This window comes from Xiphias gladius, chromosome 21 (genome assembly GCF_016859285.1).
Source record: "Xiphias gladius isolate SHS-SW01 ecotype Sanya breed wild chromosome 21, ASM1685928v1, whole genome shotgun sequence".
Lineage (NCBI taxonomy): Eukaryota > Metazoa > Chordata > Actinopteri > Istiophoriformes > Xiphiidae > Xiphias > Xiphias gladius.
In genome coordinates, this window is record NC_053420.1 from 8910785 (window position 1) to 8982873 (window position 72089).

At 38.1% G+C, this 72089-nt stretch overlaps 3 protein-coding genes and 1 long non-coding RNA gene across 4 annotated transcripts in view; 3 read left to right on the forward strand and 1 right to left on the reverse strand.

Moving 5' to 3' along the window:
- Nucleotides 1–18963: 18963 nt before the first annotated feature.
- On the reverse strand, nucleotides 18964–20619 carry LOC120783364. Its single transcript, XR_005706331.1, has 3 exons — nucleotides 20510–20619; nucleotides 19579–19757; nucleotides 18964–19180 (listed from the first exon to the last, which is right to left on the reverse strand). It is a non-coding gene; the product is annotated as an uncharacterized LOC120783364 (long non-coding RNA).
- Nucleotides 20620–23547: 2928 nt separating this feature from the next.
- LOC120807225 (immunoglobulin-like and fibronectin type III domain-containing protein 1) lies at nucleotides 23548–44217 on the forward strand. Its single transcript, XM_040158990.1, has 23 exons — nucleotides 23548–23596; nucleotides 28954–29073; nucleotides 30012–30154; nucleotides 30270–30369; nucleotides 30697–30746; nucleotides 32200–32228; nucleotides 32337–32517; nucleotides 32712–32825; nucleotides 32921–33089; nucleotides 33360–33632; nucleotides 33802–35523; nucleotides 38985–39109; nucleotides 39299–39440; nucleotides 39643–39936; nucleotides 40098–40394; nucleotides 41158–41337; nucleotides 41487–41615; nucleotides 41718–42026; nucleotides 42505–42590; nucleotides 42681–42873; nucleotides 42979–43275; nucleotides 43769–44095; nucleotides 44198–44217. Exons 1-23 carry the CDS (start codon nucleotides 23548–23550, stop codon nucleotides 44200–44202), a joined length of 5334 nt encoding a protein of 1777 aa, XP_040014924.1. The 3' UTR covers nucleotides 44203–44217.
- A 4366-nt stretch (nucleotides 44218–48583) lies between these two features.
- LOC120807417 (immunoglobulin-like and fibronectin type III domain-containing protein 1) lies at nucleotides 48584–56706 on the forward strand. Its single transcript, XM_040159427.1, has 20 exons — nucleotides 48584–48713; nucleotides 48822–48958; nucleotides 49126–49225; nucleotides 49447–49492; nucleotides 49603–49786; nucleotides 49944–50057; nucleotides 50190–50352; nucleotides 50490–50762; nucleotides 50953–51361; nucleotides 51574–51700; nucleotides 51791–51932; nucleotides 52059–52352; nucleotides 52871–53050; nucleotides 53193–53321; nucleotides 53412–53720; nucleotides 53822–53907; nucleotides 54058–54250; nucleotides 55006–55302; nucleotides 55799–56125; nucleotides 56220–56706. Exons 1-20 carry the CDS (start codon nucleotides 48584–48586, stop codon nucleotides 56222–56224), a joined length of 3645 nt encoding a protein of 1214 aa, XP_040015361.1. The 3' UTR covers nucleotides 56225–56706.
- Nucleotides 56707–67232: 10526 nt separating this feature from the next.
- The window catches only part of igfn1.4 (immunoglobulin like and fibronectin type III domain containing 1, tandem duplicate 4), a 15511-nt gene continuing 10654 nt past the window's right edge, over nucleotides 67233–72089 (forward strand). The window contains exons 1-8 of the mRNA XM_040158991.1: nucleotides 67233–67278; nucleotides 69037–69159; nucleotides 69573–69712; nucleotides 70719–70818; nucleotides 71086–71167; nucleotides 71250–71442; nucleotides 71647–71760; nucleotides 71916–72084. Coding sequence (XP_040014925.1) covers nucleotides 67233–67278; nucleotides 69037–69159; nucleotides 69573–69712; nucleotides 70719–70818; nucleotides 71086–71167; nucleotides 71250–71442; nucleotides 71647–71760; nucleotides 71916–72084 — 967 coding nt within the window. The remainder of the gene's footprint in view (nucleotides 67279–69036; nucleotides 69160–69572; nucleotides 69713–70718; nucleotides 70819–71085; nucleotides 71168–71249; nucleotides 71443–71646; nucleotides 71761–71915; nucleotides 72085–72089) is intronic.

The following is a 72089-nucleotide window of genomic DNA, read 5'->3' on the forward strand; positions in this document are numbered from 1 at the left end:
CACCCTCTCGCAAGCAGATCTGCAAATGTTTGATTTGACGCTCTACTTCTTTGTAATGAACCTTTATATGCAATCAAGACGGTGTCAGCGGAGTCTCCTTCATCCTCTTCACATCATCATCACCACCTAATAAACTACAGTGTCCGACTATTTTAACCTGTCATCCTATTTCTTTTGTAGCTGAATATAGTGAAGATGAACATGTGCGTTATCTTACCACAATAATAAGCAGAATTGTTGCCTCTACGAAAAGCAAAACCGAAAAATTGTCAGGAGAGATCATTTTTTCAATTTTCTTAGGTAAAATGTAAACTATTCACACTCCTTTCTGTCTTTTGAAAAAGAGATAAAATTGAAATTGAAATTTAAGTATGAATCCAACGGTGAGTTAGCATTGAGCGAGCCTGACCAACTGAAGTGCAGCAGGCGTGTAGTGGAACGTGCACAAACCCAAAACTGGGCCTGGCTGGCAACAGCACCAGGCCCCAGATCTCTAGAGGGTTATTGTGTTTCAGTTGGTTTGTGAATATGAGCCAGTTAATCATAATCATCGAATAGTGCTGAAATGATTAATTGATTAATTAACTAGTCAACTGACAGTTAACATGGTCAAAGATCATGATATGGCAAATTAACTATGGATAGGCAAGAAAAACACTGTTTAAAGTGAAAATCTCGAAGATTTTCATTTAAATAAATGTCTGTTAACTCACTTTCTATCGCAGAATGAGGTAACACAATGGTGACTGCTGTCATTTTCAACATAGTGGATCAGTTCGATATATTGCAGGAAGTAATGGAACAGTCAGGAGCAGTCACAGTGAGCTGTTAGATGAAGAGCTGCAGGCGACAGGCTGCACACCTCCAAATTCTCAGTCAGGTAACCAGCTCCTTTCACTGTGCCCTGCTGTTCGCAGACTCATGCTGTGTGCAGCATAAAGTCAGATCACGCTTGCTCACAGAATGATGGAAAAAGGCCAATTATTGCCTGACGTCTTTATTAAAATGAGAATTGTTTGTGTTGCTGCCCCCAGATGTCTGTAACCTGTAGAATTAAACCACATTTGCTTTTACCACCAGTAACTACAGCTGTTGCCAAATCAACCATCATCATTCACCATTCATTGATTCAAATCTTCGAGATTGCCACTTTAAGGTACAATTAATAAAAGGGGAAATGTGAATTGCAGGTCTTTGACTGGACACAACCTCCAGTCTCCTGCATGAAAGCCTTTACACGCTACACCGCCATCCACTCCACCTGTACTGTCTGTGTTGCTATATAAAGGGCGCACTACTTCCTGCATTGGCACTAAAATTTGGCACTGGACGTAAATCACGAGGTGCAGAATCATCTAATATGGACAGAATTTCTAAGGTTACTGAGTTGTTAGTACCTTATCTTGTGGCCCCGTTGATACTGTGCTTACACCAGCACACATCCTAAATAACTTCTGTTTAACCGAATCATCTGATACAAGCCAAGGGCTCTAAACAAAAGATAATCCAGCTACCGTGTGTAGTCTGCTCTGTGCACTACACATGATGGGCACTTGAAGGTGACTGGGTTACATACACAGTGCTCACTGCTCATTTTTGCCCCCTGGGCGAAGTAGTGAGTCAGGCCAGCCGTGCACAAACCAAAACTCATGCCTGATTATGAGCTCAACGGGGTTGTGTGTGATGACTCAGACTGAAGTACTCCTGGTGTAAATGTGAGTGTTTTGGACATACTGAGAATTTGGTTGGAAGGTGGAGATGTGGATCATGCTGCCAGAGTGTTTTGAGAAGTTTTTCGACGGTGAAAACGTTTCAGCTGCCTTTGTTTGCCGTGAAAAAGCAAACTGAAAAACTTTTAGCGCCACCTCTCATGTCTCTTTCATACTCAAAAGATACTGTGGATTATGGGTGGAGTGTATAACTTTAACAGCCTGCAGGTGCTTGGGTAATTCACTGCACTGCCTGTCAGCTCTTTGGAGCACCTCCCCACTGCCTTTGTTTTATTCCAATCATGAGACCCTGAAGCTGACAAACTGACTTTCATCCTGATCTAATGACTGAAGACAATGACAACGAAACAAATAGCACAAGACGAAGGCACACCTCCGTTCTTCCATGTACAGTGAAATGAATGAGCCTCATCAGATGGACTCATGATTCATAATCTGCAGACAAAGGTGGGTAAAGCAAATGAGTAATAGTGTCCCTTTCCTTGGAAATTATTGTCAAATTGCCCTTGATGAAAGCACCGAAGTTCTTATTCAGCAGGGACGACACAGCACACGGTGGTAGCTGGCTAGTTAAGATCCCTGGGGCAATTTTGTTTGCTTTGTATTGTAAAATTAAAAAAAAAACACCTTGTTAAAAAATGAACCATGCCTGTCTGATTAGTATCACCACGGTGGTGATTAGTGGTTACGGAGCATAGAGAGTTTATTCTGTTAAAAAACAGGGGCGCTAAAAATCACAGATGACAAGATTTGGGATATACAAATAATCATGTTAAAATTACGTAAGGAATAACTACATTCCCACTAGTCCTAACTACTCATAACCCTTGTATTTTGTGGAAGTTTTTTAACCGTCTTGTTGTTTGGGATCCCACAGACCTTATGTATGTTTGTATTAAATATTAAGAACAAAAATATCAACAAAATATCAATATTTTCTTTTAAATATTTTTTAATTCAACCCTAATTTGTAGAAAAGTACTGAAGTGGTAACCAGGGATGGGTACGGTACGAATAATAGATTCATTGATTGCTAATCGCACACGTACCTGAGCACTCTTCTTCCCCCTGTTCGTTCTTTTTTCTTTAGTACCTGTGGATTGTGAGCATGCGAATGGGAAAAAATGTGGTGCCAATATGGCATTCTAAAAATACAGGAACGACCCGGAGTTAAACTCAACATTTTTTTTTTTTCTGGAAATTACATTTGAAACAGCAGTAAGTGTATCAAATTCGAGAACTAGACAATTACATCTTATGCACAACATAATCTATTCTTTTTGAAAGGAAACAGTCTAGCTAGTGTGTTTCTTCAAGTCTGTTTATTGTGTGGCTTTTAAAGTTAGTCTCCCCTTAAAGTGTTTCATTTTCCCAGTTTCATCTTACGGGAGTTTCTGACGACTCATGCAATGTGTTGTACTGCCACAGAGAAAATAAACTCTTGCCCTGTGAACACTCGTAAGTGTCGTAAGCATCTCCAGGCGTCAGTTAGAGAAAACGGCGGGGACCGAATCATCTGCCAAGCAGCCAAAACTGACCAGTCTCACAGATGACGAGGAGCTCAAAAACACAGCCTGAAAAATGCCTACTGTCAGAGAAATGAATTTTGACTGCTTATAAAGGGCCTGACAGGAGATTGTGTAACAAGTGTGACAAGGTACATAAATGTTGGACTTACGTTCTGCTTTAATGGAAGCATATCATGTTTCCCTATTACATTTTATAATCTATCTAATATGTCTAATAGTTCTGCCAATACAGTAGATTGGAAACAAGTATACTGCATAATAACTGAGCTCTGACATTTGACGTAGGTGGCAAAATATGAAAATGAGCATCAGGGAATGTTATTACACCAAATAAATGAATATTTCATGTTTTCTATGTTACAAGGGATATGCACGAACGAATACATATTAAAGGATAGGTTCACATTTTTTTCAAGCCTGTCTGAAAAGAATTCTCAAAATGTCCATATGTACATTGAAGCAGTTTGTGCTTGCTGTTATCATTACTCCTCTTCATACTGGCCGTTAAGAGATCCCTTCCTAACATGACTTCGGTGGAAGAGACGGGGGACAAAACTCACTGTAATTGTTCTGTGCATAAAATGTATTCCAAAGTTTATCTGAAGTTAATGTGAGGCTTCAACAGTCTGGGTTACTCAAATGAAGCGAATCTCCTCTGAAGTTATTTTAGGACAAAATCTCTTCTTTGTGTTTTCCCTAAACAGTGTCTCCTTGCTGAGCTGTGGTGTGTAGTAACACAAAAAGGAAATTTCCTACTTGTCTGTAACTTTGGAGGATTTTTCTCACTCAAACAGCTTCAGCCTCATATCAACTTTGGTGAAACGCTGGAATATATTTTTGGTCAGTAAGAGGACTGCTGATTTTGTCCCCCGTCTATTCCCCTGAAAACCACATCAGGTAGGGATATTTTAATGGCCAGTATGATTTGGACGAATGATTTTATTTTTAATTTTTATTGTAAGTATGGGAATCATATATGTGTCTGTGCTAAATATCAAGGCTGAGAGAACATTAAAAAAAGAAAATATCAAACACTTAGGGAAGCATGCAACATGCACTGCAGACTGGTAACATCATTCCCACACACTGGTAACAAGGTAATATAAAGGAGTGATAGTGAAAGGGTCAACATTGAAGTGTAATTAGTCTCTTGCTTCTTATATACACTGACTATCAGTCTTAGCAGTACAACCAATATCATAGTCATGTGGTGAGTCAAAGTCACCTTCTTGAGAGGGAATCATCCATTGGAAACCTAGATTTAGGGGAGTTTCTTTCTTAATGTTACACTTCTTCTACTTTTCTTTTTCTTTTTAGCTCGAGGAGCTTAAAATAAGTGAAGCCCCACTGCTTGAACAGCGTGACAAGTTGGGAGCCCGGGGAGATTACTTTTTCATTGCTGTCTACAATAATGTAATATCGTAGCTTCTTACCCTTCAACCTTGGGGCTACACATGTCACTTTCACCTACTCAGGCTGAATAGATGTGGATGTAAAATATTACATCTAAAATGTATGTTCAAACTACTTGAATGAGTAAAAGTTTTGGTGATCATACTCTGCACACATATTTTCCATTCTCAGACATATTTCTATTTCTTATTTCTGTGTTACTTGTGACTTTTTTTGTTATATACACTGAGGGAAGTTTTGAGGTTGTATTGGTCAGACTAGAGGATGAATGGTTGTTATGATGGAAGGTGATAGACTGCAGGGAAATAGTTGGTGTTCCCCCCTTATTGACTGTTTTCAAGGTCAGAAACAGCCCAGACAGCAGAAAGCATTAAATGAGCAATTCTACTCCACATATAAAACTCAGATTGGGCATGATTTTTTCTTCCTTTCTAATTTCTTCCACAAACAGTCTTTATTCGCTTATAGTGGTAATCCATCACATTTCAGAGAAAATGAGCCTGCCTTCCTTTGCAGAAATCCACTATGGCTGAGATTTACTTCTAAACAGGTACAGTGCTTAACTTTTTTCTGTTATTTGCTTTCTCTTCAAGAGTAAATTTACCCTCAAAGCTGCTGTACCGTATGGTTATTGCATCATTACAGCAAGCTACCTACTAGTACGTGCTACCAAAAGCTGACTCACGTGCCTGAATTGCTCGATGGGCGTCACAGGTCAAATAACAAAAGGCCATTTGATTTCTCATTCAGATTCCAATTGCCCTTTTCTTCACCTGATCTGTAGCAAGAGGCAGAGATGGGGAAGTATCTCACAGTGTCATTACCATGAGGCTTATCATCCAGCTCATCACCTACAGGCAGATGAATGGCATTCAGTGTTAAAAAAAAGTCTGAGATGGGGACTTTAAGACATTAGCCTAAATGATGAAAACTATTTCACCCTGCCGAGGATAAGATTGTTTGATAGGGCTGGTGCAAAAATAATGGCCATAAAAGCAAAAAACCTACAACTAGTAGAGGCTCTGTTTCAATTGTTCGTATTTCCCTCATAAAATGATAGAAGGATATTTCTTGAACTGTTTGTAGAGAAAAGGCAAGTGAAGTTACTGCAGACAGGAGAGTTTTAAAATATCAAAACTAAGACTCTACAGCCATGCTAACAGCTCAGTGAGGCTGTAGGTACTGTGGGCATAGCTGTGCTTTGAGCTAAATCCTAATGTCAGCATGCTAACATGCTCACAATGACAATTCTAACATGCTGATATTTAGCAGTTATAATGTGTACCATGTTTACTATCTTAGTTTAGCAATTAAGCATGCTAATATTTGCCAATTAGCACTAATAACAAAAGTATAGCTAGTGGGGACATCCTTAGTTTGGCAGGTATTTGGTCCAGAAACCACAGTATTGGACTAATTAAATTGTTGACCTAATGATGGTATTAAAAGTAAAGTCAAAGACCACCAAAGTTGCTGCTATACTTCCTAAGGGGACCATTAATATTTGTACCAAATTTCATGTTTCATGAGACATTTCACTTGAAACTGTAAATGTCGACCTCATGTCGGTGCAAAAGGAAAAGTCAGTGGTTCACCAAAGTCAGTCAGATTCATCGTCTGGGAACCATGAAAGTCCAGTTAGTAGATGTTGAGATAATTCTCAGGATAAGTTACCTGCTTGAGGCACTAGATTAAAAGTCAACAGATCACCAAAGACAGTAGGAATCATTCTCTGGGAACCATATATATTTGTACAAAATTTCATGGCAAACCTTCTAGCAACTGGGGAGATATTTCAGCCGAGACCAAAATGATGTACCGACCGACAGACCAACATTGCCATCCTTAAAACCACCCTGCTGGAATGGCTAAACAAAATTGCTCAGATTCATGAAGTTGACCTCTGGCACTGCAAGGCCCAGATGTGCCTACCCCTGGTGAATGAGATACATAAACAGTTTTCTCCAGCACTAATGGACAACAAATTATTCTGCACAGTGACAACCCTGGCCAGCTCAGACATGCAGAGGAGGTGTGCAGGGATTTCAGTCTCCTGAGTTTTCTGCCACATGACACTTCCAACAGAAAGAATCTTTATTAAAGAAGTGCGTTTTATTAAGAATATATTCCTACAAGGGGGGCTCGTCGATCATCATGGCTGCACACAGGTCCATTATTACACCAGAGTTATCGCTCCTGTCCCCAGTAACACTGCAGTGCTCAAACGGCTACTATAAGGAAGAGTTATGGTGACCAAGACAGAGAGATATATAACAGCCAAGCATCACATGATGAATTACTGCTTTGCCTGGGCTTATTTGTTGGCACTTAGGGTCGGCTGTGATATATACCAAAAAGCTGTGGCATGATTCAGAAGTAGTTTGAGGTAGTCTGTCAGGGTAGTTGGACAGTAAGGCCAACAAGCTGAGAGAAAGGGGAATGTGGAGGTGAGAAAAATGGAACGTAATGTTGAGATTATATTTGGCTCCAGTATATACAAGGTGTGCTCTCATTTATTATCCTGTCATCTATCATCACACCATGTAGACAATGTACAACCTTTTAGTTGAGATTCATGAATGTAGCCATTCTATTAAGGTGCTCACCCAAAATAGATTTTCCATACATGTAGATTTCCTTGCAGCCATGGACAGAATAGGCAGAATATGAGTGGAAAATAGACAGCTGCAAAGATTTATATCTGATATACTGACTTACAGTACATTTAATAATGTATTTGCAATGTGATACAGAATATACAAATTACTGGTCAGGTTTCCAAATATAAGACAAATTTGAACCGAATTTCCAGCAAATCTGAAAAAGAACATGGAAATTAATGCACATTTCCATCGATCATGGAATGACTGAAATAAACAAAAAGGGACTGTTGGTAGGAGACAGGATACAAACAGCAGTCTCCAATGTCGGTCTTCCCATCTGTCCATCTTGACTTGAGCACTTGAGCAACTGACCAGTGTTGCTGCTTTTCTGGTGAGGACTGTCATGAGATGGCACTTGGTATCTTCTCTGCCAGGCCTGGACTGCAGCCAGCTTCACTTCTTGCTTGTTTTGGGGGCTTTATGCCTTCGGTCTGGTCTTCAGCAAGTGAAATACAAGATCAGTTGGACTGAGATTATGTGAATGACTTGGCTAGTCATGAAAATCAAGAACATACCAGTGTTTGGCCCAAAACAGTTAACGAATGAATGGTGCAGCCATTGCCTTGGCATAATTTTATGTAATGTTGAATATACTAGCATGGATGTAAAATATTAACAGCGTCTGCATATATAAAACCTGTTTTTAATGTAATTACATTTTTTCAATATATGTTTTTTGTGTAAGGGATATTTTTGCCAGTGGCTACACAGCGTTGTACTTGTGGCATTGTTACAACGCACAGTGTAGTGCAGTGGTGTAGAAGGTCAGGTATGTTTAACAGGGTTCAATGGACTGCAGAGAAGTTTAGAGAAGTCCTTTCTTGGGTTTTATGATACAAAACCAATCATTACACTGCTGTCTTTGGTGAGGAGAAAAACATCCTGAGTATTTCTACGCAACACTCGCCGTTAAAAAGAAGCAGATTTGAAATTTGTTGCTTAAAATTATGTTCTTAGAGAAGAATAATCCTCTTAAAATGTGTGCTGTTGGGTAATTCATGATGCGATCATGAATCATTCTATTGTTTGATCACACAGTAAGGTGACTGCATGACTACACTTGAATACATTTAAAAAGCATCTTTATTTTACCTTTTCATGCTTCAAAATGTTGCCTCAAGAATCGTGAAAAAATTATAAAATAAAAAAAAATTGAAAATCTTTCATCCAGCAGCTGTCTAAGCCCTTACTGTACTTGGAAAGGGTGTTTCTAATGGACACATCGTCAATAGATCTGTACACAAAATTTTAAAACACAAATAATAGACTTATATATCTGCAATTTAAGGTTTTATCCTGTCTAGTCAAATATAGCTTAGAAACCCCGTGGCTAGTAATTTATTTTCATCATGAAGAAAAAAATAGCTCTGTGTGACAGCAGGTAATCACCATATTTTCATTTTACACAAACAAAATTCATAAATTGTCATTGCCAATGCCACCTCCAGTATGTTATTCGCATGAGAAATGGTTAGGGTAACATAAAAAAGAAAAGCTATTGTGTTGGTTTCCTTCGATGAAGGCTTGGAACAGTAAGAAAAAAATACTTTCCCTTTGGTACTGCAATCCGATTTCTACCTCTGCCTTCAATACACTACTGTTTGCCTGCTAAGAAATGGATGGCCATTAAGAAATGGAGCTCTTTTGTTTATTAAATATACATATTCAAAGACAGCACTTATCATCTCAGTGAATTTCATAATGCGATCAATACTTCATGGTCACACCAAATGCATCAACACAATGGGAGCCCAGTCTGAAAACCCAACCGCAATTCAGGGTCTATAAATTCTGACCAGTGTCTGACCAGCTCCATGTGACTCCACATCTTTATATTTTTTATTATGTTAAGCTCGTCCCCTGCTATGAAGGAGGCCTGTCCTCAGAGGGGGCGGTGTAACACAATAAAGTGTAACAATGACATCTAGTGGCAACCCCAGACACAATATAATATTATGCAGTACACGTCAAGGAATCGAGTCAATACTATCACTCTGTATGGAGTAAGATCTTCATTGGATGGAACTGAAATTTATCAGCTTAAACGATTCAGCTTCAACAGGGAGTCCACGGTGTTGTTTCATAAGGACCTTTATGTCTTGTGCTCATTCTAACACTGAGTAGAAATCTGATCTATGTGGTTTTCACTGCTGCTCAGCACAGACGATCAGTTTCCCAGGAACTATTTTAAACCCTGCTGGTCACACACAGGCCACAGACACCAAAACATGCCTCTGGCCCTCATCTGGTGCTGATAGATTGTAACTCCGCAGATTCAAGTGACTGAGTTTGCTCATGATAAAAGCAATAATCCACTTTCTTAACATCAGGATTGAAATCTTTTGCTTTCATGAATTAACCACGAATGAGTACAGTATGAAATGCCACTTCATTCAACCACTTCAACAGCTATGATCGCTGTGATTGTAAGTATGTGATGGATGAATGTTTCCCCGATCGTAGGAGTTAATCCTGACAAGTCACGAAAGGTCATCTTCAATTCCTCCTGACCCACCAGGATGTGCTGACCAACATCCACAGCCAGATCACTGTTAGTGAGAGACTCAAGTTCAAAAACACTTTTGAAGGTAATCAGTGCTGATATCAATAGCAGTACCGCTGCCTTAATTAAGATATGGCATTAAACTTCCAGCCGATCGTACAAAATTAAGAGGAGGATTGAGTCCTTAGAAAATACAGCATTTGTTTTCTCTATCTTTTCTTCAGGTTTTTTTTATCTGCTTTATCTTTATCTATCTGTCAACTTATCTATATATTTGTCTGTCTTTCTTCCAAATTAAGTCCGTGAGAAAAGAAAAGGGAACAAGTCTGGGATTCTGTAGGTGGCACTCTTTTCTTTGTCTGTTCAGCTGTTCTGGCTACTAATGCCTTGCAGAAACTTACATCTAAACTTCCTGTGTGAAAGAGGATCTTCCATGACACTCAACAGTACAGGCTGTTGAGCAGTACATGTGAAAGCTTTCATGAGCTGGACTGGATGCCATCTTGCACCTGAAAATAGTTGACAGTCCATTTCTTTAAAGGAAAACGTTGAGAATAATCACTTTAACTCAGTGGCAGACTGGAAACACTGTTGCAGCATCTTAAAGAAATACTGGAGCTTCAGAAAAATGGAGGGTGCACATGTGAGAGTGTGCTGGCAGCTCAAATGTCGAAAGGTGCCTCTGTTTACTGTTGCAGAGGAATCAGGTGGAAACGGGTCAGACGCTTTGGACCAGTGAATCATCCATCATCTCATGGGCAGTGTAGGACAGGGGGAAACTGGTGACACTCGGGCTATTCCAGCTGATGAGGAAAAATCATCATGATGCCGAATGATTAGTCACTCGATAACTGATTGTTTAAAAATCACAGGTCAGTGGGGTAAAAACAATTTTTTTTAAAAAGCAAACAATAATTATAGCATGTGGGCTAATTAGTTCCAATAGCTGCAAAAAAAGGTTAATATTAGGATTAAAATTTGTGGATCTTGTCTAACAGGTCTAACAGTACCATGATGAAGTGTCCAGATTTGAATTGATGTCTGTGTACATTTTACACATAATTTAACTATTGGCTTCTCAATATTCATTCATTTTTTAAAACAATGCCGGGCTTTAAAGTAAATTTTTGACCTTAGAAAAGAAAAAAAAAAAAATCGTAATTCAAGATCCATATTTTCTGGAGCTTTCAACTGCTTCTCGTGGTCTTCATGAGAGGATCAATTTTCCTCAGCAAACTCCATCCACCGATGACGATTGTGAGAAGCAGTTGAAAGCTCATGAAGACAGTGTGATACCCCTGAAAACCTGGAAAAGATAGTTAATAAGATTTCTTTTTAATTCTTGTCCAAAGTTTACAATGTTTTATAACAAACATGCCCCCTGACATCATGCACTCTATTACAGATGATAATCCTTTTCACAGCATCAAGACCGTTTGTCATCACCCACAGGAAGCCTTTAACAGTGTTCATTTTCCGGTAACATGGCCAGGGTGTAACAGGATTCTCATGGACTTCTTATGGTAGTGGTCACAAGCTACAGGATCTCTAGCATATTACATTACAGCTGTGTGATTAATTGTCAAAGACCGTTTGGGCATTAATAAACAGTAGGATGTTAGCTTTTCACTGGAAAGGCTTGTATGACTAGCTTTAATGTGTCAGTGGATCCCAGATATACAGTAATGACAACAAAATGTACTGCAATTATCATGGAGGCTGGGGAACTGCGCTTGCAATTAAGGCTGCTTTGAAGATCTGAAGTTTAAGATTTCACATGCAATTACACTTTAGTACAGTATTTTAGATCAGTTGCACGTTGTAAAACTGCCAATTGTGACAGAAAAAGAACATGGGAACAAAACTGTGAGAGCCATTTTATATCTCCTGTAATTTGCAAACAAATTTTCTTCTTAGAAAATTACTTAAGATAATTATAATTACTTCGCAGCAGCTGTGAAATATAAATTCAGCCCCTAACTCATTTTCAAAAACATGTTTCCCCTTTGCAAAAAGCTTCTGTAAACAAATTTAGCAGAATCTAATCATGTGTATTCACGTTTGGTTCACTGAGCCTGCTGAGCATCTAAAACATTATACAACTAAATCACTACAACAACATCAGTACAGCCTCTAAGAGAGAGCTGTTTCCATATATAATGAAGACTGGGTGGACCAAATGGGGGGGGAGCAGAAGCGTCAGGGATTTACATTGTTTGTTTTCTTCAAGCATACAGGCAACAAAGTAACAGTTACATCAATTTAAGCTGCCAAACTATTGATCTCATCTTTGGTCCTCAAGATGTGCAAGTGATCATTTCTTGTACTGACATTGTGTTTCTTTTCCCTCATAGCTGAACAAGCTACGAAATGTTATCAGAGCCGGGTGGGCTCTCTTTTATCCTCAAGAAACTCTTGAAGACTCATCCTTTTCAAGAGCACCTCCTCTCCTAAAACCTCTAATACCCCAACATGCCTAACTAGCACTTACTGGACACTTTATGTGCACTTCTTTCCTGATCTCCTTGCACTTTATCTTTTGAATGGATCTTGCACTTAGCCTTTACTTCAACGTCTCCTACCGTACCGAAGCTTTAGTGTTGACCATCACATGTAAGTCGCTTTGGTCTGCCAAATGAGTAAATGTAAATGTAAATGGTTAAAAGAAACTCAACCTACTTGGTTGAGGTCAAGGTTGGAGTCACCGTCAAAATTAGCCAACGCGTTAAACAGGAAACACAGTGGCCTCCCTATGTGGTTTTGCGATGCTAAAACCAATGTCACGCTGCTTCCGCCTTTGTTCCTGACCGTGTCAAATCATATTTGACACAGCTCCAAGATGTCCTTGTCAAATAGAAGTAAACAAAGGTTGTATAAGGCATCTGAAACAACAAATGCTTTGATTATTTTGTGAGACTTGTTGAGTAATATTAGCTGGCAGATTTTATGAATTGTTGTTATTTGAGATTTGAATACAATCTATAGTATAGCACTAGGATTAACTGCACCACTTGGGAGATACACAAGTAGGACATACACTGTGTTGATCCTAAACTTCCCAGCAGTGAGCCACCGTCTTCCTGGTTTTCTAAATTATTTCTATCATTTGTTAGCAGTGGATTGAACAGCATTAATTAGACACGTCTCCTGTAAAAAGATACTAGGGTGGGGGAGTAAATGACTGAGTAGTGCCAAGTTTGCAGTATTCCAAGTTAAGCGTCCCGGCATGCACCAGCAACAGGTGGCGCCTTTACGAGTGTTCTGAGTGTTGCATGACAGCAACAGCTATGGGTTTATCACCATGGTCAAGGGGAGAGACAGGCGAGGGGACAGTTGAATGTCAGTGGATCAGACAGTAAAAGCGACCAAGCAAGGTGTGAGAAATAAGGAGATGGAAATGGCATATGGGGGGAAAAAATCCCCGGAGTTCTCTTTTAGGATAATGGTGTAAAGAAATGGGGCAGATCGTTCCTTGACTGGAAATAGAGACATCTCACTTATCCCAAACCCCCCCATCAACAGCCGAACCACATGATGAACGGAGAATTCCAGGGAGGTCGCACTAACCTCGACCCCTAACTCTTTCGAAGCTAAAAGAGCCTCTGATCATGACTCAAGCAAGTTGGGCGACCCCAAAGAATCTCAACCAAACACGGTTCTAAAATCTTGTCGCCTGCTACAAAAACACCCAAAACTTAGCAAAATCGGTCAGCTTAGCATCTACCTGTACCAGCCAACGTCGTTCAAAGAAGCAGTATCAACTGAAGATACTCATGGATGAACAAAATAACTGAGGTATCACATCATTCTAACAGTTCAACAGCTTTAGTGTTTGTGATGGATGCGGCCATACTGACTGGAATATTTCCCAAATGTAGGATGCAATCCTGGCACGTCAGAAGAGCAGGCTGAGCTGACCCATATCCATTTCCACTGTCAGTGAGTCAATCAGGTTCAAAACACTTGCCAGGTTAATCAATGCTGTCGTTATGTACAATGCATAAACGTCCACATTTAAATTGATAAAGTACATTGTTTAGCTCTGAATCAATCTCTTAAAAGTGCATGTGTACTTTGTATATATGTGTACTCAACATAGCTACTGCTCTTTTAAGGAATATCTAATTAACCTAACCTTTCTTACGCCCACCTAATGAATACCTAATTTTGACTACATTGAGTTTAATCTTTGAGCCCAGAACCCTGTGAAAAGCCAATTTAACTCAATGTGCTGTGTTGACAGGTTGACACCAGCCACCAGTCTGGGCTGGGGACTTGCCAGGATGTGACCGTTTCACATTCCCGCTAAATTGTCAATTAACAGGTATGAGGACGATATCATCTCCCATATCAAAGTACTACACACGTCTGTTCAACCATCTGTTAACTGTGCCACTCCAAAGCGGTCTATGGGCCATACAGCCAGAGAGAATTCAGTTTCTACGGCACACACTGGTCTCCTCATTAGAGTAGAAGATTCACATAAGTTGGTGAACAATACAAAGATTCACAGTATGAAAAAAGTAGAAAGTTATTTATTTTAATCGTGCAATAAATTGAGAATATCTACGTAATTTATTATAGGTTAAAAGTACATCAGTTTTCAGTGTTGAAACGTAAGTACATTTACTCAGCTACTGTACTTAAGTACAGTTTGGAGGAACGTATTTCCATTTTCTACTTTAAACTTCTACTCTACTACAATTCAAAGGGAAATACTGTACTTTTTACTCCACTACACTGACAGCTATAGTCACTAGTTACACTAAACACATGAGCATATGTTAAAATATGATCAACTGTTGAAGATAAACCTACCTAACACTATATATAGTGGTTAAAATCTGCTCAAAATGCTGCTTACATGTTTACGCATTATGAACAATAATACAATAATATTTTATATAATAATACAACAGCCATTTATGTACTTTTACTTGTTGTAAGTATGTACTACTTACAATTTGCTGATAATACGTCTGTACTCTTACTTAAAAAATATATTATTGAATTGAGTAATGGGGTATTTTTACACTCCACTGCAAGCTCTTCGAAACTGTGGGGTCGGCTGTGGCTCAGGAGGTAGAGCGGATCGTACACTAGCCGGTTCGATCCCCGGCTCCTCCAGCACGCATGTCGAAGTGTCCTTGGGCAACATACTGAACCCCAAAATTAGCCCTGATATGAGTGAGTGAGTGTGAGTGTGTGTGTGTGTGTGTGTGTGTATGTATAGAAAAGCGCTGTATGAATGCAGTGTAAATGTGGTGTCATGTAGTGTAAAGCACTTTGAGTGATCAGTAAGACTAGAAAAGCCCTGTATAACTGCAGTCAATTTACCATTTAGGCTGTAGTGATCCTACTTTTACACTTCTACTTAAGCCGAGGATCTGAGTACTTCCTCCATCACTGTCAGAAAAAACAGCCGCAAAATCTGTAGATCTCACTGAACTGGGTCCTCTCAGTAATTTCACATCTATCTAGGACTGAACAGCATGTTCTCCACTGCACCACTGATCACAGTGGTAACACAATTTAAGGCTCAATACTCTTAGAGTTATGATATTGAAACACCAACTGAAACATGCCCCACTGACTTGCTGAGTTTGTGTCTTATTGACAGTCAGGTGGAGGTAATGCTTTCACTTGATTCTCATCAGACCAAAGGTTTTCTGGGCGTGATAAGCATTTTTCTATGAGGACGACTTCGGTCAATGTCTCCTGTTACATTTTCAGTAAAGTATGCCTTTGAAAGTATAATTCATCCAAAATTGAGTTTTCCACGCTGTTGAGTCCATGACGGGGACATGACGAACGCCACTTTATAGTCAGAGAAGTGTGAAAAGCAAGCCTGCAATTATTCTGGAGGTAAAGTCAGAAGTTTAGCTGCCCCTACTAGCTCACTGGTTGGATGTGTTTGTGCTTTAAGGAGGTGGAAAGTGTAAAAAGGTTTCATTTACTGTAATATCCTGGTTCAGAGGTTCAGGTAGAGGCCAAATGTCAGCAGCATACTGCAGCCAGAGATAAAAACATATTTTTTTCTTATGTGACGGTTAGTGTTGGACTTGAAAATAGAATACGAATACACGTCACTTTTTTGACATTTGTGTGCGCGAGAAATAGAAAACGTGGCGTTTAGTACACTTACTGTGCACGCGCCCTGTGCACAGCTACAAATTCAGCACTCGGTATGAACTCAGGAAATGCATGGCGGAAAAGAGAGCAAAACTCAGAGAGCCATTCATTTATACAACGACTTTAACAACCAAAGGTATCAAAAATATCTTGTTATTTATATATGCTGCTGTGGGCTGAGTTCCAACCAGGGTGTATCAACATAGCAAAACTAGCAGAGCAATAAATCAGACACATGGTGTGGCCTCATCAGCCACTCGCCTCTTACAAGGATTGGGGGCATTACCTTTCCCAATCACACGGTGCACTCCCTGAAGCTCCAAAACATTATCCACAGTCGATAAAAACGTCTTTCTGATTCTGACACTATTAAAATTATCCAGATAAATATAGTGCAGCCACAGACACCTGAGGAGGAGAGTTGATGGCCTGCGCTTTTGCCTGCGAAGATTTAACCTTTGCAAACTAGCAGTTCGCAATGCAGAATATACCTTATTTTACCATCATTAAAAACAAAAACAAAAAAACAAAACACAGCAATTACATTTGGCAACTTATAAAGCAGTTTCATGTCAAAAAGTTACAAACTAACAAATCAAATAATGCCTCAGAGACAAATACCAAATACTGCTACCTATGTCTGGCAGTAACGAAACAGTAAAATACTTCAATGACGGATCAAAATGAAAGAGTGAGATAGGACATTGCTTGAGGGAGAAGGCTAAAAAATAGTTAGATATGGATGGCAAATGAAGTGAAAGGGAAGCAATGGGAAGCCAGAGGAGGAGGAATGTGAATTATGAGAAAGACCAGTAGAAGCAGATGCAGACAGTTGTAAGGAGCCTGTTGGCATGTAGGTCAAGGAATTTGGAGAATAGTAAGTCATCACTGTATACTTATACCTGGAAGCTTTAGTCTGCAAAACAGTCAGCAGGAGTATGAGAAAGCAAGCAACAGCATAAGAGGGAGAACTTGGACAAGCATGTTATTTTTCATTATGCAATGCAGAATCAATACACGAACTTGACCTGTGATTGTGCAGCCAGAGTGTGATGAGAACATCCACCAAGGATGATGAAACGGACCTGGCATGAGATTTGCTGACAGTAAGTATCTCAAGAAGAAGGCCAGGAGAACTGGCAGAAATCATAAGGCAGGGCTGAGTTCCAGATTTAGGGAGTTACATCAATTTTTGCAGGAATTTAAAGTAAAAGTGCACTCGTTGCTGGTTCTAACTGTAATTACACACTGACATTTTTGATGCTTTCAGTTTTTTTTCAATCTTTTTTAAAACCCTTACACATAAAGTTGTTCTTTTCATCTTTCTTGCATTAAGATAAAATCATATGAGTAATCAAACAAGAAGAGTTTATTAAAATAATAGTCAATAAGGAAAATACAGACATAGAATTATTAAAAGGTGTATTCAGCTGTATGAATGAATGAATGAAGTTTACATTGTCATATCATGTATGTCTATGCTTGGCCTGCATGGGCTTACAAGACACCGCAAATTCATATATGCCAAATCCAGAATGCTACAATATATATAGAAAGAAAATCATGAATAGTTCAATGCTATAGTCAATAGCTGTGATATATAATGATATAGTGTAAAGAATCTTTTTAAAAACAGATAAGTCAATCTCACGATCCACTAAATGATTTTTCGGCATCTCTGTATCTTATGATATTATTATCAACTCTTATTTACACAAACGTTCATTCGGGGATTGCCGTATCACAGTCATCCAAATATAGTGTGGGACAGTTTTTATGCTCTTCATCAACCCCTCCCAGACCATGACCTGACCAGATGACATCTGGGAAATCTCCGGCCTATAAACCAGAACATCCCCGTGGTGTCATCATTCCATGCAAGTGAACCAGTATAGCCACTTAAGTAGCTGGCGAAAATGTATTTATGCTCAAGCATTAAGTGCTAATATGACATGACATCTAGAAACATGTTTCTAGATGTGTGACATCTAGATACATGTAAGCTAGTGCTCTATTACATTCTGAGATCCCACAAGAGATGTTTTGAGCAACTAAACATCATCAAGATCAAAGCAGAATAAAGAAAGTGCAGAGCCGCACTGATATAAGCAAATGACCTACAGGATACATACTGTCTACAGTATGAAAATAGAATATGAAGACTTAAATAGTCACAGACCTATGACCATCTGTTAGAAAACGATACTTGAGGACATATTTCTTTAAGTCTGACAGATTTATGGTTGTTGTTGTTTGGGGGGGCAAAGTTCACTGGTTTTACTGTCGGGGCAAGAAAGGTTTGGGCAGCCAGCAGGACTGGCATGCGTTAAAAAAAAAAAAAAAACACATTTCAGGGAGGTCTGTCACACAAGTCTCTTTAAGATAGAAATTTGTTCTAAATAAATTGCGGCTATTTTGCCAAAACCTAAAACAGACGTAAAATTTAAACGGAAAACATGTTGTTGGAAATGAAATTTTAATTGCTGAGAAAAATAAGAACCATATGAACTGTAACTTTACCGTACTACTTAATGTTCCATTCATACATAAATTTGGGTGTGAATTGGTTCTTTTATTCCCTAACTTCATTTTATGCATGTGTATTTCTGGTAATGGTGTTTTTGTTGGGAGTTATTAGCCAGATACTCTTGATCAGGTTTCAGATGTTCATAGGAACATAAACTTGTAGCAGCTGCTTCGTGTTTGGCACGAACGTCAGCGGGAGGGGGGACAATGTGATGCACCTGCACATAATCTCTTTATTTAAGCCTCTATAGACAACGGCTGGCAACGTTTACAGTGTGCCTTAAAATAATACAAAAACTCTCAACATGACATGCAACTGGAACACCAGAATCTGTAATAAAAGACAGGGCACAAAAGGATTCAAGGGCTGCAGTCTTGAAATTTGATTCAGATGTCGCTGTATCCATCTTTAGGTTCTATTCAAAGCATAATACAGAATAACCATCAGACTGTTTGGATGGGTTTGATGACGATGAACTTTCCTTTTTCTCTTTACAGGTTTCATCCAGTGTTTGTAATAATAGTGCACTGCACCAAGTGGCCTGAAATAATCAGGTGGATCATTAATCACATGTCTGTCTGATATGCTGTACTCCATGTGTATTTAGTATGATTCTCCTTTGAAAATGTGCCTTGGAATAACAAAAACACCATGGGTTTGGTTGAGTCTTATCCTCTTTATTTCTGTGAAGAATAATTCAAGAACAATTTATTAATCAGGACATTAAACTTCAAGAGTTAAAGTACCATGTTAATATTTACAGCACACTAGCAGACAGCAAACTTAATCAGGCGTTGAGCTCGTGACCTCAGATATCTCTAGATTTCAGGCTTGTGAACAAACAAACTTCATCTTCTTAAGTGTCACGGTTTATGGGAACAAATGATTCTTTGAGAGGTATTTAACCTGCTCTTTGACCAACCCTTCATGGTGCCCCCCTGCTTCACCGCCCACTCAACCTCCAATGTCTTTGGAGTCACCACAAATACAAAAAAGCCTAAACAGCTTTTGGCAGTCACTGGGTCTAGGCAGTAGAGGAGCATCAAGCACTGACTTGCACACTGCTGGAGGGATCTATTACCTTGAAAAAATTAGAAGAAGGCACAGTGCGACCAGACTGCTGCCTGAAAGGGAACAGAGCAGAGAGCACTGAGGACTTTGAGCAGGTAGGTGTCCCTCAAAACGAAGGCTGGATGAGAAAATGGACTGAACAGACAGGAGAAATTGAAAGAAGTCAGCCTCTTTCTTGTAAGTCAGCCCCTGCGAACATACATCAGGAAAAACACAATGCGTACCGTCGCCATTTGCATCAGAAAGACATCAGCAATTTGTGCACCTGTGCACAAATTGCTGCAGATAAAAACCTAAAATTGTAACTTGCATTTGTGTATCAAAAACATGCTTCTATTTTCCTTTACAAAGAGCTGAATGTGCTGTACTTAAAGGAATCAAAGTGACTTACAGTAAATAGAGCTTTATGTGCTATCTAATTTCAGTTGCTCAATTGTTCAGTTGCGTTACCATATTAATAATTAAGATGTACATTAAACACTGTACAGGATAGAGTTACATAGTGGACACACATATTTGGTGTTGTTGGTGCATGAAAATCGCTTTAGCAAGGCATGCAGGCTTCTCAGTTTGAATTTCATGGTTTTAGATCTAGGAAGCTGGATACGAGCAGTGAGGTCAGAGCTGTGAGGTTGCCGGCTGATGACTAACTTTGGAGGTATCAAATCGATATGTAGCCTGAGATTACGAGAGTAGCATGGAGGGAGTGGGTTTTTCTTGGGCAGAAAGCAGGCTTTCTTTTTACATAAAGAAATACCCAGGGTTGTGGTTGATACTGTTGGCGCTGTAGTTGTCCTGCCTATACTTCTTTTTCACACCGCACATGCAAAATCTATTTTTGCAGAAAACAATTATCTTCAATGCAATAACGCTTCATAACACGATCAATCAAAAAGGACTAAAAAGCAAAAGAGAATAAACACAGACTGATTCAAACTTACTGCCTCCTGAGGCTGAAGCATTTCTCACATGCTCTGCGCAACATATTTGCATCAACTTGTCAGCCCTCTTACAGCAATTGAACCAATGGGCAGTTCCACTGGGTCGTTCGAATGGCACCATTTGCTCTCATTTGACACCAAAGAGCCTTGTCGTCAGGCCTGGTTTTGTGTGAGTTACACAGCTGAAGCCACTTACTGTCTTGAACACTCAGCTGCGGTCAGTGATGTGTGGAGAAATGCAGTGAGGGACATTTGAGAAGCTACCAGATGCCATTTCAAGAGAACGTGGTCAGTGGTGCAGTCATCTGCGATGGGTGGCTGAATCACTCAGACATGTCACGTACTACTGACACGTTACGCATAATTTGTTTGTCTGCTGCAAAGCAACTCCGGTACCTTTTTTTTCTTTTTTTTTTCTCAAACTTCAAAGAACTCCACTGGCATCTTCTTTAATACGAGAAAATGTCAGCTTTTAATGATGCCAAAGGATGTGGTGCTGCACATGTGAAAAGATTACAGTAAAACATCACAGGGTTTGGCCATGCATGGACAGATAAGGAATCGCACACGCAATCACTGATCATTCTGTTAACGGCAGTGAAGAATGAAGCAGAAGTAGTCCTGACACAAACTGTCTAAATACTACAGGAGCAAATAATTGCCACAAGAATCTTTTTAATTAGGATACTAACATCCTATTAGGAATTCAGACTAATTCATCATATTTATAAGCTTTAAATCTATGTGTTTAGTTTAATGCAGCCTGCAGCACAAATCTTTGAAATCTCAAGGACACTGACTGGAGCAGATGTTCGGGATCTATGTTTTTTTGTCTACAGTGTTCCCTCCCCCACAAGTCAGGTTTCATTAAAACAGATGAGAGCCTCAGCCAGGCATCAAACTATAAATGTAATCAGCTAAAATGGCAATCTATCCAGTGGGAGGGGGGAGGAGCGGGTTTTCGTCGATGTAAAGGGCCTCCTGCCAAAATGTCTGCTGTAGCAGGCTATTTTGCTTTTACAGTATGTGTTGTATAGTTCATTTTCAAGACACAATAAGAGCCAAGATCGCTGCTTGAGCCCAGAGCCTTTCTGAACATACGCTGGAGCATGTGTACAACTAAAAATAAAACACCTACTTTCCAAGACCACAGGTTTTATTTTAAGTGGGACATGAGGGGTAGACTAAATGGTTAAAATATGAGGTGAAATATTTAACATTCAGTATTTAGTAAAACTGTGGTCCAAGTTAAAAAGAGAAGTCCTCACTGAAACAAAGTCAGGCATTTCAGTTTTTAGAAACTTTCCTATTTATTTAAAAGCCTTGAAAAGATATCTTTTCAATCTGAATCCTATTATGAACGACTGTTTTACAAGATCACAGATTATTTTAGTTTTTGAGTGTTAATCTCTTCATAAATAATAATTTAGGTTTTTTTCCCCCCAATATTTAGCTTATTTAGTCAAACATATTTAAAGATTAGAGAAATACGTAAAAATTTGAAACCAAGATATCCAGGTTTTCAAAGTGCACATGCTGTTTGAACACTTAAAAATACTAGGTATGCATGTATTACAGTAGACAGCCACGATAAACGAATTCAGAGAATTGTGAGATCAATAGTGATTAGGGCATTTTCATCCAAAACAAGCTCCACACAAAAATCAAGCATTTTGGTTATGGCTGTTTTTGCATTATTAATTTGCAGAGATAAAACAGCAATAAATCTTATGATATTAATAGCAATTGCAATATCCAAAATCATACACAAAATCCTATGAGGTATTTTAAGGTACCAGGGGGGAAAGTAAAAGAGGCAAGCTGTCAACATTAGTAATACTATCATGTAGGGTCACTCAAACAAGCAAAGAAGCACAATGTTATTCACACTCAGCACCGAAAGTAGAAGTCAAACGGGACTCACCTGACGTCAACAACATTTTCTTAGAATGTGTTGAACTGCGAAGTAATAATGACAATAACATTAATTGCTCGTTCATAACCACTCCTACTTTAAGTCCGTGTCCAATGAGAAGGTTAAGACCTCTTAACTGAAGAGTCATTAGGTCAAATTTTACAAGAACAAAATATAGTAATGGCATAAAGTGATGCATGTGACCTTTCATGCAGAGCGAGAGAGCTGCTACTCATGTAACAGTTAAACAAGTGCGTATGAGTCAGTTGTGATCCTCATCAGCGTCACATTACACCTGTTGTTTTCATGTAAAACTCCTCTGCTACCTTCGATGAAAATCAAACCACCAAACGGTTTCGGTGAACAAATGCTTCCCTCTCAGATTCCAGGGCTGAAATTTGGTTCCATTTGAAAAATAATGTATATATTTAGGTAAATCAAATGGATGGAGGACTGGAGGTGTGGTGGAAATTGTGGTGGAATGATGTATGTGCATCTTTTAGCTGGTTTCTAAAGCCTGTGAAGAGATCATTTAAAACATAGTATTTCATCTTAATACCTACATATACATTTTTTCAAACTGTACCATAAGTCTGCTGATAATATTCAGGAGGGAGGCTGGAGCACTGGCAGTGAGTACCATTTTTTTTAAAAAACAAAGTCTAACTCTTCACCCTGTTTATTTAAGGCTTCAACAAGTTGCTTGCTAAATTAACACATGCCCGAAGCGGAGTCCTGAGATAGACATTAATCCCATGTTAAGTCCTACAGTTATTGTAAATGACACTGGTTGCTGCCTCTTACTTACTGGTTAGAGAAACTGCACTGGTGGAGAGGAGTGGCGTGCTTCATCCGAGCATTTTATAAATGCTGCATTTCCTCCGGGTCTTTTTAATAAATCCATGAGTGGCATCTGCTCAATTTTTCAAAAAGAGAATAAGCAAATAAAAGCATGAAGATGCTGTTAGAAAGACTGACACCTCAAACTCTGAGAAGAATGTCAGTCAATGTCACCGAAATGCTTTTCAGCCATGTATGATCTGCTAATGATTTCCTCTTTTATCTTCCCCCTCTTTTTTGCTACAGAGCTTTCTGAATCAGCAGAGCTCCAGAGGATATCAAGATGTGGAAGAGGTCAAAGGTGACCGATCAAACTGCTGCCGGGCAGGCAGGTAAGTGCAGAATGATGGACAGCCCCCTCATTAGGTCAGTCAAGGTTTGGTATTGCAGCTGTCAACTGTATTTTTCTTATATCCGAAGAAAGATGATAAACAGAATTAATTTGACGAACAAACTTTATACGAAATAATTCATGTGACACTGCATTGAAGAAAAAAAAAAAATCAACCTGCAAGACAGAGAAACTACTCGAGACAATGGCCACATCAAAAATTGTATAACCTCGGTGTCTTGTGTAGAAAATGCATTTTTTTTGAAGATGTGGAATACCCAAGACAGTTGAATTATGCTGTATAATGTTGAGTGCTGACCATTTCTGCTCAGAGAAAATGAAGACCACAGCGTTTTCTTTTATCAAGCGGAGGCAGTCCAAATAATGTTTATGGTTTTTCAAATGACTGTACAGTATAATGTCGTCCATGATGTCAAGAAAACACAACAGCAAAGACATTTTTTGTCAACAAAGGCACATATGCTGTTTTCTTTTGCCGTCTGAAAAAGAAAAAATAACCAGCAGCAACAGGTTTGAGTGTGGCACTGGCCATGTCATTTATCAATTTCTGCTTCCCAAGGATGCGATTATGAAGTTGTCTGTCAAATGAATGATCACAGCCGTCACAGATGCCAGAAGATGCAAATAAGCTGGAATCACTGAACGAGAGCACGTTGTGAAAAAGATCTGGATGACAAAAACATGTCAAGACAAAGCATCTTCTGAGTCTATCAGAAGAAAAATCCAGAAACGCAGCCGATGGTAACAAAATGAACAACGATATCATCATGGAGGATCAGTGCGGTGATCGCTAGCAGCTGCCACAGTTGAAGAGGAAATTGAAAATGAAATGCTGTCCTTGTCTGATAGAAGACAAAACAAAGGCTTATTTGAAATCAATTTCCTACAAATTGCTTTTGTCCAAAGTATCTGCACATAATTTCTCTCAAGCACTGCGCAGGAATCATCCTGAGATGTCTAGCCATGAGGAAATGCCAACCATATTGCTAACATATTGTAGTATATTTTGTCTATGACTAATATTTTTTTGTTGTGTGGTGTGTCTCTGAAGATTTTGTTGTCTTCAAGTTGTGTCTGTGTTTGTACCTCCCATTCCTGGGTTAAATTCTGTACATGATGTTCATTATATGTCCGTAATCCTGTCGAAGTTCCAACCTGCCGTGGCACTTTTGTCAGGATTGATATTTACCTGTCCTGTTCCCTCTCCTGCTCTCACGTTGCGTGTTAAGTCGACGATTCTGATGGAATTCACCCAGACGACAAAGGTATGCGAGAAAAAAAAAAGAAAAAAAAGAAATCAAATTGCATAAACGATTCAACTTCTGTAAGTGCATGACTCCATGACGGGTGAGTTGCATGTGTGATGTGGTCTTCATCACTCCTTGAAAGGTGTCATCCAATGTGGATGATTCAACTTTCAGTGTCACAACAGATGCATTTCATTGTGACATTTTAAACAACCTCCATATGAGTACTAGCTGCAGGCCGTTGCTAGAGGGCACTGCGGTTGATTGTCATGTGTTTACTTTATCTCATAATTTGAAGCAAAAATGCCAGTTTGTCTTTGTCTTTGTCAACTTATGTCCACATACTGATTGGTCCTGTACAGTATGTTGACACGGTTCAGTCTCAATAAGTGGACTCGCTCTACAGGGACATCTCCGAGGGGTGGCATGACCTCTCCTAAAATCTAACTAATCTGACCGCCACCCCAGTGCCTCCTTAAAATTGCAGAAATCTACAGGCTTAAACATAATTACCTTGTAAATTTAAGTTAATACTGACGAAGTGCAAACAGCAGGACTTTGGTATCGGTAAAAAGATTACCTGTGAATAATATTTGAGGTTGTATTTTTATGCCACGAACACCAGGGTAAACTGAGTAAGTCATTTAAGTCGACCTTTCTGTGTCCCATTGAGATTTTGGATTCCGTCATGTCTGACCCACACGCTCTCTTCGGCTGCGCTGTGACAACCACGGCTGCCACAGACACAAAATTGCAATTTCCATGATCCTAGCAGTTCAAAGCAAGTCTCAGAAAACCATGTGCTGTCAAGTTAACACATAACATTGAGGTCTGTCATTTATCAGGTGGAATGACACCCCGTGACCTCTGGAAGCCCTCAAGCCTCAGACGGCTCTCGATATCTTTTATTTTCTTGTATTGCTGTGCCAATTATTCCTAGGGAACTGGAGGTAACACAAGGTTGCAATGCTCCGAGGTATCAAACTTGCTTAATATAATCATAGCTCAAACTTGTCATTCCCTTTAACGTGACAATGTAGGAAATTAGAGGTGTAAGGCAGTAATACGTTCACATTTATAAAAAGAAAACTGGTGATATCTTTGCAGCCAGTTTGACTCATGCAGTCCAAGACAATTTAAACCAGTGACAGAATCTAATTTGACTGGGAAAGAGTTCAGAGTTCATTATTACTTACTGTATGGGCTTCCCAGCCACAAATTGGGACAGCTGAGTGGCAAAGAAGCACAAAGTTAAATCAAAGTTGACATAGCGGACAATGGCAACTGGCTAAACCGGCAGTGATGAGATTAAACACAAAATCGCCCAATAACAACAGTGGGAACTTGTTGGAGAGTCAGCAGGTTTTGAACAGCTTTCTGAATGAACTTTTTATCAGTCATTCATTTGTTCATTTATTTATTTGACAAACCAAATGTATTTGTAAAGCACTTTTCATAACCAAAGGCATTTCAAAGTGCTTTATAAGACCTACAAGACATGAAATGAGAAAAGCACAGAATTAGAAAGCAAAAGGAAATGAAAAATATGAAAGCACAGAGCAATAAATAGAGGGAAGCACAGCACTAAAGTGCAGGGTGTAAGTACTTAATATTCAGTTTTAAAGGGGGTCTGTTATATCTTCTGTGGGTTTGTTCCAGCTCTGTGCAGCTTTGTGGACACCAATGTGCGATGTAAGGATACAAAATGCATATGGTTAAATCAAGGACCAGTCAATTATGCATTTCTATAGCTACACCTAGTGCTGAATAAAAAAATATAATCATAACAGTAAAATCATACAGTAGAGTATAAAATGAAATAAAAAAAATAATAACAAGAGAAAGAACTGAAGAACACCTTTAATAAAACTTATTCACTGCTTTCATTTTGAAGACCAGCACAATTTTAATCAGCGCTTTTTAAGGAATGCCTATTGTGGTAAGAATTCATCATCATGAAGCCCAGCTACAACAAAAGCAGCTGATTAAATACAGTGCAAAAGCAAAATAAAAATAAAGCAGCGACATTAAAAATAGGCTCCTACAACAATTTTGTCTGGCAGAGAACTCTTGAACAGAACAAACAGTGCTCCTGTGCAAATGTTTTAGAAATAGGATAGGAGCAGTTAAGTTTTTTTCAGCCACAGGCACTTCAGACAAGGATTGAATAGAAAACCTTCAGGTTTTTAGTGATAGCAGCCCATGTACGTGTTTATCCATCTGACAATTATATATATATATATATATACAAAGACACACACACACACACACACACACACACACACACACACACACACACACACACACACACACACACACACACACACACACACACAGACAGACTCGTATAGATATATAAAAACTTTTTCTGCTCAGGAATGACTGGATCCTTGTGAGTTTTTTTGTACCAAATTTATGACAATTATGCTCCATAAAATAGCTTCTGCTGACTGACCCATGAAATCAATGCCCGCCTTAAACATGCAGTTCTAATTGCTGTTCTACATTAATAGGCTGATCAATTCTTCCATGCAAACATATTGCTTTTACTGGTGTTCGTGTCATCATCGCAATTCCGCACATAAGGTGTGTGTAGAAAAACTGGGAAATTTACTTTTTAATTTTGAGTAGACCATTTACTCATGCTTTGCGGACACAAAATGAACCAGTAATTTGACTCTCATAAGAATTGGTGGATAAAGATAAAGGTTTTTATCTTGGGGGGATTTTTTTTCTTTATGTCTCTTAAATTTGCAAGCTAGAAACGAGAAATGAAAAACAAACCTGACTGACTTACTTGTAATCTTGTAATATGATTTTTTATCATTAACAGAATTCTGCTTTTTTGCAAATTAATTTAATACTTTATCAGAAATAAAAAGCTCTACACCGACCTGACAAGCTGCATACATTTATTTTTATGGCAAGAATAATGAATTTATTGACATATTGACTATGAGCTTATTAGGCCTGCTACTTACACAAACATAGTCACTTTGGTGTGCGGGTTTAAGTCAGGATTAAACGCTCACTAATTCTATCAACAGGCCCATGAAGTGCGAGAGTCCGAAGTACATTAAAACATAAAGTTTGGCTGGGTGTTCTTTTCCAAAGCTGCTTAGAAAATATGGTTTTACACAACTGGAAAATTGTATTAATGCATAAATTAGAGAGTCACAGTCCCAATGGGAAGCTCTTAGACTTTTGACCCTACTGTTGGTCTAACAGTATGTATTGCACATTATGAACTCTCTTTATCCAGTGGGAGTGCTCCATGTTAACTTTGCTATGAGGATGCAGTTTCAAAGCATAGCCAAAACACAGGAGATGTAGCGTAGGTGGGGATGTAAACTCACATGTAGTGCATTTTTGCAAAACGAGCAATACAGTTTTTGCTGGATAAAAGAGGAAGCACAACAACCCTCTGGTAGGGTCAGGGTTGAGGTGAGAGCGAGAGTCATGCTGATTTGGTTCAAAACACTTGCACTGGTTTCTTTTATTCCTCTTCACATGTCACTCAGTTTATATGCTTGATAATCTTAAAATATTCAGGAAAAAAATGAATAAAAAGCTCATACACATAATCGGACCAACTGCTGGACTGAGTTCACCTTTAGGTACTTATTTTGTCTTTTCTTAGCCATTGAAGTCTTCAGAAGTTTGATCCATTACCGTGGCATTTTTATTCCCAAACACGTCCCTTTCTTCAGACTGAACACTTGACATGTATGTTTGGATGTGACGATGTGTGAAGTTTACACTGACAAATGTTTACTGGGTAACTTGTCTTATTTTAGATTGGTATTTATCATCCATTTTTGAACTAAATCTGAATACAGTCTTGGTATGCCTTTCTTATTTTTTTCTTCTTCAACAATACTGTACTTATTCAGTTCACTGATTTACCGAGATGCCTCCTCAAAATAACTCATTACTACTTTAATGTCTAATAAATAAACGGTATAAATTAATTTTAGTATTTTTCTAGTTGTGCTCTTACATTTGTTCACTGCACATCATGTTTCTTACCATTTATCTTATATAAATTCATTATGCTTTTCTCATTTTTAATATGTTTTGATTTGAGTAGGCATCAGGAAGAGGTCCAAGGTGCCCGGTGTCATGATAACACAGTTTATGGAGGAACTTCCAGCGGGAATGTCAACTCCAGATTTCACCCGCAAACCCATTGCTCTGACTATTCAAGAGGGTAAGTCTTCATGTCTGAGACTGACGGCCATCTTAAATGAAAAAACATCATTATTTACTCACCTACCTCAACGCTTGAATGAACGTGGATGCTCTAGGTCAAACAGTTTGACACAAATCACAAATGGCAACGTGTGGACTTCAGAGAAACAATTATTTACACATCATATCTTGGGAATGAAAAATTCCTGAATTCTCAGACTTTGACATAAGAAAGAAATTAAAGTGAAAGTTGTTTTTTTTTACATATATGAAATTTCCTGAACACAAACATATATTTACTCCTGCACACAGAGGTAAGGCAACTTGAATACAGTATGTAGGTCATTAATTGCAAGGCTGGTGGTTCACTCCTCCTGTCTATTTGTTGCAGTGTCCTTGAGCAAGACACTGAACCCCTAATTGCTCCCAATGCCTGTGGTGGCGGGGGATAATGTTGAAGTCACTGTGAGCAAAAAGTATCTACCAAATAAAGATTATGTACAGTACATATATCAATTCCTTATTTAGATTTTCTGATTAGCATCAGTGATGTAATTTCATAGTGATGATGTGACACTCCTTAGTTGGTGCAAAGGCACGTGCAGTTACTGTAAATGTAAAAAATATAACCTAAAGTGGCACCCTGGTGGCCCAAGGGTTAAAGCGCCAACCGTGAACCATGAAACCATTGTTTCACAACGAGGTGGCGACCTTGTTTGTCATTCCCTATCTCTCTCTTCCCTCGTTACTGTCATCATTCAACTGTCTGCTATAAAAAAAAATTCCCAAAGATGTATTTTAAAAAATGTAATCGCAAAGTAAAGCATATATCCACAAATTGTTAAAAAGCATCTTAGGTCATTCCAATTTTTTAAACAAAAACATTTGATGTGATTATTTGCATGTGGGTAAGGTATTTGCCACTAATAATGAAATCCTCATTTTGTCCTATTCCAGGTAAACATGCAGTCTTTAAAGCCAAAATAGAGGGCACTCCCACGCCTGTTGTAACATGGAGCAGAGCAAACAAAGAAATAGTTTTTGCGCCTGATGTGTGCATGCAAAAGTATTATGCGGCATCCCAGGAACATACCCTTGAGGTAAGCTTTCCATGTAGCATTTACAGTAAAAGGTGTAAATGAAGACGATTCGCAACACATCCTGCTTTCAGTGATAATTAAAAATGCCATTAATTCTGTGTTTGCATTTCAATAGTTACCTAAGGTCACCCCGGAGGATGCTGACACCTACAAGTGTTTTGCAACAAATGAATATGGAAGGGCTGTTTGCACTGTTATCTTGAATGTCATTGCTGGTAGGATCCTTTTTATTCTTAGAATCACTCTACTCTTTCTTTCAAGTGTGTCAGATAAGTTGTAATATATCATTTTATTTTAATTTTATTTTGCCGCCTTAGGAACTGGCTAGGGACATGAAAACGAGCCTATCTGGCTAACTAGCTCATTTACAGTCTTTCTCTGTTGACTAGTGAGCACTGTCCCTTCATTCCCTATCAAATAAATAAAAATAGATCAATAAAAATCAATAATATTTGCATTATATATCCTCATGAGAATATAGCATATTTGAATTGAACTGTGACAAACAGGTAACAAAAATTAAGGTTATTGTTTTATTACAGTTGGATTCTCCAAGACCAAGGAACTTCAAAAGACACAAGGAGAAGGTGAGGTTTGAAACACATTTTGAGTGTTATCTTAAATGTGCTAATCTTACATGTTACATATAATCTTACATATATGTTTTATAGCAAGGCAGGTTGTGTTTGTTGGAAGTTGGGTCAAGGCATGTCATTTTAAGGCCAAATGTATTACAAAAAGAGAGCTAATATGCACACACAATAGCAAACAAACTGGCAAAGGGATTAAAAATACATTAATCACATTTTTACAAATGACACTTTAAAGGAACTGGGCAACCGGCTGTGCAAAAAGATGAATAGAGGTTGATAGCTTTCATCTAAGCTATCAACACCTGGAATGATGCCAAAACCTAGCCGATATAGTTTAATAAGAACATGACATTTTATGCATTATTGGATTTATTGGTAAAAGTCTGCCTGTCATGACGCATCTGTCACATCAGCGCATTGTCACTGTGTGCTGACACCTGACACATTAATGGCTCTCTTAGAAATTGACTGAAAATTCTGAATATCACCACAACCTATACAGGTTGTGTGAACCCAACACAACCTGCATCATTTGTGATCGATCACCTTTAGCAGCAGACATCAGAATGTTGCATATTCCAGGTTTCCCAGGTCAAAGTTAATGAGACAGCTCAATGTAATATTTGATCGATCAATTAATGTGTCTGAACACTATTACTACTAAGGCCACTATTTCGTCCTGAAGAGAATCTGTGGGTTGCCAATTAGATAGGGTTGGACGTTCCTCTCTATTACACCTCTATTAGAAGATAAGTCCATTAATATTCTATATTTTTCTTATTGTCTACAAATCCCATGAAAAGACCAAACCAACAATGAATTGATCCTAATGACAAGTATAGTCTATGTATCCAAAGTTTGATTGTTGTCCAAAAACTATCAAAAACACATAAGTGACATGCTCCTTCATTACCGTGAACATGGACACTGTAGTTTATTTTGGGTCAATCCCACATACACTGTGCTGCTGCTGTAATTACCCTCTAGATCATGAAAAAAGTATTAATCCGCCGATGAAAATAGTCTGCAAAAAATACAATATTTTCATTTGTCTGAGTAATGTTTGCTAAAAACTACAGTGCCCAGCTGTTTTAGGAAAATACTGAGCCTTTTTCAAAAATGAAACTACATATTGGTGACCCATTTTTACAGTTTTATGTCTACAGGAGAATTGAATGGCCATTGGGCTGAGTTTCACAGACAGACTGCGGAAGTCCAAAAGTATTGAGACAGACCAATGCACTGTTGGTTTTGGTCCTTTCATGAGATTTGTTGACAGTAACATAAGTACAGTATATGACTTACTTATTCTTTAAGCTCAAAAGGAAAGTGATCCTAAACGACAGAGAGAAAGTCCCATACACTATAAATTAAGGATTAAATTGTCAGTGATGATTCATTATGTCATTCAGTGATGGATTGTTTTTTGTTACGGTTCCTCAGATATAGCAGCCTTCAGAAAAAAACTTAAAAAACGGTGAGTCAAATTATGTAAAATCAGACATTCCTACAGTTACATCTCTATGACACTATGAGAGCAATTTTTCCCGTGGAGCTTAATGAAATTAAAGAAATCTCTCACTCTGCAGTCCTGATGGAACACGTGACCAAAAGCCAATGGAGCCAGAGGAGAAGGTCTGGGAAATTCTGCTTAGTGCAGACAGGAAAGACTACGAGCGGATCTGTGCTGAGTACGGGATCACAGACTTCCGAGGCATGCTGAGGAAACTCACTGAAATGAAGAGAGAGAGAGCGGAGGAGATTGCAGCGGTATGTGGCATACCAATTGCTATTTCATTTTATTATTAGCATCTCCACTGTTTCAATATCTCATTATACCACTTCTTCTTGTTTTAGTAGCCTGTTCTGCTAGTGTTTGATGTCTATCTTAAACTATAGGCAGACTCGTTTCTATTTTTTTGTTTTTCTAGTTTTGTGTTTTTATTTGTTTATTTCCACTTTAGTTTTTGACTCACATCAGTAAACTGAAACATATTGAGGTCAATGACAAAGGCTATGCAACATTTGAGTTGGACATGGACCTGAAGGATCCTAACAGCAAAATCTTCCTGTACAAGGTGAAGCATTAACTACTTACTTCAATATTGCTTTGCTGCTTTTTCTCCTTAACTAATCTCTCATCAGAATGGTAACATGTCCCTAAATTCTGCAGGATGGTGTAATGATCCCATTCTCCAAAGAAGAAGGCGAGGAGTTGAAGCATAGTTTGAGACAAGTTGGCAAGAAATATATATTCACGATAAAAAAACTGGGTTTAGAAGATGCTGGACTCTACTCGGTGGATGTTGAGGGGGTCAATGTATTCTCCACAGATTTTAAAGGTGAGTCACCATTCAGGTGATTAAAATCAAATTAGGTTCAAGTAAATTCAGTTACTTTCCAAGCATAACTGTTACATTGTAGTTCACCTGAAAGATACTTTTTTTCTTTTGATATTGGACTTATTTATAACTATGATTAAATGTACACAATGAAAAAGGCCAGCCTCCAATGACCCTGAACAGAACAGGCAATTTAGAAAATGGATAGGACAGATGAAAGAACTTAAATAGTCTGTCTCTGCTTCTTTTTGTGCCTTTGAAATCCCGTAGTACCTGAAGTTGACTTTGCTGTCAAAATACATGAGGTCAAGGCAGAAGAACGAGAGGACGCCCTCTTTCAATGTGTCCTGACTGCACCCACGAATGAGCTCAAATGGTTTGGCAAACATGCCCCACTGTCAAATAGTGAGAAACATGAAATCATTGTATCTGAAGACAATCTTATCCACAAGTTGATTGTGCGTGACTGTATGCCTGTGGATGCTGGTATCTATGCTGCTGTGGCAGGAATCAAATCCTGCAATGCCTGGCTTGTGGTTGAAGGTGAGAAATCATTCTCTTCCTACTCATTTGTCTTTTGGGATTCTCATTAGAAAGTATTGATGCCAGTTGCATGCATAAATATGGAATATCTTGCACCAAATAATTGTTTACTTTTGATTTTAACAATCTGCAAAATATTAAAATACTTTTGACATATTACCTTTTATAGCTGACAAAGATCCTGCCAACAAGGGCAAAAAGGCAGCTCGCAAAACTACTGTGGCTGGAGGGGGTAATGATGAAGACCTGATGAAAATAGCTAAGGAACAGCAAGAAAGATATCAGAAAGAACTGGAAGAAAAAAGGGAAACTGCCAAGAAAGCTCAAGCGGAGAAAGAAGCTGCAGAAGCAGCTGTCCGAGCTGAGGCAGAAGCAGCTAAAAAGGCAGCAGCTAAGGCTGCAGCTGAGGCCAAAGCTGCAGCTAGGGCTGCTGCAAAGTCAAAGAGGGCAGCATCTGATAGGGATGGTGCTATAAGGAAAACTAAGCAAAAAGGCACTGGTGCTGCCGGTATTGAGGGCTCCGCTGCAGATGATGCTGGAGGCGTTGGTGGTGCTGGAGGGGATGGAGCTGATGGTGGCAAAGGTGAAGCTGCTGGTAAAGGCATCACAGCTGGTGCTGGTGCACTTGGTGAAGGTAGAGGATATGATGGAAGTGGAGCTGGAGCTAAAGGTGGGGCTGGAGCTATAGGTGGAGCTATAGATGGAGCTATAGGTGGAGCTGGAGCTGGTGCAGGTGGTGAAGGTGAAGGATACGATGGAAGTGGAGCTGGAGCTAAAGGTGTAGCTGGAGCTAAAGGTGGGGCTGGAGGTGGGGCTGGAGTTGGTGCTGGTGCAGGTGGAGGATATGATGGATTTGGAACTGGAGCTAAAGGTGGAGCTGCAGCTAAAGGTGTAGCTATAGGTGGAGCTGGAGCTGGGGCTGCAGCCGGTGCAGGCGGTGAAGGTGAAGGATTCGATGGCAGTGGAGCTGGAGCTAAAGGTGGGGCTGGAGTTGGTGCTGGTGGTGGTGCAGGTGGAGGATACGATGGAGTTGGAGCTGGAGCTAAAGATGGAGCTGCAGCTAAAGATGGAGCTGGAGGTGGGACTGGAGCTGGTGCTGGTGCAGGTGGAGGATATGATGGAAGTGGAGTTGGAGCTATAGGTGGAGCTGCAGCTAAAGGTGGAGCTAGAGCTGGTGTTGGTGGTGAAGGTGGAGGATATGATGGAAGTGGAGTTGGAGCTATGGGTGGAGCTGCAGCTAAAGGTGGAGCTAGAGCTGGTGTTGGTGTTGGTGAAGGTGGAGGATATGATGGAAGTGGAGTTGGAGCTAAAGGTGGAGCTGGAGCTGTTGTTGGTGGTGGTGAAGGTGGAGGATACGATGGAGTTGGAGCTGGAGCTAAAGGTGGAGCTGCAGCTAAAGGTGGAGTTGGACATGGGGCTGGAGCTGGTGCTGGTGCTGGTGGTGGTAAAGGTGAAGGATATGATGGAAGTGGAGTTGGAGCTAAAAGTGGAGCTAGAGGTGGAGCTGGAGCTGTTGCTGCTGGTGTAGAAGATGGAGGACATGATGGAAGTGGAGTTGGAGCTAAAGGTGGAACCGCAGCTAAAGATGGAGCTGTAGCTGGTGCTGGTGCTGGTGCTGATGAAGTTGGAGCAAAAGGTGGAGCTCGAGGTGGGGCAGGAGGAGGAGCTGGGGTTGGGGCTGGAGGAAAAGTTGGGGGTGGTGAAGGTTTGGGAAAAGAATTTGTGGGGGAACAGAAGTACGATTCATTTGAAGATGCTGAGAATGAATTTAAGAAACACGGAGACAAGGAGGGAAAAGGAGGCGGGGGAAAGGGAGGGGAAGGAGACGAAGAAGGAGGAAAACACAGGAAACATGTGAGAGGTGGTCCACTTGTTCCAGATACAGTGATAGGTAAGAAATTAATTCACTCTGTAATGTATGTCACTTAATGACAAAAAAAGTTTTGATATTAGTCTCCCCTTTATTTCTTTTTTCTACAATTTACAATTCTCTTGGTGGTTACTGCTATATCTGTTATGTACTGTTGTCAACTTTCAGATTCCTTATAAAATTCTCAATCTTTTAATCTTGACTTAATATATTTAATAATATCTTCAATCAACAGGAAAACAATAATTTATAAAGATTTTGAAAATAAATTTTCAAAAACGGAACTGATGGTGATTTTGCTCAGAGTAGGCAGTAAATTCTTACATTTGTAGTAACATTATGTGTAAAATTCTGTATAAAGTTGATATCTATTATTACTATTAGGAGATATTAATGATGAGGAAACCACAAATCAACAAGGTGAAAAATCTGGGAAAAAAGGAAAACGTCACACAAAGAGAAATGTGGAGGTTGAACAACACGTTGTTGGTAAGAGGTTGCATGCTGTAGACAATTTAGTGATTACTGAAGTCATTTGGGAATGAAACTGACTTTAACATCACAACTGTAGGAAGTTCTAAATACTTCTTAACTTAGAGGCAGCTGCATTAACAATAAATGTATATAACACTGACCAGATTAAATCACTGTGACTGACACTTTCCAAAGCTCGACACTGCTCCACTCTGCCGATTCTACAGTTAGCTAAAAGCTACCTGTGGCCCAGGTGAATTTCCAAAAAATATTTGAGACAGGTGTTGCCAGGCCTCAGTGACCAAAACTGGCTTTATCCACGTTGTGTAAGATTGTAGCATGGGTTCAGAGTTATGTTTAATAATTCTTGAAAACCCTTGCAGTTGTAGAGCCTACATTTAAGAGTACAGTTCAGTTTAGTTCTCATTTTACCCAGTGTGTTAATTGCTCACATGGTTTTCAGTCCAAAAACAATTGAAAACGCTGGGTTAAAGTATTAACTCATTAACTATCTGCTACATTTAACAGATACCTTATTAACTTAGCCAACACTGATTAATAAAACACAATCCCATATGTTTACATCTTTATATTTCTGTTTTTGTGCCTCTTCTGAGAAACAGAAGGTAGTATAGCATGTATATGCTATGCTAAATTCTGCAGTCTCCTCTATTAGCCTTTATGTAGATAAATATAGGTATTGTCTATGTTTGTGTTTTTTGTGTATTACATCTGCTGTTTGCAAACATGTTTGTCATGTTGTTATACGTGTATACCTTGTTTAATTCATGTAAGTGTTGGCTATGTAGAGGGTACAAAAACGGAAAAAGGTGACTTAACAACAGCTGTTTTCATGTTGAGAACATAAAAGGTGCCTGATGATAACAGATTTTGAGGTCTGGTATTTTTGAGAAATAAAAATACCAAACTGTTTCAAAATTAAACATTTGAACTCCTGTACATTTTTTTTTTTTTTGAATACTACTAAAATTTAAATTAAGTGTCAGCACTTTGCCACTGGTATTACTCCAACTTTAAAAATTGTCCATGATTACATTTATCTATGTTATAAGTGATATGTAATAGCAAAATAGTCTAAACGGCAAAAAGAAAAAGAAAAAAAAAATCAATAAACCCCATCAGTTTATCAAGTCACTCCACAATGACACCATTATAGAACTGATTTTGAATAGCGCGTTGGACATCACCTTTTCCTCAACCCTCTTCTTCCGCATTGAAGTCAATGTTTTGTTATTCCTGTTGCTGCTGATATTGTTTTCATGCTCCATGTTGACACTCAAATTGTTATTGTTACTGTTTTCATTAATGTTATTTGTAAGGCATATCCAACAGCACATGAGAAACATTGGATTGATGGTAATTACGATGATATCCCCTAAAACTGAAAAGCAAAAAACAGAGAAACCAGTGGCGCCAGTGGTGATAATGGCACGGGGCAAGCAGCAGGCAGTGATGAATCTGCTGAAAATGGTGAGGGTGCATACGGCGGTGAGCCATCTGCAGCTGGCAAACGTTCAGGCCGTGCACGACAAGGCCCATTGATCGAGGAGACAGTTAGTGGTAAGATTACGGGCAGTGCAATAGCTGCTGCATGGGAAGTACTGTCACTGAACAAAGTCATTTCATGAGCAGATGACTTTTTCAGTGATTTGAGGGGTTAACAGAGAAAGTGTGACCACTGTGCAGAATGATACATTTGATCTCTAATTGGTTAAATGGACTCTTAGAATGATTAGGAAGTTCAGCAAGAGTGGATTTTAACCTTGAGAGTGCCTGTAGAAATCAACTAATCAAATCTGATGCACTAATGATTTTTTTCTATCGCGCAGTGTATGATTATTTTAAGTGTCATAATAGTGAAATGAAACAAAACCACTACTTTATTCTTATGATTTACAGAGAACAGAATAGCGTGGTTATATAATTTTATTTCGATGACCTACAGGTTGGATATCAGCAGGCAATATAACATTTATGTGTCCACCTCTGTCTCTTACGTATTGTTTGCATACTGTGTTCGTGTGTGTGTGCGTGTGTGTGTGTGTGTGTGTGTGTGTGCGTGTGTGAGAGAGAGAGAGTAATGTTTAATTGCATCTGTACTCTGTGTGCATTTGTGCTAACAATCTCGCTTGCTTTTTTTAAAATGTTAATACAGGATGAGTCGGTGCATTGAGGTTAATTATTTAAAACAGCAACTGCAGAACCAACTGTGTTCTTGATAAAACAGCTGTAACACTTGTGTGTAGACACACTCTTAGATAATTCGAAGATGAAGACAATCTGAGCTGTCTTTGGAGGATGACCATGCTCTAAACCATTTTCTTCACAGTGAAGACTAAATTCACAACAAACAGACAAAATGATCGTTTCTTCCACTGACCAAGGAACTGTCAGTCTTGAGTGGGATATTTTATATTTTAAGAGTGTATCTTTCTTTCAAGAGTAGCTAAGTGAACTAAGGCAAATGAATGCCTCTGTGATGACATTCTTATGAGCGGTGCCAAGATTTCAACTCTGCAAATTTTTGAAGCTGAAGAAAGCCACTCCAAATCAAGACAATCAAGCAACACATTAACCAAGAAGACATCTTCATCAAGTTTAAAACATATGCAAAATGTGTTCTTCTTACATCCAGTAAAAAATTGGATTATACAGTCTCTTCAAACATATTTTCTGACATCAAATATGCATTTTAAAACATGTATTTTAAAGGTAAATAATAAAATACATGATATCAACAGAAATGCAGAAACAAGATGCAAAGCTGTGATGATTGTTAAAAAAGCGAGGTAAGTGTTTACACACTTGGATTACATACAAGTGTGTAGACCATGCATTCATCCATACATGAATGCATGAATTCCTTGAAATTGTAGATCCACAATCACAAATCTTGATACAACAGAACAACAGCAACTGGTATGCAGATGTAAGCTGTAGCTGTAGGACTTGTGCATTCACTAACTTGCTGGTTGATAAATTCTCAGACCCAGGAGTTCACTTTCACGCTGGGCTTTCTGACTGCAAAGCCATTATTGGAGAAGCAGCAAAGCTGGAGTGTAAACTGAGCAGTGAAGACTGTCAGGGAATCTGGTACAAAGACGGAGCGGAGGTAAAGCCCAGGCTATAAATGTAGTCATTATCTAGCATATAGGCTTGGATGTTATTGTAATATAATATAATTAATAGTAATATGGCCCCAAGATGTATTGGTAATTATCTTTATTTGTATAAGGCAGAGCCTCAGGTGAGACTTTATTTATATTTGTATTGTTACAGTAATTTGTTTGTTTTTCTCCAGATTAAACCATCTGAGGGTATAACCATTTCAAAAAAAGGAAGTTACCACAGTCTGAAAATTCACAAAGTTACAGAGGACGTTGCTGGAAAATATAAATTTGAAGCAGATGGAAGGAAAACAGAGGCCTTGATTGTTGTTGAAGGTATAAATATTTCCCCCATGAAAGTTACTTCCTTACGTACAGGGCTTGCATCATTCATTGGAGTGTGCCCGTAGGTCACAGTCATGATGAAAATTGATTTTTAAGAGTACTGCATATTACTCAAAAGTTTATATAATGTGCATAATTAGATGCACATATGACACTGATTAAAATACCTCTATGTTTTTACCAATCATTTTAGATCCACCTAGATTTGATACTGAGGAACTGGATGCATTTACAACTCCTGTAACAGTGAAAAAAGGACATAAAGCTACCTTCAGATTATCTTATGTCGGACGGGAACCTGTAAAAGTTCATTGGTACCTTGAGGGTGAAGAGCTTTCAGAAGAATCAAATATCATGATTGAGCACTTTGAAGGGTACAGCCGCCTGCTTCTAAGAAAGCTGCAACGCAAAGACAGTGGTGAAATAAAGATAAAACTCAGAAATGAGTTTGGCGCCGTAGAGGCCCTCAGCCAACTTGTTGTACTTGGTATGTATAAGAAAGATGCGGTGAAAACTTTAAATTAAAAACTTTTTTTCATTGACTATTTCACATGCACCTACACAGTAAGTTGCAAAGTATTTTGTTACACTATTGGTAATAAGTTCAGTAAAGATTAATGTTCTGCATGCTATTCTGTTTTTTGACAGATAAACCTACTCCTCCAATGGGACCTCTGGAGATTGTTGAGGCCTCCTCTTCCACAATTGAATTCAAGTGGAGACCCCCAAAAGACAGTGGTGGCTGCAAGATATTAAACTATATCCTTGAACGACAACGAATTGGCCGCAACTCCTGGAAGAAGTTGGGGCCAGTTGGTCCGAAGGCCACATACAAGGACACTAATGTAGATCATGGCAAGAGGTACTGCTATCGCATTAGAGCGGAGACTCAAATGGGCATCAGTGAGCTCATGGAAACAAAGGACATTCAAGCTGGTACAAAAGGTAAACTCAGATTGAAATTATTAAATTGCGTCATCCTATAAATAAGCCTTTTAAGTATAGTCCTGGTCACGCCAACAGCGGTGAAATCAATTCATGTCAATGGAATTGCTGCCATTAGTAGATTTGTTCGCAAATCTTTCATATTGAAATAAACTTTGGTTTACTTTGACAAGAAAATTCACAACACTGAACAATAGCAACTGTCTTGACAGTGCTGACATTTGAGGTAACGGAGAGATGCAGAATGCAAAATGTGCAGCTTTTTTAGCTGTATTGCACGATCCAGCTCTAATTATGAAGTCCTCCACAAAAGACAGATAAGAGAAAGGAGAAATGTGTCTTCTGTATAAACAAAACAAAATGCCAGGTGCAAGTAAAATACTAAGCACAGAGGACAGTGAAAGAAGCTTGGAGAACTATTGAGACAGACTACCCTCTAAGCCATTAGCTAGCCAGCCACAGTAATTCACCAACTGGCTCTGTGAGTAGCCCCAACATCACCAAGCCTCTAGCATTGCCTATGTCCTGAAAATGCTTTGGAGGAATTTTGCTGTGCCACTTTGATGTGACCAGGCCTCAATTCTGCACAGAACGTCTTTCCAGGAAGTTGCACATGAAGGTCTCGATATGAAGTGAAGTTATAGTATTAATCCAACTTTTAGTTGTATTCATCCAACATCGCCATAAATAAACAAAAAAATCTTACTTACTGATCCTTTTAGATGAAGGAATGATCAAAGATCCCAATCTTTTGTGTATACAGCATACCCTGGAAGTCCATCAGCACCAAAGGTTGTAAGTGCCTTCAAGGACTGCATCAGTCTCTCCTGGTCTCCTCCTTCCGACACTGGAGGAACCAATATTCTGGGATATAACCTTGAGAAACGCAAGAAGGGCAGCAACCTTTGGGGCCAAGTCAACCCATCTAATGAGATGATCAGAGGTTACTCTACTATTCTTGCATTATTTCTTTTTGATCATGTTATGACAGCCTGTGTCAACACACTGATGAATGTCTGATGATAAGTAGCTGTCATTACTGTATTGCTTATGTATGGAGTGTGATATACTGTTTGTATGTTTCCTATAAAGCTAAGGAATTTTCTGTCAAAGACGTGATTGAGGGCATAGAGTACGAATTCCGTGTGTCAGCTACCAATAACTCTGGAGCGGGTGAATTCAGTGCGCCATCTGAGTTTGTGTTTGCCAGAGACCCTAAAAGTAGGTGGACGTTTAGAGATATTATGATAGTCATAATTTTATCATCCTAATACTTTATACAAACTACAAATTCCAGCACTCACTATAAATCATGTTTTGCAGAGCCTCCTGGTAAAATCATTGACTTGAAAGTGACAGATTCCACCTACACAACCCTGTCCCTGTCTTGGACCAAACCCAAGGTGATTGAGGGGGTTGAGGATGAAGCCAAAGGATATTTTGTGGAGATCAGGCCTGCAGAAAACACAGACTGGGATCGCTGCAATTCACATGCAATAACCATGACCTCCTATACGGTGAAACGCATGAAGTCACTGGCCATGTACTGGGTGAGAGTCATTGCTACTAATAACGGAGGAGAGGGACAGCCACAGGAGCTGGATAATTACATCCTTGCTACGCCTCCTCCTGGTAAGAAATGCCCTTCAAATTACTTACGTCGAACATTGGTATTTAATATTATAAAACTTGAGTTTACGCAAAGAGATTAATCACGTTTAAGATACTCCACAAAACCCTACTCAGAGCTAACCTGATCAAGATAACTTAAGCCTGGTTTAAACAATCAAGATACATGCAACAACAATAGTGTTCACTTTCAAACACTCATCAATAAGTTCAATTGGTTCGTGTCAGTTCTGTTGAATTATGGTAATGGGGCTACATTTGGATCAGTAATATATCCTATTCTAAGTCAAACAAATAACACAAATCACTGCAACAGTAATGTATATTGTACTGTAACACATACAATACCATTTTTTTTTCTTTTTTTGTAGTCTTGCAGTGGAATTTTGATTTTTCTGGTTTGCCCTTTATTCTTAAAAAACAATTGTCAACATCAAAAGAAATGACAGTTAACTAACTTTCTTGCTGCTGTTTTTTCTAGTGAGGCCACGATTCACAGATGCAAAAATCCAGAGTTTCATGGTGGTGAGAGCAGGACATTCTGCACGATTAACCATTAACTTTGAGGTAATTAAAATGACTTTTATCCATGACAATGCATATATAGTGAACAAATTTTGTCTTCTGACATATCTGACGAAATGATTTAATTTGTAGGCCTCCCCTTGGCCTGAGGTCACCTGGCTGAAAGATGGAGTGCTGGTGTCTAAAAAAGTGACCATCAGCAATGCAGAGGGCGCATCCCAGCTTCTGATTCCCTCTGCTGAACGCTCAGATACTGGAATCTACACTATCATTGTCAAGAACATTGTTGGCCAAGAAACACTCAGTATTGAAATTAGAGTCACAGGTGAGTTTAGTAAATTACTGTACCTCCTTCCTGTATGAATAATTGACTCATGTTCTATATACAGCAACTAAAAAGAAGGGAAAAACTTTTGTATTTGAACTCCAGATGAACCAAAGCCACCAGGTCCTGTGGAGCTTAATGAAAACGTGCCCGGTACGGTGACTGTTTCATGGGGCCCGTCTCCAGATGAGACACGTGACGACAGGCTGCACTACATGGTGTCTAAGCGTGATTCAAGCAAACGAACATGGCAAACCATTGCAGACCATATATTCAACAATAAATTCACAGCCTGCAACATAATGCCGGGTCAAGAATACCAGTTCAGAATCTACGCAAAGAATGACATGGGCTCCTCCGAACCCTCTGAATCACCAAAGTGGCTGATTTCTACCATAAAAAGTAAGTAAACATGTTTTCCATGTTTGTCTAACACTGGAGACCAATAGCTGTATTTGAATAAACATTGTATTTTTCCCTATGACGCAGGCTTAATCAAACAGAGTATTTACATATAAACCATACATCCCGTCTAATAAGCACTAAGGCTATAAACAAAGTTGAATTGTCTGTGTCCCTTCCTTCCTTATGCATCTATCATAATAATGACAGATATGATAAATATGACTTGATTTGATTCAATCATCACAACAAATTAAGTATCTTTGAGGTCTTCTTTCTTAGGGCTATCCATAGAATTCTGATACTCTAAACCATTTAACTGTCACATTTTCTATTTCACACAAACATGATGTGAGCATTATTTCTATGAAAAACTCTATAAATAGGATCATGTGCAAATGTTCTGTACCTGTAATTTCCTTGCAGCACCACCCTCAGGCTTGATACATTTGATGAATTCTGATTTGATGCAATGTATTCTATTTTCTTACAGAAAAGTTCACTGTGAACCTGCCAGTGTCAAAGCCCTGTAATTTTCAGTGTCCTCCGAAGTTCATTGTCCCACTGAGAATGCACATTGCTCCTCAAGGGTATGAATGCTACATGAGCTGTGCTATAACAGGAGATCCACAACCTCATGTGACATGGCTCCGCAACAACATCAGTCTGAATACCAACAGTAATTACTACATCTCCAACACCTGTGGAGTCTGTTCTCTGCTCATATTGAGGGTCAGACCTAAGGACATTGGGGAGTACAAGGTTGTAGCAGAAAACTCTATTGGGATGGCAGAGTGCTCCACTACACTGACAGTCAGAGGTAAATCTTGAACAGAATGTACATGTATTTAAAATATGCTGTCATGTTGACATGTTATACAGTGACAATCTTATAACTACTACCTTTTTCTTTTTTTTTCAGAATAAATGGACGCACTGAAGATGATAGAGTTGCTCTAAAACCCTCACAGAAACCAAGTTTTTTGTAAATCACGGATACTATCTATTTAGAATTGAGCCAGCTCTGTCAAATGTAGATAGATTTGTGGTTATTCAAAGTTAAAGTCACACTAAGGTCTTAGGCATACAATTATTGCTGAAGTAAAAGCCGCAGAAGTGCTGTTTGTTTTGATTTCAACTGTGCAATCTCAATAAAATAAAAGCCTGTAATACTAATGTGCAATCTTGCATATTTTGATGATAATAATATGCATGTTAAACAGCAAAAAATATTTATAGTACAGAACACTGTGTAGCAGTGATTTATTGATTTTGAAAGTGCTATTTAAATGTGTTTGCCTAAAGCTCATGCAACTATCAGCTTATGGCTTTCAATTCATTTTTGGATGCAGGTTTCTGTTCATGTGTATAGTGACTGTTTGGTTGCAATCATAATTTAATTTTGTTTCCCCCTTCCTCAACTGAAACTTAGAAGAGAACATACTGAAATTAAAAAAAATTATATGATGCTGAGTGTTTGTTACAGTATGTTATACATGAGAAAATATGTGTGGCTGTGGTGTAAATAAATATTTCATACTGGTATTTTGATGTGGAATTTTTTAATCTGCATGTCACTTAAAAGAAACAGTTAAACAATTAAAAGAAAATGCATTTAAGTGTCTGAAGAATCACAAAAAATACTATCATTGTAAAAATGCAAGATGATAGACTTTGGCATAAATTGTGGCGCCGGGTCAAGCCTTGACAAGGCAAGTATCAAAATTCATGCCACTAGTTCACCTCCATTACGGTTTATGTGAATAATTTATGTTCAGTCTTCTTGTATTACCTCTCTGAGCATATTTTTTTGTGGGGTCAGACATTACTCCAAGTTTAGAGTCACTGAAGAAGAGAGGGTCAACAGTTGCACCTATTGCTAAAGCATGACTGACCAGTGCAGGATGACACTTCTCAGTTTCAAAGAGGAGTGATTATTACAATGCTAAAATGAATACTAACTTATTTCTGTTCTGTTTAAGTCTGACAAGACATTCAATTTAACTGTGGCTCATTAGTACTGGAATGAGGTTTAGCTCATTTTGTTTGCTTTTCATCTGATATGTCCAGACTAGTGTCAGAGTAAACATGAACATCATGCAAAGAGTCTAACTTTTGGGATAGTTTTTCACGATTTGAAAATTACGGTTCATTCATTCTAACATTTCTAAACATTCAAAACAGACTAATGTAAGGAAGGCAAACAAATCTGAATTTAGTAGACACTTACCTCTTGGTAAATGCTGGGATGAGGATCAGGCAGCCTATATGTGCCATTAAGCTAATGGAGAGGCAGCTCAGCACAAGGTACTTCTATGTCACTTCCCATGAGACTTCCCTTTTTAATAAGAGCAGCCAAAAGCACCCTGCTGCAGTGCTAAAGCTTAAATTCCAGTTTTGAGGGAGGGATTAGAGGGCTTCGCTGTTGCATTTCCTCTGGTGCCCCCTTTTCAAGAACCTATAGCACTTTAGGGCCAAAGTGCATGTCAGTAAACCTATCCCCAAGAGCCACAGAGAAAAAGCAGTGGGTTAGGTTGCCCTGAGTGTCTCTTAAAGGCTTTATTGCCTCTCAAAACGGGAAGCCCACACTCAAGAATCAGCTGGAACCTGGCTGGCAACAGACATCAGAGAACAGCAGTTTACTTGCAAAAATAGTAAGTACACATAATCAATCCTGGGCAAATTCCTAATGATTAACATTTGGTTGGATACTTCATCAAAATACTCTTAATTCTGTAAGTCAATGCATATATAGAAATATCTTATAGAATACATAGGTATATGTTCTGTTTGCTTATTCGACAGCCGTCTGCATGTCACTGAACAGTAACTTTTTTTTTTTTAATGGAAGTGAGATTTAATTATCATAAATCAGAAACCAAATTAACATGGCACACTGGCAGCAACTTATATGATTCCAGTTTCTCTAAAGTTTAATATGGATAGAGGAAACCACAATGATGAACTGTAATAGTGATGTTTATATTGCATGTTTTTAAAAAGCAGAACTGTCAGAGCCTGATGAGAATTTATATAAACAGGACAATGTTGGTTACAAAATCTTAGCAAATGCAGGACTACAGTGGTTGTTGACGGCCAAACTACAGAAAAGACACTTTACGGACAAAGTTATTTGTGTATTCATACTAAAATCACTCCTTCACTTTTGTCTTACAAAGATCCAAGGGTTACACTACCTTGCTAAGCTTTAAAGTGCTATTTTATTTCATAGTGTATCACACAAAAATGACAAAGTACAAGTGTGTTTTCTGCTATTACATGGAGCTCAGAAATTTAAGACATGGACCTAACAAGTTATTCATAAATCAGTTTACTCATAAGACCCTTGGCAAATCTATTTTTGCTCTCAGACAAATATAGCATCACAGCAGTGAAACGTAAAAAACTGTTAAATATGCAGGTACTTCATCAAGTGACAGAACTCAGCATATTCTATTTTATTCTTTTTTATCAATTTGTTGTATGCTTTTACGATCTGTTTTATAATTGTTTAATATATCACGTGCTTTATGACTTCTACTATTTTTGTGGTCTGTCTTTGTTTAAGTGCGCTCCCTAACACTGTATTGAATCTTGAATTGTATTTTACTTAAATTTAATGTGAATAGTTTAAGTAGCTATCAAATATAATCCAAGAACAAAAGGATCCTGTAAGTAGACTAATAAAATCATAAAATATAAGTAAGATTCACAGAAGCATAATAAGGACAGAGTGCTCACATTACTTTATACTCGGCAATTCAAGATCCAATAAGATGTTTCCATCACATATGCGGTATGTAGAAGTGATATTTACATATATGATATTTAATCTAAATCAAACTCTACCCCTCAAATTAAATCTTAATTAAAAGAAATGACTCTAAGCATTAATAAAAGTCATTTATTTTAAAAGAAAAAACCTTAAACCTTTTTACAGTCTTGAAAATGTAATGCTTTATCTTATGTCATATATCAGTGTGCTAATATTACCCTTTTTGGTCTTTAAGATAATTTTTTTTTTGTAATACAAATATTTAAACTACTACATAATTAGTAACTAAGAATGAAACAGATTTTTTCCAAACTTGCTGAAAAGCGTTTATGATTATTTGATTTGTCATGTATACTGTTTTGACAAGTGGTGATTGAAGCGTGGTCATAAACCAATACATCGGCTATGGAGTCTGGATTAAAATGACTGAATTGATTAACATTGGTAAAGCTGATGCTTCATGAAAATGACCTCTCATAGTTTCAGCTCAACTTTGATTGAATGACACAACTACAGAAAAAAACTGAAAAAAGATCTTTAACCATCCACTTGATAATATTTGCTTGTGGTGAAACTTTTTTATTTTATCTTTTTATATTTCACTTATTCCATCAGAAAAATCAGGGCTTATACAACGATGGTTATGACTAATGTTATATTTGCAGTCAGCTATTTACACCACTATCCTGAGTCATGATAGATAGTTTTATGAGGTATGTGACCTACTGCCTGCAAAAGTTCGCCGGTCACTTGTAGGATATCTACACAGGGAATGTAAAGAATTTAGTGATCACAAGAACTCTTTCACTTATAGTATATATAGAATTACTAACTCATGGATCCTTACACCATTTGCCTGCAGTACAGATCTCTCTCTTTGTTTAACAGTTATCATATCTAAACTATTACTCTCACATCTTTACTGTCTCTCCAACGATAGACTTTACTTAAAAATGCATCAACATCATGTTGTAAAAGTAAGCATACTGCCTTAATGCACAAGTTAAACCAATGATAATTGACATACATTGCAGATTCAGACCATCTGGAGGAGATTAGCTCCATGTCAGACAGATGGGAATTCTTATGGCTTTTAAAAGTGGTCAAAACATACCATCAGCTCCAGATTATACTGCAATCCCATTATATGTTATGTTGTCCCATTATGTTATATGCTGTCTTCAAAGCGAACACCAATTAAAATGGTATATAAGCGAACTAAACATTGTTGCCTTAAGTTTGAAGCGTTGTCACGCTTTTGCATTAACAGGGAAGCTGTTGTCAAGATGTTTAAGATACGTAAAGCTAAGGATGAGGAGCCAACTGCTCCAGGGCAGGGTGAGTAAAAACAGAGTTTTAAAACTTGCCCTTAATTACCTACATTAATGCCAAACAATAAGTTAGAGACATAGTTTCTAGAGCTCACAAGATTTCCATCACACCATCTAGTAAACTATCAAATCAATTTAATTCAATAAAACAATTCTCCAAGTTCTCTCATAAATTTGTAAATAATGCAAGTTATCTCATTCAATGTCAGTGAGAATTAAAAAGAGGTCGAGGGTGCCTGGAGTTATGATCACCCAATATGTGGAAGAACTACCTGAAGGCATGACCACCCCAGATTTCACTCGGAAACCAATTGCTCTGACGATTCAAGAAGGTAAGGTAAAATACCACCTCTAATTGCATGCACAACTTAATTTCATTTTACCTTGATGTTTTCTCAGAAAATAACATAGCTGTACATTTTTGTTTTCTTGCTCTGTAGGAAAACAAGCTATCTTCAAGGCAATAGTTACTGGCAAACCGACACCAACTGTGACCTGGATGAGAAATAATGGAGAAATTAATGAAGAAAGGTACAAAATCTTCTATGAAACAAGCTCTGGTGAACACCAGCTACAGGTGAGGTCACTGACCATGTGTCATTAAGAATGTTTATTCAAATAACTTAAAATCTAAACAAAACTGACAGATCAATAAATTATTCAGAATGAACGGTACGCCATCTTGAAGTATTTTAGTTTTGCAAAAATATTAATAAATATTAATAACTGTGCATTGACTGATAGATGGCAGATGTATCAGTGGATCAAGCTGACACCTACAAGTGTTTTGCCGTAAATGAATATGGAAAAGCAATTGTAACTGCTGCCCTAAATGTTATTGAAGGTGAGTTACTTACTTTTATTACATGATATATTAAATCAAAACAAATTATCAAGATAAATTACATCCGTCTCACTTTACTCAAATTTCTTCAATTTTAGTTGGCTATAAAAAGAACAGAGCTATGCAACAATCAAGAACAGGTACACAGCCTAAAATTAATTTGTAACAACATCAATTATACATTGTATTAAAATCTTAAAAACCTCCTTGTTTTGTTGTAGCAATCCGAGAGACACCTGAGGATTTCAAAAAGGCCTTAAAAAATACGTGAGTAGTAGTGTGAATTTACAAAGGGAAAAATATAGTTTGATTTGTTTCTTCTGCTAGCCATGTATGATTTTTACTTTAAAGTAATTAATATGTTTTTCTTTTTGGAGGGTTGACATTGAGCCAAAAGAGGAGGCAAAACCAGAAATCGATGAAAAGTTTTGGGATTTGTTGTTGAGTGCAGACAAAAAAGATTATGAGAATATATGTGCACGGTATGGTATAACTGATTTCCGTTGGATGCTGAAAAAACTGAATGAGAAGAAGACAATAAGGGAGCAAGAACAGGAAAAGGTACTGTATGTTCCAGCTTCATCTAAATGTAAACATAAAGCACCTACACAGCCTAACATCTAAAATAAAGTCATAATAGAATACCTTAATAAAAGAAATGCAAATTCTAATATTTGTGCAGTGACAATGTTTTTTTTCTTTATTGTAATGACAACAGGTAGTTGAAAGACTTTGCAACCTAAAGCCGATTGAAATGAAAGCTTCTGGATTAGCAGAGTTCGAACTTGAAATGTCACTCAAAGACCCTACAAGCAAAATCTTCTTATATAAGGTGAGATGTTTAATTTTAAATATTTTCTTAATAGTTTATAAAACTAAATGACAGAACTAAAATTAATATAACATTCTCCAGAATGCATGCTTCATATTGCAACAACTTTTATGACCACTTACATTTGAACAGGATGGAGTTATGATTCCTTTTGATGCTGACACAGAGGTAAAACATGGATTGAAGCAAGTGGGAAAGAAGTTTGTGTTTAGTATCAATGGTGTTGACCCCGAGGATGCAGGATTATACCAAGTGGAGGTTGATGGAGTTAAGATCTTCTCGACTGACTTAAAACGTAAGATGATGCATCAGATTAATTATCTAGATAATTAAGATGTACCTAATGCTGTGCAACACTGCTTCATGAGTTGTCCTGTGATAGGAAATACCAGATCTTGTGTTAACTAACCTATAGTTTTGTGTTTCATCTAGTTCCCACTGTAGACTTTTTGGTCAAGATTCAAGATGTGAAAGCAGAGGAAAGAGAGGACGCTGTGTTTGAGTGTGTTGTCTCGCATCCACTGAAAAAGATTTCTTGGATGGGCAAGAATATCCCACTGGAGCAGGGGGACAAATATGACATCATTGTGTCAGAGGATATGCTGATTCACACATTGGTGGTAAAGGACTGCTTGCCATTGGACAAAGGAATTTATGCAGCTGTGGCTGGACTTAAATCCTGCAATGCCTGGCTCATAGTGGAAGGTACTATTTAAATATTTAAAATTTTATCTTTTAAGAATGTTCAACACCAGTTTATCAAATACTGAAAATGTCCCATAAAGCATTAAAAACTTAATGGTACTGTGTATTTTTTTATTAGCTGACAATGATCCAAACTCACATGGAAAGAAGAAAGCTCGCAAAACAACCCGAGCAGGTGGTGGTGGTGGAGCTGAGCTTCTGAGGATTGCTCAGGAACAAAACGCTAAGATACAGAAAGAGAGAGATGAGTTGATTGCAAAGGCAAAGGCAGAGGCAGAAGCAGCAGCTGCAGCAGCTGCCGTGGCTGCAGCTGAAAAAGCAGAAGCCGAAGCTAAAGCTAAAGCAGAAGCGGAAGTGAAAGCCAAAGCTAAAGCCAAGGCTAAAGCTAAAGCTAAAGCAAAGCCAAAGGCAAAAGCTAAGGTAAAGGCAGAGGCAAAGGCAGAAGCGGGAGAAGCTGCAGATAAAGCAGAAGCAACCACTGATGTAGAGGAGGACGAAGACGTAGAAGAGGACGAAGAGGATGTGCAGAAGGACGAGGATGTGCAGGAAGAAGAAGTGTCCGAACCAGCTGAATCTACGTCATTAGAACCAAAGCAGGAACTACAAGCAAACGAGGGAGGGGCTCCGGCTCAAGTTGCTGATACTGAAGAAGAGGAGCCTGTTCAAGAGAAAAGAAAGAGAGTGAGGAAAGGGCCACTCATCCCTGATACTGTCATTGGTGAGATGCATCAGAACATAGTAATTCAATTCTAAGTACTGCTATTGTTCATATATTCCTGTTCCAACCTTACAGTAAGATTGTATTTCCTTTAGACCCTGGAGTTTACTTCACCAGTGGACTGAATGACGTAACTGCCATCGTTGGCACAGGTGCAGAATTGGTCTGCAAACTGAGTAGTGAGGAATGTGATGGAGTCTGGTACAAAGATGGGAAAGAGGTGAGGAACTTAAGGGTTGACAGAGTAATAGCTTTCACCTATAACTTTCTGAGATTTAAGTGTGTTTACGTGAGTATGTGTGCATTCCAGATAACAGCTACAGATGATATCTGTATTGTTAAAGATGGGACTTATCGCAAACTAATTATCAAAAACTGCAAAGAAGATGACGCTGGCAAGTACCGATGTGAAGCTGATGGGCGTAAAACAGAAGCTGTGCTAAATGTTGAAGGTACTGTAATTAGAATTCATTTGAGCTACTCCAACTCAAACAAAACAAAAGGGCAGACACTGTGAAAATGTCTACAACAATTCTTTTCAGCTCAGCAGTTAAAAGTCTCGTTTTTGTTTCTACTAGATCCTCCGAGAATCAACCCAGATGAACTGGCTGCATTCATAAAACCTATTACAATCAAAACTGGGAAAGAGGCAGCCTTCAAGCTGTCCTTTGTTGGCCGGGAACCCATGAAGATCCAGTGGTACAATGAAGGCGAAGAGTTGTTGGAGGACACCCATGTCAGGATTGAGAAGTCTTCATCACACAGTCGCCTGCTGCTAACCAAGTGCCGACGCAAAACCACAGGAGAAATTAAGATTAAGGTTAAAAATGAATGTGGAACAATTGAGGCCACTACCAAGATTGTTGTATTAGGTTTGTACGCTGCATCTTACAAACTTAAGATGTTAATGTTAACATGTTCTTATTTTGTTATATACATAACATAAGGCATGGATATGAGCAAAACTGTTATTCTTTTGTCTTATTATAGATAAACCAACACCACCTCTAGGCCCTGTGGATATAATTGAAAGTTCGTCAACTTGCATTGAGTTCAAATGGAGGATTCCCAAAGACGATGGAGGTTCCCCTATCACTGACTACATCTTGGAACGTCAGCAAATTGGCCGAAACAGCTGGAAGAAATTAGGAAAGATTGGCCCACAGCCTAAATACAGGGACACTGATGTGGATCATGGCAGAAAATATTGCTACCACATCAGGGCTGAAACTGATCAAGGCATCAGTGAAATGATGGAGACCGATGATATTCAGGCAGGGACGAAGGGTAAGCCTTTTTACAAGTCTTAAATACAGTATTTGTTGTTCGAAAAGGCTTTGTATGAGCCAGCTAAAAAGCGGCCGTTTTCTCTATTTTATCATTCTTTTAGCTTACCCTGGACCTCCTTCCACGCCAAAAATTGTTAGCGCTTTCAAAGACTGTATCAATCTTGCTTGGTCTGCACCTTCTAATACCGGAGGAACTAACATTTTGGGATACAACGTGGAGAAACGCAAGAATGGCAGTAATTTGTGGGGCCTTGTCAACCCGCCCGATGAGCCCATTAGAGGTACAGTGGAGCGATGTTCTGTATTTTTTAAAAGCTTGACTTCATATCTGAACTTGTAAAGTGGGACTGGCTTTCTCTTTTCAACTACATAAATAATGGTATTTTTTAAATATCTTATCCATACTGTTTGACATGCCAACAGAGAAAAAGTACGCAGTGAAGGATGTTGTTGAAGGCATTGAGTATGAGTTCCGTGTATCAGCTATCAACATTTCTGGTGCTGGAGAGCCAAGTACACCCTCTGAATTTGTTATTGCAAGAGATCCAAAGAGTGAGTAACAGGCCCAAATCAGCTATACTGTTGATGCATCATTACTTAATTGCTGATAGCTCAATGCTTCAACTGTTCTCAAACTTTCAGAGCCCCCTGGTAAAGTTATCGACTTGAAGGTGACAGACTCCACATACACCACCTTATCACTTGGCTGGACCAAACCCACCGAGGAAGAAGGGGTCCAAGATGAAGCCAAAGGATTCTTTGTGGAGCTCAGACCAGCAGAAGACCCAGAATGGGGTCGCTGTAATTCCAGTGCTATCATTATGACCTCCTACACTATTATGGGTCTGAAGTCTATGGCCATGTACTGGGTAAGAGTTGTAGCCACCAATGAGGGTGGAGATGGTGAGCCTCAAGAGCTGGACAACTACATCATTGCAATGCCTCCTCCAGGTGAGTAACGAATTGTCTACAGTCGGAATTTGTTACAATTCACTTCATTAAATCTCTTTTTCTCAATAATTTTGTCGAAAACTTTTCCTACATTGTTACAGTGAGACCTCAATTCACTGATAAAAAAATAAAGAACTTCATGGTAATGAGAGCTGGGAACTCTGCTCGAGTCAACTTTAACTTTCAGGTTCAGTATAATATTCATACAAAAACTTTTTGAGCATAAAAAGTTGTGCTATTTAATGTCCTGCCTAAAAAAGCAGATTGGAGACTTTGCTGCTGCTCTACAAATAAGTATAAACCCATATCTTAGCCATGTATCTCATGTTGTTGGCAGGCCTCTCCAATACCAACAATTACATGGCTCAAGGACGGCCTGCCTGTACCCAAGCATGTGACAGTTAGCAACGCAGACACATCATCGCAGTTAATCATCCCCTCATCAGAGCGACATGACACTGGGATCTACACCATCATTGTGAAGAACCTTGTTGGTCAAGAGACCACCAGTGTTGAGATAAGAATAACAGGTACACTTAAAAAAATATCAGCGTATTCTTATCAAATAAAAGGGAGATAATTACCAAAGGTTGTGTGATATGCATTATATTTGTATGTATATTCCAAAGTACTGGTGTCTGAAGGAGGCAAAATGCTTTGTCACACTTCAAGCATTCAGAATTTAAGATTTTAACACAATTACTTAATTAATCAATTAGTCGACTGACTAAAAATCGCATATTTATTTTTGTGTCAAACAGTTGCTGCTTCCACACTTCTTAAATGTGAATATTTCATGCTCTTCTGTTTTATATCATTATAAACTGAATATTTTTGTCTTTTGGACTGCTGATTGGACAAAATAAGAAACTGGAATATGTGGACTATGGCACTGAGAAGTTAAGATTAGCATTTTTCACAATTTTATAACATTTTACAAGCAAAACCTCTCATCAGTTGATCAAGAAAATAATCAGCAGATTATGTTATCATGATCAAAATTAGCTGTAGCCTTAATTTTATCTTCATTTAAGGTGATCTTATAATCACATACAAAGAAAAAAAAGTTAATACTAAATAAATACAGGAAGAATAGCTACAGTGTATAAAAATCTTGCACACAGAGGTATTTACTTTATACTATATTTTGTGTTTACTATGGACTTGAACAATGTGCAGGGAAAATTTGAAGGGAGCAAGACTGCGTGTGTGCTGGCAATCGCTCTGTAGCCAGCATAAACATAATACATAAAGATACTAAAAATCCTTTCCTACCCGTTTTCAGATGACCCCAAGCCTCCAGGTCCCGTCGAGCTGGATGAGAACGTGCCGGGAACAGTGACGGTCATCTGGACTCCTTCTCCAGATGAGAAGAAAGACGACAGGCTGCACTACATGATCACCAAGCGTGATTCTGTTAAGCGTACTTGGCAAACCGTGGCAGACCATCTCTTTAATAACAAGTTCACTGCCATCAACATCATGCCGGGAAGGCAGTATCATTTCCGGGTGTATGCCAAGAATGACATGGGGCTTTCAAAACCCTCTGAGTCAGCAACCTGGGAAGTGAAGAGAAAGAAAGGCAGGTTTAATAACAGTGATTAAAAATTGAGTAGTACAGAGTTGAAACAATTAGTTGATTAATCAATTAAATTAAATGGTAACAATTTTGATAACGGATTCAAATTTTCATCCATTTATAAACCAATAAGGCTAAACATTTGCTGCATTTGCTTCTTAAATCTGAGGACTTGTTTTTTTTTCTGTGTTTTATAAAATTGTTAATTGAATGTATTTAGGTTTTGGATTGTCAGACAAAACAAAAAAGCAGTTAAAAAATAACAACAGTTTCACCATTACTAAGATAAAGATAAAGCATACTGTTTGACAAATTGCAAAGCACCATGACAGAGTATTTTATATAAATGCTCCATCTTCTGATATGCACACTGAAGGGAGATAAATTAATTAACCAACACTAAAGAGATGGCAGCAACGAAAAATGTATCAATCATTATGTATTACACTTCTTTTTTTGTTAACCCCCCCCTCCCTTTTTTCTTTTTAAATCATTCCAGAAACATTGTCTTTGAACCTTCATGCCTCTAAGGACTGCAGCTTTGAGGCGCCTCCATCATTCACTGTTCCACTAAAAACGCACAACAGTCCAGAGAGTTATGAGTGCTACATGAGTTGTGCAGTTACAGGAAACCCCAGACCCCATGTTACCTGGTACAGAAATAACATCAGCCTCAACACCAACACCAACTACTACATCACCAATACATGTGGGGTCTGCTCCATGGTGATACTCAAAGTCGGGCCCAAGGACAGTGGAGATTACACAGTCATAGCAGAAAACCCTCTGGGCAGAGTGGAGTGTTCAACTAAACTCGTTGTTAAAGGTAAAAACTCCGTCACAGTTTTTTACTACATCTTATATTCTGTTCCTATGGCTATATGATGGAACAATTCTCTTTTCTTCCTCAATCCCTCTAGATTAGGATGAAGCTGCGGTCTTGAACTCCTGAATGTGCCTGCTCTATTTAAATGAATGGAAGGTAAAGGATTTGCCAAATTGAAACCTGTTGTTATCTGTTTTTTGTTTGTTTGTTTGTTTTGTGAATTAATGTATTAATGTGTTTAAATAAACTTTGACGGAGAAAGGCTGAAAGAGAGAAAGAAAGGAAGAACTCTTGATAACTACCTACAAATGTTTGAAAGCACTAATAAAAAATGTCAGAGTAGATTCTGTTGTACTCAAGTGCAGATTCTACTCAATTTATCTAATGCATGCAAAGAGGAATTTGACAAGGGACATCTGAGATTCAGAATTAGTGATATGTTAATATTGCACCCAAACATGTTTATTTATTGACCTATTTTTCCTTGAGCTGTGACTATAGTTAGTTTCCTCTGCTGTTTTCTGAATAAGACACAAAATTTTACATTTTTTTCTGAAGTTACTAACTCATGGAAAACTGACAATATGACAATATGGCTATAACTGAGTATGTTTAAGTGTGTGTATGTTAAGTGTTTGAATTATTAATCATTATGCAAAAATGTAAATAAATCCAATCTATTCAGTGTCAGTGTACAGTGTCTTACTTTAACATAATTCAATTGTGAGCTTGAGTCTACAGCCACTCCAGCAGCTCTGTGAGACTGCAGTTAGGTGCTGCAGTGCTTTGAGCTACAGTTAGGTTAGTAAGTATTTGGACAGTGACACAATTTTCAGAATTTTGCCTCGTACACCGTAACAATGGAACTGAAAAGAAGCCATCGTGATATGATTGAAGTGTAGACTTTCAGCTTTAATTCAAGGGGCATATGAAAAAATATTACATTAATCGTTTAGGAATTACAGCCATTTTCATAAATAGTCCCTCCTTTTTAGAGGCTCAAAAGTAATTGGACTTATAATAGTTAGTTTCATGGCCAGGTTTTGCCTGTTCCCTCGTTATTTCATGACAAATTAAGAAGATAAAGGGTCTGGAGTTGATTCCAAGTGTTGACTCTGCATTTCATAGCTGTTCATGGTAACTCTCAATATTTGGTCCAAAGAGGCGTCGATGCAAAGGAAGGAGGCCATCATTAGGCTGAAAAAACACTACAAAACCTATTAGACAGATAGCAAGAACTTTAGGAGTGGTCAAATCAACTATCTGGTACAAAAAGAAGGAATGAACTGGCGAGCTCAGCAACACCAAAAGGCCTGGAAGACCATGGAAGACAACTAAAGTGGATGATCGCAAAATTCATTCCTTGGAGAAGAAAAACACTTCACAACATCTGGCCAAGTCAGGAACACTTTCGAGCAGGTAGGCATATCATTGTCAGTGTCTACAACCAAGAGACACCTTCATAAATGTAAATACAGAGGGTTTACCACAAGGTGCAAACCACTGGTAACACTCAAGAACAGAAAGGCCAGATTAGACTTAGACATCTAAAAAAGCATCCCCAGTTCTGGAAAAAGATTCTTTGGAACTAGGTCACTGGTGTTCATTGATGATGTTACTTCTGATAGAAGTAGCAGGATGAATTCTGAAGTGTATAGGTTATACCATCTGCTCAGATTCATCCAAATGCTGCAAAACTGATAAGACCGTGCTTCACAGTAAAGATGGATAATGACCCAAAGCATACTGCGATAAGGAACCCAAGAGCTTCTTAAGGCAAAGAAATGGAATATGCTTCAATGGCCTAGTCAGTCACCTGATCTCAACCCAATTGAGCATACTTTTCATTTACTGAAGACAAAACTGAGGGCAGAAAGACAGAGAAAAAGGCATCAGCTTAAGGCAGCTGCAGTAAATACCTGGCAAAGCATCTCAAGGGAGGAAAACTCAACATTGGTGATGTCCATGGGTTCCAAACTTAAGGCTGTCACTGACTCCAAATGACTTTCATCCAAGTGTTAAAAATAATCCTTATATTTACAATTGTGTTGGTTTATCCAATTACTCTTGAGCATCTGAAAATGAAGGACTATGTATTAAAATGATTGTCTTAAATGGTTATACAACATTTTTGTTAAAATCCTTAAATTAAAGACGAAAGTCTACACTTCAATCACATCTTGATGGCTTGTTTTCAAATCCATTGTGGTGGTGTAGCCAAAATTTTGAAAATTGTGTTACCGTCCAAATACTTAGGACCTAACTGTAAATACTAGTGTCAGCATGCTAACATGCTCATTATGATAACGTTCATACGCAAATGTTTAGAAGGTAATGTGCACCACACTCACCATCATAGTTGAGCAAGTCAAGACAAAGCACAGCTGAGGCTGATTGGGAATGGTAGTAATTTAATCATAAATCAAAGTATTGGACAAATTAAAAATTTGACCATGGTGGTCAGGGAATCAACTCATGAATCAAGTCATTAGGGTACATTGTTTAGGTGCCATGATTGTCTGCACAGAGTTTTTTGCCAATGCATCTTGTAGATGTTTCACTAGATAAGTGAAAAATTTGCTCCGGTAGTCACACTAGATGAAAAGTCTGGCAATCACCAAAGTTAAAGGGATTCATCCTCTGGTTACTATGAATGTGTGTACTAAACTTCATGGCAATCCATCCAATAGTAGCTGAAATATTTCAGTCTGGACCAAAGTGTAGGACTGACAGACTGTCATTACCATCCTAGAGCTACTAGTGTTTTAGCCTGTATCCTGGCTAAAACATCAAACACAATAATATATCCTGGCCACAATTTCTCTCCAAGATGTCAATACACAGACTCAGGCACTGGTTTTGTCTCTGTCTATATTTACTGTTGCATTCAGGGACAATCCAACTATTCATCTTTCTATAACACCGAATACTGTGTAAAACCATGCTATTCCAAAAGATTACCACAAATATAAAGTTCCAAATGTTTTTATGTATGCTTAACATATACTTTGTTTTGTACATCTGATTTTGTACATTTAAACTGATCAAGTAAATAAGTATATCATTTTTCTTGGCTATATTTAACCTGTATTTGACTTTGAATAGACTATGTTTGCTGCAATTACGTTCAGTTTACCATGTAGCTGCGGCATACTGTGAGGCATTTATTGTGTCTTTCCATTTTGCAACTTCACATGCACTCCTTCCGCCCTGCCAACTGTCACATGGCTTCAAATTTCTATTTTACTGCAAGCATGTGTTTGCAAGCTTTCAGAGGATATTGCGGTTCTATTATGGAAAGTCATAAATGATAAAATTTCACGTGCATGACTAAGTGCAACCTTGCAAACAACTGCACATCTTCCTGTGTAAAGTCCTGGGACACACTAATATTATCAGTAGCCACATGGCATCCTGTTATTATTGATACAACTCTTTACTGGGAGTTTGCTATAGGCTTTGACATTTAAAAGCCATTAAAAGCCTCTAACCACATGTCAGTAGTATTTAGCAATAAGCTGTAGTGATTTGCTAAGAAAAACATTACACATAATGGCTGTTGTTAGATATATAATACCAAAAGAGGTTTCCTTCAATTCAAAAAAGAAACTTTCTTCCTTTGACAAAATAAACATATGGATGCTGTAGATCATTTTGCACCTCTTAACCAGATTTTTGTTTGCCATTTTAGTGAAGTTTATTTTATATTAACTGAATTGGGTCAATGCAATATGCTGCAATGAAAATAAATATATATATATATTTAAAAAAAAGTCTGCCAGAAAACAGATGGGATTACCTCTGTCCATGTTGCATTGGGTTGTGTAATTAAAGTTTTTTTTTCATCGTTTTGCATGGTAGAATTCAAAGCTCCTGACTTCAGTGACCCCTTGCAATAAATGCCTTCAAGAACGTCAAGCCTTTCATATCAGCTTCCCGTGTCTGAGAACAGTCATAGTTCCTGTGCCACGCATCCACTTTTATTACACTGCTTGAAATATCCACACACACACACAATCGTGCTCAAACTGAGCATAGCTCTGTTATTACTAAGACCACTAACTGGGTTGTGGTTTAAAGTGGCAGCAACCCAGACTCCATAAGGAATCTGAATTATTCCTAACATGTACTCTACGTAAATGCCCTTAAGGTCCGTACAAAAGATACTCAATACATTTTCACATTGAATTTTAAAAATCTAAAATTAACTAGTAAAAGTCGTTGATAACCAAAACAACAGCTTAATTTAAAGATCATTTACAGTTATTTACAGTTGTTTTTATTTTGCTCATAAGGCTGGTGCCGTTCTGAAGCAGCTATGCCAAATTATGTGTGAGTGTTATTCTTACTGGCTGGTGTGGATTTAGGGCAACACCGGTATCCCTGTGATTTTCATACTCAGATTTAACGCTGATGACTGCTTCTCTGTGCTCAAGCAAAGTTGAAATATGAGCATAAATCATGTTACCTGTGAATCCAAGCTGCAAACTAAGAAAGTTAAACTTGCCAGTGGCAGTGCAGCAAGCACTTGTTGGAAAGAGGCATGACTGTAACTCTTCAGAGGAACTCATACCCAATCAAACTTCCTCTTTAATAATTCTGAATAAAACGGATTTACAGAGAAAAGCTGAAAGAATCAAGATCTGTCCTTAGGCTGATGTGCTGGTATTTTTCCACAACCACAATTAACAGTTTTAGCACGGCTTATCTTAACACAAGACTGGTGACAAATTCATCATCATTACAGTATATCATTTCTACCATCTATTGAATAAACAATTATCTCACTATAACCTTGTTTACATCTATTCATATCTGGCACGCTAATAAAGCTGAGACTGTACAGCCATGTGCAGCCCAAATTAAATACAAGTGGATATGCAACCTGTCACCTGTAGGTATAGAGCATCTGGTGGGTATGCGTTCCTGTTTTTCTCCAGCTTTAATGCCAACAGTGAGGCTGTTCCTTTATAGAATACCTTGAATATAAAATATATCAGAAAATCCTATATTGTGGCACATTTACATGTAAATTAGTTTCATTCAAACCCTATTTTCTTGTGCTTAATAATACTTTCAGACCATCAACAAGTGTATCTGATACTTGGCTTTGCATTGGGTATAGCTGCTTTACAACACTATAGCCTTTATTACTTGTTGGCCACCACCTGAAATAAGCAATAAATGTTTTCTCCTGCCTTATTATTAGTAGGGAAGGTTCACCACAAGAAGCCCTATGTGGTGAGATTCTTATACAATGCTCATAGACAAAGTTAGGCAGATAGTAAAGTTTAAATTAATATCTAATCAGCTATGTTTTGTTTGCTGATTTCGGCACAGACATAATAGCTTAACTGAGGCTGGAAGAAACACAACTGATATCTTAATGGAGAATCCATAAGCTCCTACTACTTTACAGTGGTACATTAATTCCAAGACAACCAGAAAAGACCTCATCACCAAAGAAAGGTCTGTAGCCGATTGACAATTTATGAGATTACACTTCTTGAAAGATCCGGTTCTCACACTGTTAACCATGTATGATGTTTGCAGTTGCTATTCAAGACTTCTTAGAAACACGCAATAAACACAATTTATTTTTAGTTGGTGTCAATAGGAGTCACTAGTGCATCTAAACATTACTATTATGTTTTGCTGTTCTCGTAATTTCATAAGATTGTCAACACAAGCATACTTGGCTGTCAACACTAAGTTCTGACTTGAAACCTGTTGTTAATTTCAGCTCCGCAATCCAATTACAAAAACAGTGACATGACTGACACTGACTAATCTAACAATACAAAGACCAAACACAAAGCTTTCTGCATAAAAGTCAAATACAAAACTATACCTGACTTCTACAAATCTCCTTCTAAAGGTTGCCTTTCCAAATCTGCAAAAGTTATGAATGATAATGTGAAAGGATCAGGATACCAATCATGAGGAGAAAATATTACAAAACATAGTCAACAATAAAAAATAAAATTCCACACACGCAGTATAGTGGACAATAGAGGGCCTATGTATTGTAATAATAATAAAAAATGGCTCAATTCCATTTTTCAGAGAGAAAAGGCATCTCATCTAGACTACATGTCCTTAAGGCTCACGCATCTGTCAACAAGAAGCCATGGTCAACGCCATTCCAGTGTAAGGCTTGTAGCCAACCTTGGCTTCCCCTCCTCCCCCTTGCTAGAGGTTGTGATTTATGCCAAAAACAAAAAGGCAATCCCCTTTCTTGGCAGGCACCATGTCTGACAACGTGGGTGCTTGTCGTAGAGTCACTGGCATTCCTGTAAGGATTTAATAGCTTGTAGACCAGGGAGGCACCACTCGAATATCAGACTGGGAAGCAAAACCACTAAAGAGGATCAGAGGAGTATTGAGGTAAGTTCATCATTCATCTTACAAACAGCACCACTCTTAGATGGAGGTGTTAAGTTTTGAGAACACAATTCTATAACACTGAACTAATCTTGTGATTGATTCAATCTCAACATCTAGTCCAAGGATAACAGAGTTAATGTGGCAAAATGTGGAAAGTGTTTGCCAATAAACACAATTGAGCTGCCTTGTTTTATTAATGAGTTCAGTAAGATGGCTTCCCAATTTTGCTGGTCTTATGTTTACAAAATTTTTATTTTTTTTTTATTTTTATTTTTTTAAAAGTTTTGTATTAGTATTAAGTATTGAAGTTGTGATGTAAATTTAAATTATTAGTCATAAGGTTGTCTGGGAAATTTTCTATAGTTTAGAAAAAGCAAATATAAGCTATTGACACTTTCAATAGCAGTTAAAACAGCTAAAGTTTGTGTGGTCACCAGATCTTATGCACACTTTATTTAGTCAATTTGGCTACTCTAAATATTTGATTATTGTCACACGCAGTTAGTTATCTAACAAACATACGACTCCTTTGACGACTTCCTGCCTAGTCCTTTTTACTCACCTAACAGCTTAAAAAAATATATATTTTTTTTTAGGAGCATCCTTTGTCAAACTCTTAGCTTTCAGTTTTATATTAACCACAACACTACCCAGTTCCTGCTTCATCTTTTCACTTGTTTGTCCAGTTTGTACTACTAGGGAAAAAGACAGATTGCAAACCATAAAATCTCTCTACAACTAAGGCAAATGAACGCTTTGAAATAACCCAAAGTAAGCAAAGACGCCACCCTCAGCTACTGCACATGCCCAGAATCAGCATCAACTCCGTAGATAGCCACATGCTTTCTGAACATGCCCTTAGTAGTGTCTTGCTTCCAGTCATTTTTATGATGCTCTCAGCCTCTGAGTATACTGTCCAGTGCTGTATTTCAGCACTGGACACATGAAACCCATAAAAACCAACTCTCACAGCAAGGAGGCTATTAGTGTAGGAACATGTCAGAAGCCAAGTACACAGAACAAGTTTTAAGCAGTCTTAAAGCTAAAGAGTGCAGCACAAACAATTGTTGAGCAGAGATATTTTAACTTTGTACAACATGCATTTTAGAGCTCACCGTGGTTTAAAAAAAAAAAAGAAAAAGTTAAATGTCATGCAATTTGTAGTCATGGGAAGTGCTGACTTTTTGCTGTATTGACAAACCATGTAAGATGTAAATTGAAACTATAACTTATCAATAGTTGGGGTGTAATACAGATCGATTACATAGTTATTTCTGCCTAAGAACACCAGAATAAGGTGATCTACTGAGGAGGTTTCACCGCACTTCAACTCACTCATCACGTCAACAGTGATTTACAAGCATATTAAGATGTTCGAGATGAGATGTTCACACTTTTATGTGGCATGGGACCTATCATATGACAATCCACTTTTCTCATCTTGCAAACAGCCGTGGACCATCGAGACCCTAGAATATCATGCGTCTGTACCGGGTGGTGCTGGGTTTGTGCAAATTATATACATGAGAGAGGTTATAAGCAGTCAAACATCTTAGAAATCAAAGTTCAATGTGTCCACTTCATTAACAACGCTGTAACAGTTTTTCAGCATTTACTAACGCTGATAAATCTCATGTTATTCTTCATTCAGGTTCATTTTAAAAAAGGTCTATTTTCCAAATCATAAACCTGATGCACCTTATTCAATTAACTGACCATATTTTGGTTGACAGCTCTATGAAACGGGTCCAATCAGATAGAATTACTTGGTTAATGTGTCTATGAAACTATTTTGGAAAGATGTACAGTAGAGTTCTGTAGCTTAAAATAACACTTGTTGGTACTTGATGGCAGGAAGCCTCAATTGCTTATCAGCCCCACTAGCAAAAGAGTAGAGCTAAAGTCAATTAAGTCAGTTAGTCAGTTAGTCAGTTAGTCAGTTGGTCATTCAGCTAGGCAGTCAGCCAGTGTGAGTGTGTGCCTGTTTGTTTGCCTATTCAACTTGGGGTATAAGGAGCTTAAGAACCTAAGGTGACTGCTATACGGCATTTACACCATGTGCTGCTATTAGATAGGAGATGCATAACTCTGCAGCTCACGTACAAAGGCACAATCTGCTGTGCATGTGCAGATACCTCAAATAGTTTGGTCCAGTTGGACGCAAAGAGCTCTACAGCCTTGTGACAAGGGAAATTGTTTCAGAGCAAAGAGTTACAGACTTCAGACAGCATCGTCAATATTTAGTACAGGGGAAACCAAATTTTCCCAATCAGTGTCTCACATTTATTTCAGTCATGTACCTGAAGAGCATATCCAGTCTGCAATGTGAATGAGTCACTGACAATTTCTGTGTGAATACCTTCCCCTCTGGATTGTCTTAATTATTTTTCAAAAAAACATTTACAAATATAGAGTATGTTTCTCTGCGGTGCAGACTATAATCAATATTCGGGAACATGAGCAACTGTAGACCAAAGCTATAAACCAAAGACCTATGACAATAAACAGTACAGGGAATAACAGGAAATTCTTGCAGGTGCCAGAAAATATATTCTAGCTCCAGGCAATGTCCTGCCTGTTGTCACAGTCACCTTTACCAAAAACTAACATTTGAACCTACACTGTGATTGAGATGTAAATTCTTGAGTCATGCAACAGAGAATGACTTGGAATATGATAAGATTTCAATCAATCTACTGCAGATAAATTAACCCAAAGTTTATTTTTTCCCTATTTTCCTATCTACTGCTTGGTTTTCAGAGGTTCCCTATATTGATATTCGGTTCTGACAATCTGATCATGACTGCCTACATATTATGGCATTGCACTTAAGGAAATAGCCTGTTGCTCTAGGCGAGGTAGGTTGCTCTAATATGTGAGGCCTCGTGTAAACAGTGGCTAGCATTTGACAAATTGTTGTCACACCTTTCTCAGGAGGTAAAGATCAACTTCCAGTTAAAGATGCCCTGTGGAGTTTTCTTGTAAAAAAAAAAGTCTCTGTTTACATTCAGTGTTACCAAAATGCATTTTGTGTATCCTTGTGGTCTAACGGACGTGTAGGATGCATTTCCTCTCTCATAAAAAATTGCAAAGGCAATTTTTCTCAAAACCGTGAAACATTTGAAACCCAGAACAGGTTCCAGCACAGACAAAACATTGCTCGATAATGCTACTAATTCCACAGCGTACCTTTAACCATCATTGCCAATTTGTGAGTCTTCCAAGACACTATGAAAGGCTGGAAAACTTGGAAATGTTACATTTAAGCGCAGCCTAACAATGAATGAATGATGAATTCAAAGTACTGGAAAGAGCTCACCAAGGGGTCTAAGTGTAAAGTACATACGTTTTCCCTGTGAGAGGAAATAACTTCACTTAATAATGAACTTAATAATAGGATTAATTCATACTGTATACTGTACTATAGACAATTTATTCACTGTATTTTGATGTTGGTTTCATGTAATGTAGGACAACAGCAACTTTATTAGAATCAATATTGTTGAAAATTACAAATCACCTGGTATTACCAGATTCATAAAATCACAGTGCAACAAGCAGATATTGGATAGAGGCAAATGCTTTTTTTTTTCCAAGTCTTACGATTAACCACCTCAGTCAAGTAAAGTTAATAAATGCCTAGCATGAAGTTGGCTTTCTAAACAGCGACATTTCTGCAAATTCCCTGAAGCCATAGCAACACAGAATCCATTACAATTAATATTCTATCAGTCTATTTTAGAGAAGTTACATTTGTCAAAATAAATTTAGTAACCATGTGGTTAATGAAAGAGTGCTAAGTACAAGTAGAATCCCTGCTACGAATGGAACTGACAGATCACAAAAAATGTTAATTTGATAAGCAGGTACTCATTTGAACATCAAGCCAGCATACTGTGGCTTAAAAAGAAAACAAAAACTCTTGAATAATGATAGGTTAAGCCTGGTAATAAATTACATCATGACGTTGAAACCGTACACTCTGGTTCTAATTTTAAGAGGATTTTATTTTTAGGGAATGTGATAACCCCCAGTATACAGCAAGCAGCTGCATGGCATGCAGCCTCAGGTGATCATGTTATGTGTAATGAAATGTATACTGAGAGTCTGCAGTTGAATCAAGCTCAGAGGTAATGCTTGGTAGACCTTTTAGACAAAAAGCATTTTTGACAATCAAACATTTGCTTTAAGATCTGCCATGATAGGTTTTACTTCCGTGCCTCTTTCTGGCGAAGAAGCTTCTTTCTTACTTCTGAAGCAAATTATCTGTTCAAATGATCAGTCCCTCCAGACCTTTGTGATCTTCCAAATCACAACAATTAATAAATTTAACTAAGCCTAGCATTTCTCAAGGAGGTTTGCAATTTTGCATAATCTCCACAATATTTCAATATAAAATTATCAAACTGGAAGAGTACATTTGCAATTCAGCCAAGCACTGCAATGAAATAATCCAATTAAGAATCTGCAAAGGTTGAATCAAATCACACATCAAAAAAACCTGTCTAAAGTTGTTCAGCACCAAAGGAACTTTCTTGCCATCAGTTGAGGCTCTCAGGCAGGGCTTCTGCTTAAACTGAATCCTTAAACAAATTCAATCTATTCTACAAAATAGAAAAATAGATTAGTAGAGCTGTAATTACCGTACTTAAATCCCATCTATCATCTATTGTAGTTGGGGAAATCTTGCTAAATCCATCCAGGAATCAAAGGACCCACAATGTTTAGAAGATCAAAAGTGACAGATGGGACAACCACTGGCCAAGGTAAGCATTAAAGTGTTATTTTCTCCAAGAGGCATTAAAGAAAAACATCCAATATTAAGCTAGTGTGTGATGTTTATTTTTGTTCTTTTATTACAAACTCTGAAGATCCCTTAGCAACACAGAAGTGACACATAGCCCAATAAAAACTATAATCTGAACCTGGAGGGAATCTTCTGAAAGAATTAGTGAATACTGCCAACCCCAAATCTAAAATGAACCTTGTTTTTAATGTATGTTTCTCTACAATAGCATAATAATAACTACCAAAACTTCATTATTTGTAGTAACCTACTTAATCACTGAGTACATTCAGGATCTTTGGATGCAGTTGCCTTATAGTTAGGAAAGCCTATATAAAATTTCTAACTTATATTTAATATAAAGGTAAGTTCGGTAAATATTGGATCTTAACAGAGTCTGACAAAGTAATAAGATGACAAATTTCCAGGTCAGAGTAACAGAATTGATAGAATGAAGTTGGCAAGGAGATTTATCAATTAATAAATCTAAAGGAAACTGTGAATATATCTATTAACTGTTTGTATTATTTTCGGATTTCTACTGTATCTCTGTTAGATGCATCAAAATGGTTGATAACTTGCTATTATCACGGCTCAGTCTTACTCACAAAGACGTCAGCTTATGTTTTCAGACTTTGAATGTAATACTTTTCAAATTAGGCTGACTTTATTCAGGAAGGTCAAAGCTGCAAATTGTCCATCAGCAACCATATTTAGACTTCACAACAGCATGTACACATAGTGTATTCAAAGCCAACAGGAGCTCATAAGTAGGTGAACATACTTTGCAGACTGATCACAACATTGTACACTGAACAGCAGAGGAACTTTATGAGCCCAACACTCCTGTGCACCTGAAAATGAGCATCAGAATCAGACATTTTCCAAACACATATGTCTTTTTGAGCATTGATAAGTTACAGTACGCATAAATTGTATTCTGGTGTAACCGGACATGGACAAACAAGAAAAATGTTTTAAAAAATGCTAAAAATATTACATTGATTAACCTGTGTAGATGTGATTTAGCCTCTTCTGCCAAATCTCACAATGTAGCCATTCAATACACCAAATGCTTCTTTAGTGTTTTTTTTCCTGTCCCTCAGTTTAATTATTTTAGTCTAATCCATAATCCAATGCTAATACCACGTTGACATGTGCTGTATATGCTCTTTAACATGTGCCTTATCAGGTCCTGATGCAGAACATTTCAGTGGTAAAGAAGGTAGGCTTAGGGGACAATAGAAAAGCACATCAACAGCTGTGGTTTTCTCCCTACTGCTCACAAAGGCATGAAGAGCTGATATGCAATGGATTTATTAATATAGTGTATAAGCGTACATATACTATGTACGTGGATATGTAGGTGCATCACTACATATCTGTTCTCAGGTTGAATTTCAGGCATGAATTCCTGAAGAAAAAGGTTAAAAAGATAAATGTTATTGAAATGTAAATGTAATGAACATTGACACAAGAAAGCCATCTACACCAGAGCCACACTGTGTAGATCCAAATGATGATAAACTGAGTAACAATAACATTCTAATACGTCATGTATTAGAATGGGTCTCAGCATGGTTTATGTGAATGATGATTTGATTACAAAAAAAGAGATTTTGAAGGCTGGATATCATCATGGTCATGTTTTTCATTATTGTTTCATAGTGTTTACGAGGGTTTACTTTTAAAGTGTCAAATGTATTCTCACTAACATTTGATTTTCAATTGCTGACAGTGGGGATCAAGAAAAAATCTAAGGTCCCCGGAGTGATGATTACACAGTTTACTGAGACACTGCCAGAGGGAAAGAGCCATCCAGACTTCACCCGCAAGCCAATTGCTTTGACCATCCAAGAGGGTAGGACTGACAGGAGAAAAAGAAACAATTTAAACATTAATATCACAAAATTTACATGATTCTGCATAATGTATTAGATCCATGAATTTTGCACAAGGGCAGAGCACTGCCATTCAACTCCTGTGTCAGCCAGATAAAATTAAACACACACTGACTTTGATTTAAGCCCAAACAGACCAAAAAAATCTACGTTGTTACAATTTTGCATTAGAGAAATTCTCCACTGTTTTATTATATCATGTATCAATCATACTATTAATATTCCATATCAATTAATGTGTATATTATAAATCAATAATCATACTAAATAACCCAGAAATATTTGAATAAATATATTTTGGCATCTTTTTCATGTGTATCCAAAAGGATAAAAATATTAGGTGACCTTACCGTCTTTTTTTTTTTTTTTACAGGAAAATTTGCTTTTTTTAAAGCCATTGTCACTGGAGACCCAAAGCCAATGGTAACATGGAGCAGAAATAACGGAGATGTGTCCGATACATTGAGATACCAAACCAAATACGATCCCAATTCCAATGAGCATACATTTGAGGCAAGTGATATAGTCTATTAAATTGCAGTTATAATATACAGTAACATGCTGATGTAAAGGAGCTATAGAAATACCAGAGTGAAAAATATATAAATAAAAAGAGGTGGACAGAGGAAAAAAAAGAAAAATGTGATTTGATAACATCAAGGTCATTCATTCTTCTGAACCCAACGATTTGTTTTGCCTGTTACTTTTTCTAAAATAAGGGTATTTCACTCATCCTGAGAGGAGCACACTCAACAAAAGTCAGTTTCATCAACTAGGCTGGACACGCCTACCCCCATATCCTGTCAACTCACTGCTGTTTGCTGTTGAAAATGTAAAACAAAAGGCATGCAGTTACACATCAGGAGGCCATCTGCCTATCAAGTGTGCAGAGTCCGTAACTGGTCTACAGTGCTTTAATCCAACTGGTCCGTTGTGTGCAATATGTCACAAAGGGATACGTATCTATTTCTATTACAGTTCACTGGATAGCAGTGATTCCCAACCAGGGGTACTTGTACCAGTGAGTACATCTGCAGCTGCCAGGGAGTACAGGGAAAGATTGTGAAGTAGCTTAGCTAATTAGGAAAAAATAAAAACTATAACTTGATTTAAAAAAAAGGAAGCAGAAGCTGAAAGTGACTGCAAGAAGTAATGGATAAATAGTTGAAAAATTCAACTTCCTCCACTCCATGTGGTAGTGGTACAAATGCAAACCAAACCAAACCTATTGAAAACCATTAAAAACAGATCAAGCTTAACATCAACCACAATATCCACTTTTACATAATCAATCACGTTAAAAAACATCTAAAATAAAATCGATTGAACTTAACACATTTGGAATGAGACTAGAGTGTGACCTTCACTATCTGAAAGCTTCAGCATTTCAGATAGGGCTGTGGATGTACATAAGACAAAAAAGGTTTGGAACCACTGCTATATCGTATAAAACTTACTGACAAAGCCAACTACTTCACCCACTGGATCCATTGTATTTAGCATGTCTTATATCTCTCAGATGCCACATGTTATGCCAGATCAAGCGGATACCTATAAATGCTTTGCCACAAATGAATATGGACAAGCCGTGGTCACAGTTGTCCTCAATGTTATTGAAGGTAAGGGCTGCTTGCTTGCTATGCAGATGACAAATGAATCCAAGTGTTATTATAGAAAGTAATTTAATCCTGGACAGCATGCTTATTCAAGTATTCTCCCAAACCTACTTCAAACTGAGTATACTTGTACCCAAATTTGATACTTCACTAATATATACCCTTGAGTCAAATAAACTCATTTCATTACTTATCTTTCAGCATTCCCTCTGTAGGTTGTTTAATTACATGATTGTAGAATAATGTAAGTGCCTTCTTTTCTCCTTTCAGTTGGTTTCAAAATGAACAAAGCCCAGCAACAAGCAGCAGAAGCCACTGATGGGAACTTTAAGACTGTGCTGAAAAGGAGAAGGTGGGTTTGAGTTACTATATTGAGGGTGTCCTCTACAGAATTACAAGACTGATTAACTGATTAACCCTATTTAAATTTCTAGTAAGATCCGTCCCAAATCTGAGCAACCTGGGAAAAAAGAGGGGGAGATTGATCCTAAATTTTGGGAGCTCTTACTTAGCGCTGATAAGAAAGACTATGAGAGAATCTGTGCAGAGTTTGGAGTCACTGACTTTCGCTGGATGCTCAAGAAACTGAGTGAAATGAAGAAGGAGAGAGAGGAAGAACAAGCTGAGGTGTGTGATTTGTGATATTTGCATGTTGATTTGTTTGCTTTTTTTCTGATTTTAAGACTTGATGTTGACGATACATGCTTAGACACTGTAATTTCTATGAAAGTTCATTGCGGTAACAGAAGGTAATCTCTGTAACCATTTATCTGAAATGATATCCATTTGCTTTCTTCTTGATACTTATTTATCATCCTGTTTTTGTCCCAGTTTGTCAGAAACCTCTCTAACCTAAGACCTATTCAGGTCAATGCAGATGGTACTGTCTCTTTTGAGATTGACATGGACCTTCTGGACCCAAGCAGCTCAATCTACCTGTACAAGGTTAGTGTGGAAAACTAAATTATAACTCCTGCAGCTAGTAGCCCTTCTAGATAATACTTGATAACACTTTAGGGAGTCACGCACAGAAATCAGTAGGAGTCATCCTAAATTTCAACCATCCCGGAACTAAACTGCATTGTATATTTCCCCTGCAGGATGGTGAAATGATTCCATATACAAAGGAGTTGGGAGATAAGATGAAGCACAGCCTTAGACAAGTGGGGAAAAAGTATATTTTCAGTATGAGGGACCTTATGCCAGAAGATGCTGGATTGTACCAGTTGGATGTAGAGGATGTGAACATGTTTTCCACTGATTTTAAAAGTAAG

Excerpts from the sequence above, each read along its gene's own strand:
- LOC120807225 (XM_040158990.1), top strand. The coding sequence starts at position 23,548 with ATGTGGAAGAGGTCAAAGGTGACCGATCAAACTGCTGCCGGGCAGGCA. Across the intron at positions 42,874-42,978 it reads TATTGAAATTAGAGTCACAG|ATGAACCAAAGCCACCAGGT; the intron begins GTGAGTTTAGTA and ends TTTGAACTCCAG. Across the intron at positions 43,276-43,768 it reads GCTGATTTCTACCATAAAAA|AAAAGTTCACTGTGAACCTG; the intron begins GTAAGTAAACAT and ends ATTTTCTTACAG.
- LOC120807417 (XM_040159427.1), top strand. The coding sequence starts at position 48,584 with ATGTCAGTGAGAATTAAAAAGAGGTCGAGGGTGCCTGGAGTTATGATC. Across the intron at positions 51,362-51,573 it reads TCATTAGAACCAAAGCAGGA|AGACCCTGGAGTTTACTTCA; the intron begins ACTACAAGCAAA and ends TGTATTTCCTTT. Across the intron at positions 53,051-53,192 it reads GCCCGATGAGCCCATTAGAG|AGAAAAAGTACGCAGTGAAG; the intron begins GTACAGTGGAGC and ends ACATGCCAACAG.